This window comes from Vipera berus (genome assembly GCF_964194415.1).
Source record: "Vipera berus genome assembly, chromosome: 12".
Classification (NCBI taxonomy): domain Eukaryota; kingdom Metazoa; phylum Chordata; class Lepidosauria; order Squamata; family Viperidae; genus Vipera; species Vipera berus.
In genome coordinates, this window is record NC_138215.1 from 5,032,635 (window position 1) to 5,093,582 (window position 60,948).

The window sequence follows — 60,948 nt, forward strand, 5'->3', positions numbered from 1 at the left end:
TGTTTTTGCAATGAACTGTTCAGCAGTAAACCCTGGTCTGGAGGCATTTCTAAAATTTAGAAAGACGCAGGGCTTTTTTTTTTGTCACAGAACAACCAGAATGGAGTTCCGGCACCTTTTTTGGATGGAACCTTGTAGGGTAGGCAAGGTGGGTTGTATGACGCGTGTGTGAGTTCTGGCACCTTTTTATTTTTTTCCCTTTTTTTTTTTACAAAAAAAGCACTGAGAAAGAGAATAGGAGGCTTGCAAGATTGATGGTTGAGGCCTTCACAGAAAAAGGCTGATTCTATGGCTAATCATTGCTCTAAAAATTTTGGTGGGTGCACATTTAAAATCTCAAACAGGTTATGCTTCCCCTCTTTGGCAAGGAGACACTGGGTTCAATCAATCAAATCAAATCTTATTATTGTGGTCATAGATCAACATAAGGAAGGTGGGACAGATACAAACCATTTAAAAAAACACACAACAAAACCTAAAAGATACAGTATTTTAAAAAAAACGACACCAAATGAAGAAAATGTGCAATCCCAACCAGATGATTTAATACACTTTGAGCTACTTAATACAATACATCACGCAGTGTGGGAATATCATTAATGGAATAAGTCAATGAAAACTCAAATCATCCCCGCCACAAGTATCTAAAAAAAAAGGTTAAAATTGTGGCAACGGGACCAACGTTGGTTAATCTGAGATGTTTCGTTATGCATTCAAGTAACTTCATCAGTCAAAATTTTAAAAAAAATAGGCAGTCAAGAGCCTCTTTGGAATTTACCAACTCTTGCCACACCAACTGCAGGGGTTTCTCCCCAGAATGTATTAAAATACGTCAGTGAAAACCTGATCAACGTTTTACCTTTTTTATATAATCATAATAGTAAAGTTGGAAGGGACCTTGGAGGTCATCTTCTAGTCCAACCCCTTGCTCAGGCAGGAAACCCTATACCATTTCAGACAAATGGCTGTCCAGTCTCTTCTTAAAAACTACCAAAGTTGGAGCATTCACTGCTTCTGGAGGAAAGTCATTCCACTGGTTAATTGTTCTAACTGTCAGGATGTTTCTCCTTAGTTCTAGGTTGCTTCTCTCCTTGATTAGTTTCCATCCGTTGCTTCTTGTCATTAATGGAGGGATCTCTAGGCTACCTAGCCCAGGGATAGGCAACCTTGGCTTTTATGACTCGTGGATTTCAACTCCCAGAATTCCTGAGCCAGCATGGCTCAGCTTGGAAACCTCCCTTTCTCCTCAGCATGGCTGGCTCAGGAATTCTAGGAGTTGAAGGCCATGAGTCATAAAAGAGCCAAGGTTGCCTACCCCTGCCCTAGGCTGAGTCCCTAAGTTTTTTTATAATCACGCCCCTCCATGGCAGCAACTACACAATTGAATCAAGCACTTGACCGGCTCCAACTCTATTTGTGGTCCCCAGCCCCATAACAACCATGTCTTCAGGGTCTCTCAGAAAAGCAACAAGATGGGGGCCAATCGTAACCACCCAGGGAATAATGTTCTATAGAGAAGGGACCACCAAGAAGGCCTATTGTCATGGTCCCAGCAGATGTACTGTATATCCCTAAATTGATGAGAACCCACAACATACCTTGACTTCCTGTCCTGATGTAATAATCGGAAAGTTATCCAGATCCAGATGGGCAACTTGTAGTTGTGACTCAACTGTCTGGAAGGAGGGCAAATGACAACAGGGGAGTCTGCAGGAAGTGGGGGTGTCAAAAAATGAGGATGGCTGCCACAACAAATCAATCAAAGCCCTTCCCACCTTATTGCCAAAAAATATGCATTGCGACACATGTAAAAACATGGTGGGCTTCCGTATCACATTTGTGGCAGCCATCTTAACTTTTGACTCCTTTCCTGTAAACTGCCCTGTCATCTCATGTCCACCCTCTGGACATAAAGGAAGGAATGATGCAAAATGGAGTCCCTCCACTAAAACATCTCCATGCCCCCTGCTGGCTTGGAAGGAAGATCAAAAATGGAACCTCATGTGATCCATCTTCCCTTTGGAAGTCAAACCATTCTTGAGTTGTTGAGCAGTTCATTCAGTTCATTCACTTATTGGTATAGGTCAGGGGTAGGCAACCTTGGCTCTTTTATGACTCATGGACTTCAACTCCCAGAATTCCTGAGTCAGCTATGCTGACTCAGGAATTCTGGGAGTTGAAGTCCATGAGTCATAAAAGAGCCGAGGCTGGTCTTCCACTTACAACAGTGTGTTTAGTGATCATTCGAAGTCACAAGGGCATTGAAAAAAGTGACTTATGACCGTTTTTCCACATTTATGACCATTGCAGCATCCCCGTGGTTCCACGATCAAAATTCAGATGCTTGGCAACTGACTCATATTTATGACAGTCATAGAGTCCTGGGGGGGGGGGGGGCGTGATCCCCTTTTGCAACCTTCTGGCAAGCAAAGTCAAGGGGTGGACAAGTCGGATTCACTTAACAACCCTGTTACTGAATTAACAATTGCAGCGATGCACTTATAATAACAGTGGCAAGACAGGTGGTAAAATGGGGCAAAAGTCACTTACAACAACTCCCTCGCTTAGCAACAAAAATTTTGGGCTCAGTTGTGGCCATTAGAAGAACCAGAAGGATGGGGATTCTTGAAATGTTTCTGGGTTGTTTGCTGTGTCATTCTGCTGTGTCAGAACGTCTGAGTCATTGAGATGCTGAGATGTCTTCCAAAGATGCTTGATGGCCCAGACCACATCTCCCTGTCGTTCTTTCCACAGAGCCCACGGTCAGCGTGGTCCAGGAGATCCGTCTCCGCAGTGCTGGCATCCAAAATCCATATGATCTGCCCAGAAACAGCCATATCCCCAGCCACTATGACATTGTCCCCATAAGACACAGCCCAACACATGGAACTCTCTGGGAGAAGCCATCTTAAAGGGCCAAGCCACCTGGACATCCCAACCCCAACCGCGTGCCATGTGAGCATTGTTCTCGGACACAACCAAGATGACAATCTTTTTTTCTGTTTCATCCTGCTGCATATTGGGAGGAAAGGAAGACCACTCAAAGATCCTTTAGGGACAACTGTTGGGGCCAACTTGCTTCTGCATGAAACTCTTTATTATTTGACAAAATAATTTTGTACACATTGCAGGAAAAACCAAGAAAGCTCCTTTGCGTTCAACAGCAGAAAAAAGACATCCGAAAGCCATTTTATCTCCAAGGTCAACACTGGACCACGTGCAATTTGTTTTTGCTTTAAAAAAAATGGAGGGGGGGAGGGTAAGGAAAGACCCCTTGTTGCAAGTTCTTATAGCTCTATCTGCACTGTATTATCATCTGCTTCAAGAATTCTTTTCTAAAAAAAGAGAGAGAGAGAGAAAGAGAGAGAATGAGAGAAAGAGAGAGAGAGAGAGAGATGACCTTCAGATAGATTTTGGGATACGTTATGAAACCTCCTGTGTAATCCAGAAAGTACTTCTTCAAGGAACCCAGAAATAAGGTGCTTTAGAAAATCACTGCTGCCACAACCTGGTACTCTTTCAGTCTACACGGAGTGAAGAATCCAGTTTTTTATGGCTGCAGAACTTCAGAAATTCTTCTCGGTCCACAGAGTTTATGGAAGGTTAGGTTCATAAGCGCTTGCTCTACTGAGCATGACTTCTGCTCCTTGCCCACCCCATGCATCCATTGGTCCACTTTTAGGAGCTGGTCTCCATCCATCCATCCATCTTCAAGAGATGGGATCGAACGACAGTAATCTCCAACCAAGTCCGTGCCCGTCTGTTCTCATGTGGCATTGGCAGGGTAGACTGGGATAATCTCGAAAAGCTTGTTTTATCTTGCAGTGGAATGAACATGACATTGGCTGGACAGAGCTAAAGCACAGGAGTCAGAGCATAGCCAGGGACTCTTAATTACACTTTGGGGTTCTTCTGCTGACAAAGATGGCATGCTTGTGCGATGCATCAAGGATTATGTACATAAAAGATGCTCAAGAACGGCCTTCTCTAAACAAACATGACAATTGTCTAAACCTGAATTGGACATTGGTAGTATCCTTCTTCAACATGGTTTACTCTAGTAGAGATGGACTACAAGAACTTTCCTTGATCTTGGTGTCCTCCAGATGTGTGGACTTCCGTTCCCAGAATTCTCAGCAATAGTCATTGGCCAAAGAGTTACGGAGATTCAGTCCATACATAACAGAGCTACCAAGTAGGAGAAGGCTGTATTTCATCATCCTTCCCAGTCAGTATGATTGACGTCCATGCTAAACGGACAAGAAATGTCCATATACCATTAAGGCACAATTTAGTGGAATTTGTAAGAGAAGGCAAAATGAAAAGAACAGCTTGCGAAAACGTGACAAAAGATAGCAGACCCGCTGGTCAGAAGGTGTTTGCATCTGATCAGGTTCTTGAAGGAGTCGTTCTTAGCTATTGATAGTTCTATTACCCAGGTTGATAGGTTGAAAATACTATTTAATCAGAAATAAATTGGGCGACAGAATGCAGCTACTGAATGTATTTATCAGCCTCGTGAAGGTGGGAGGTCAATGAACCCGTGTGTGTGTGTGGGGGGTACCTTTATCATCTCTGATGTGATAATATTCAACGAGAAACAAAATATGGTTTACTAGATCTCCCTTTTTTCTGAAATTGCATGAGATCTCATGTAAGCATATAGGGATCTTGCTAGATTTGTTGACTATAGAAAATTGGGTTAAATGGATCAGTGGATCTGTTGCAGACCCCAGATCAGGGGTAGGCAACCTTGGCTCTTTTATGACTCATGGACGTCAACTCCCAGAATTCCTGAGCCAGCAGGAATTCTGGGAGTTGAAGTCCATGAGTCATAAAAGAGCCAAGGTTGTGTACCCCTGCCCCAGATGGATAATCTGTTGTATATACACTCTAGTGGCCAGAAAACAGCTGTGAAGGCCAGAAATGGATACTTGCCAGCCATATTTGCTGCCACCAGCATAGACTAGACTGTTATCTCCAGGTGTGGGATTGCAATTCCACAGGGTTTAACACCCGGAATTGCTGAAAATCCCTGGCTTGGTGACCCAGAGATCTCCGATTCAGCTCAACGTTGCTTCCGCAGCTCCTGAAAAGGTTACAATCAGAGAGTCCTAGAACTGTGGACTGGGAAGAGATCACAAGCATCAGGTAGTCCAACTTTGCTGCCTATTTTTGTGGAAACAGCTGCTTGGAACTTAGTTGGACATGATGCCAAGCCAATTAATTGAACGAGAGGCACAGATGCCAGTTGTCAACAAGACCAAATAGGGGTGGTTGTTGTTGTTGGTGGTTTTTCCAGAGGACCACATTTCCAGACAAGAGATTGCTCTCACACTAGCAAAAGGGCCAGCAAGGCTATTGAGGGGAAGAATGGGGTTACTTTTCTCATCAAGTGAATGCACAGATGGAGGACCTGTCTTCCCTTCTTCTAGTGTCCATCTGGAGAACCAAAAGGGTCATCTCTTCAGAGCCCAGCCTTGAATTTCTGCTTTGGTTGGTAACAGGTATTAGAAGCAGGAGAGCCATGTTAGCTTATGGTAGCAAAACTATCAGAAGTCTGGTAGCGCCTTTTCCGGCTCACCAATTTTATTCCAAGGCACAAGCCTGATGTTTCAGCCAAGTTACGTTTGTTAGTAATGATAGGATAACTGTATTGGTAAGACAGATAGGGAATCAAGTGAGTAGCTAATAGCAAGAAGGCCCCTTCCACAGATTGCTCGCTTTGGACCAATGGTCGGAATTTGAATCCAGATCATCTTCAGAACTAACATGTGTGTTACCTCCAATACGTAGACCAGACCAGGAAATCCACTCTGCGGGCAGACTAAAACTAATTTTATTGAGGTTGGCTTTAATAGCAGAAGTCTACGAGCCTGGTTGTGCTGCACCTTCTCTTTCTTACGCTGAGGAGAAGTAGGGAGATGTCTGCTTGAGCTGTTTCCAAATATTATCTTGTTCTGGACTTTAAAAAATGATTCATTCCCCTTTCGCCTATACAACAGTTCCTGACTGCGTCCATCAAGCTCATCTCACTTTTGCTGTCACCATGGCAGAAGGAATGCTGGGAAAGTGAGCAGTTTACTCCCTCAGTGAAAGCAAAGGACTTTTTGGGGGTTGGGGGGAAATTGGTGGGAAACGAAGGCCTAATTCCAAAGCAAAGCAGAGGGTGGATTTCTGCAGTGGTCAGTGGATGGCGCAAAATTGCACCCCAGTTAGATTTTAGGAGAATGACTTTTTTTCCACAGCAGAAAAAAAAAAGTAATTATTTACACGAATGCTGCATGTGTGCATGGGGGGGAAAAATGACCTATTGGTAATAGCTGTTTTACTTTCCAAGAGAGCCTTATCCAAAAATATATTTAAAAAGTAGAACTTTATTTTGTAGGACCTGTAGGGATATATATTTTAAATACATGTATGGAGGGTGGGGAAGAATAAATAAAAGTCTTACCTCAGAATTAGCAAGCGGAAAATCCTCCATGAAGGCTTTTTTTATTTCACTTGGGCATCTTCACAATTAAGTTGACTTGGAAATTAACATGCCGACCTAGATAAAGTCAGGAATATGGACTGCTGCACTTTTCAAGGAAGACAAAGAGATGCAACAATGACCAGGACCAGCCTGGTTCTGATGGAGGTATGGATGCAAAATATGGGTAACCTCTAAGCTTATCCGGTTCGTAAAAGTATACAAGTTTTCAGGTGAATTTTTCTCCAGCAGGAGAGATGACGGCTGCAGATCCAGGAAATGTTTATGCTGCATTTGAGACTGCTGTAATATATATGTCCTATGTCCAAATTAAAAGGGTGGAGAATACGTAGATTACATTACATCCAGCAGGAGGCACTGAAAAGCAGACCCGTTCCTTTAAATGAGAATACAAACGTTGTAATGGCAATACTTTTTTTAAAAGCAAGACATATTTGTAATATTTGTTGACCAAACGAAGGTAATTATACCTTGTTAAAAAATAAACTGAATTTCTCTCTGTTGCATTTCCCCCCCTCCCCTACGGTTATTTCTAAGCCTTGAGGCATGGGTACAATGACCAGTGAAAAGTGCTCATTGTTTTAAAGCAAAAAAAAAAGTAATAACAGTGTCGGAAGGGACCTTGGAGGTCTTCTAGTCCAACCCCCTGCTCAAGCAGGAGACCCTATACCAGGGGTAGGCAACCTCGGCTCTTTTATGACTCATGGACTTCACCTCCCAGAATTCCTGAGTCAGCTGACTCAGGAATTCTGGGAGTTGAAGTCCATGAGTCATAAAAGAGTCCTGGTTGCCTACCCCTGCCCTATACCATTCCAGAGAAATGGCTTTCCAGTCTTTTCTTAAAAGCCTCCATGTTGGGGCACCCAAAACCTCTGGAGGCAAGCTGTTCTACTGGCTAATTGTTCTCAGGCAGGAAATTTCTCCTTAGTTCTAGGTTGGTTTTCGAATAGTTTCCATCCATTGCTTCTTGTCCTGCCTTCAGATGCTTTTGAAAATAGGTTGACCCCCACTTTTTTGTGGAAGCCCCTTAAATATTGGAACGCTGCTATCATGTCACCTCTAGTCCTTCTTTTCACTAGACTGGACATACCCAATTCCCGCAACCGTTCACGTTTTAGCCTCCAGTCCTCTTAATAGCCTGTTCTTTTCTGCACTCTTTCCAGAATCTCAACATGTTTTTTATAATATGCTGATCAAAACTGGATGCACCACTCTAACTGTGGTATTACCAAAGCATTATAAAGTGGTATTAACACTTCACATGATCTTGATACTGTCCCTCTGTTAATGCAGCCTAGGATTGCACTGGCCTTTTTGGCAGCTGCAGCACACTGCTGGCTCCTATTTAAGTGACTGTCCACTAGGACTCTGAGATCCTTCTAATGAGCCAGTACCTGTTCATTTGGTTTTTCTTTCCCAAGTGTGACTTTTTCTCTACGTTGAATTTCATTGCCTGGGATCTTAATACCAAGCCTTATATAGGCCAGAATGACTTACTCCCAAGTACACACAACCAGCCTTTTTCCTCGCTTTATTCTCTGGCATTGCCAGTGGTCGCCAGGTATTGCTTCTGGAAAAATTTGGAAGCCAAAAAGGGCAGTTTGTGAGCACCATCCAACACCCCTGAATCTGTTTTTAATCCTCTTGGCATGCTATAAGATAAAGGGACTGGCTGATGGGGTTCTCCTGTTCATCCAGAAAGCTTTATCCATTGGAAGCAACCAGTAAAAAAAAGTTTAATTATTTGGAGAAGTGGGAGAATTGTTCAGGGTCACAATTGCTCAACTTTCTTTTCCCATGATGACAAAGCACCCAAAGTTTAAAGCTCTGCAAAGAGAAAGCAATAAAGTGCAAGCAAAGTGGAAGAGTAAATGAGTCAGATTTGCATGTCAAGTTGATCCACATAATTTATTCACACGTTAATTCCAATCATCTTCCGGCGGCTCAAGGGCACTCGTCCTTCCCCTTTAAATATCAAATGCCCATCAAGAGTCTAATTCCAAAGAAGCTCACTCATAACCTCTGAACAATCCCCTGTGATTCTTTATTAGAATTCCAAAAATGAATAATTTTAAATCAATCTTAAAAAATACTCAAGGTACAGAATGTGCACACAGTACAAAGCAATTTACACACAAACATTAAAAAAAGAGGTGGGAAGGGAAAGAACAAACAAAAAAAAAGTGTGCAGAGAGGGAGAGGAAGAATTAATGGATGACCGGACTACAGCAATGCCCTCGGTGTGCCTTACACGTCATGAGCACTGCAAGACTGGCAGACAAAGTGAGCGGGGGCAGCCTTCAACACAGCAGGCAGAACAGATCTGCGAGAACCAACCTTCCTTCCTTCCTTCCTTCTCCCTGTAAACCAGGGACTCTTTCCTCTTCAACTGGGCTTCCCAAAGACCACACAATTCTGTATGTGCTGATGGGCACACCCCACCCCTCTTTTGAACAGTGCTGCAGACGAGCAGGCAGCGTGGGCTGCAAACCGTAACAGTGCATGGGGGAATGAGGTGAAGGAATGTCCTCTGTTCTAGGAAGCCAAAAGTGGTCAACCACTTGAGGAGGGAAAAGAGACTCAAGAGCTTCCAGGCCAGGAACTGCCCCCCCCCCGAGAAACTAAACCAGCTTAGCCAGTCTTGGGCGGGGGAGGAACCAGTGCCTCTTTTGCTGACAATTCTCATTAAAAAAAGTCAAAAGGGTCTCTTAGGAGCTCTAACAGCCATCTCCAAGCCTTCTCCATAACCTGTACACGCGCACCGTGCAAAATGATCCCCAGGGCCCATACTGGATCGCGCGACACACTAAATGCCGCGACGACAAGCCACGGGGACTAGCTAGAAGAGCGAGATGGCACTTCCCTCTGATGGTAACTACGTGGCATTCAACATCCAGCAACAGATGTTGGGCCTTAACCGGGTGGACTGCGTTAATTTAATCCGCCCTGCGGCATCACTGAGATGATTGATCCCTCTGCTGGCTTGCAAGGGGAGACGTCATCCATCTGCTCAGACTGAATAAAAACCCATCGAAAGGCTACAGGTGTGCGGCCTTAACAAAGCCAATTCCAAAAGCGAGGCCACAGGCCAGCTGGCCAGGGAGGGACAAGAGGCTCAGCTCACGATGCTAATCCATTAGGCCCAGAGATGTTTGCGGAGGTTATCCCCGACTTTTGCCTTCCAAACAGGATCACAGCACTGGTCCGAAACAAAGGCAGCCCAACAAACAATCTACAATTTGAAACAAGGGCCCAGACCAGGCCGACAACTGCCCATTGAATGCAATGATGGGCTTTCTCAACCTGGCATTCTCCTGGCCCGTTTTTCCTACATCTCCCACTATCTCTGGCCAGTGGTGCGGCTGAAAGCGATGATGGGAGCTGTAGTCTGCAGGGCAGCAGGATGTGACAGGCCAAGAGGCGACATCTAACACTGGGGCCAGAGAGTGGACGAGGGAGTTATCAAGTGTGAGTTGTGTTGACAGGAATGTCTGAATGGTGGAAGTTCAAAAGAACCCATCTCTGCTCCCTCCTCAGGTGAGCCAGGCAGGAAAGATCCGCGGTGACTGTTAGCAACCTTTGCCTTGCAGGACACTCGCATTCCGATAATGCTGCAGCCTCGTGTAAAAAGAGATGAGTCACAGAACTGAGGTTGAAGACAGAGAAGAAACGGTGACAAAATAAGCAAATGGGAGAGAGGAGAATAAAATACAGAAAATGTGTAATTGAAGCAAAAAAAGGGGGGGGGAAGAGAGTGGAGAAAGAGAGAAAAAAGTAATGTCAGCTCGAGCTCCGCTTCCATTCAGATCTGGGGAAATATACACAGCTTTTCCAGCAGTTGATCTTGTTATATATTCTGACAACACTGCATCTTTGGTTTGTTTTCCGTGGTCGGAGGGACGTGGATCGGGACCACGTTGTTGCTTGGAGACATGTCATTTTCACGTCTGTCGGACATCTGTTTCTGGGACACGATGCGATAGATCTCTGAAAGAGAGAAGCTGCTGGTGACCAGGGTGGAAGACGAGGGGCCGGGGCGGATTCGTCCATTCCAGAATTCACCCCCCCCAGTCCATGCACCAGGCATAAAGCCCCACCGCAGGCAGAAGGGGACAACTCGCCACGGCCAACTTGCCGTGGGTCAACTTGCCGTGGGACAATTCAACAACTCAAGTTAATTATTTAACATAATTTTAAAAATAATTTTAATTTTTGTAATTTCGTATTTTATTTTGTCCCTCCTTTGGCATCCTTTCTTTCGTGATTCAGTTTGACTATTTCTTCGGTATCGGTGTAACTCTTGTCTCATGGCGAGTTGTTCCACGGCAAATTGCCGGCAGCCAGCTGGCTGTGGCGAGTTGTGGTAGACCCCTTATGGGAGGGGTGAGCTTGTGAGCATCTACTTGGTTTGGTCCCTCCTGGCCTTCACGTCTTCTCTTGCGACGTAAGTACAGATGACCTTTGACTTACAAGCATTTCTTTAGTGACCATTCAAAGTTACAATGGCACTGAAGAGAGTGACTTACAACTGCCCCTCACACTTACGACCGTTGCAGCATCCTCACAGTCCCCTCGTTAAAATTCAGGCACTTGGCAACTGGCAGGCATCTATGGCAGTTGCAACCTTCCTAATGGCTGTAATTTGCAACCTTCCAAGCTGGCTTCTGACAAGCAAAGTCCATGGCAGAACCTGAATTTGCTCAATGACCTCACAATTCACTTTAACAACCACACAATTCACTTAACTGCAGCGATTTGCTTAACAACTGTGGCAAAAAAGGTGATAAAACTGGGCGCAGGTCCCTTAAGAACCACCTTGCTTTGCAACGGAAATTCTGGTCCCAATTGCAGTCGTAAGTTGAGGACTATCTGTATGCATGTTTTTATTTGGAGAATGACGTCAGGAATCTCTTGATATTTTATTTTTAAATGCAATGAGAAAGTTGGGTAGTTATCCCTCTTGCAAATCTTATTTCCATTAGCTAGCTACTTTGTGAACAGATCTGTAAGGTGCACAGATAACTTCAAAGAAAAATTAATCGATCAATAGATCAAGAAATCCATCTTCTTCTGCCATTTGCCCCTTGGACATTAGTTTAAGTCTGCTTTCCCCAACCTGGTGCTCTTAGGTGGGTTGACACCATCCCTTGTGAGCTGAACACTCAGTAGTCTGGGTAAGGATATAGGCCTATTCCTTAATCATTTTGGAAGTTAACGATCTCAGGCCTGGGGATCTATTCAAATGGACTATTAAATAAGCTGCTCAGAAGAGCATCTTCCACCATCTAGAAGCAGAAATATGATGCCATTAAAAGGCTGGCAAAGCCTGCCTGTTACTGACATCCAAGGCCTCAGCCAAGATGGACACTCTTACAGCTTTGGCCCACAAAGGTTCTGACTTCCAACCCAGAGCAACCAACATGAAATGACTCTTCCCAACTTGGGAGGTCTTAGCAGCACCATTGTCTATGTCAACCTAGTGAGATGTTCCAGACAAAAAAGGCAACCAGATGGGCTAATTCTATTTTAAATCCAAGATTAACTCCAAGATTAAGATCAGTCCATAAATCAAGAAGCAAACAATACCCCACTCAAGAACTGCCAAACAAGGTAACAGTGAATGGCCCAACCAACTTCCATTGGGGAGTAGACCCAAGCCAAGGCCAAGACCGCTCCCATTAACACTGACACTAGCTCTGACGGAACTGCTTCAAACGTACTTGGGTGCGTTTAGTGTTGTGTGGGCGAGCATTATCGTTTATATTAAAAAAATAAATAAGTAACTGGACTGGTACATGCCCTGTTTGTACAGGTAATCCTCAACCTATGACCATAACTGAGCTGAAAATTTATGTTGCTAAGTAAGAAATTTGTTAAGTGACTTTGCTTGTCAGAAGGTTGCGAGAGGTGATCCCATGACCCCAGGACACGGTGACCGTCATAAAGGTGAGTCAGTTTTCAAGCACCGAATGTAAATCACATGACCCCGGGGAACGCTGCAACAGACAGAAGTGTGGAAAATGGTCGTAAGTCACTTTCTTCAGCGCCACTGTAACTTCGAATAGTCACTAAGCAAACTGTTGCAAGTTGAGGACTGCCTGTACTATGTAGGCCAGAAATGATTTCGTACATATATTTTTTTAACAAAAATCCCATCCTTGATTAGTTTGGTAATCTTCTATCCCCTTGACAATTACGACTTGATGGTAAGTTCTACAGGTCCTTTGAAGGAGGTTCTCCGGGGAGTCCGTGGGGGCTGTGCAACCTGGAACCACATCCAGCGCACTCTTAGGCTAGTCACAGGCCAACCTAAAGATCTCAGATCAGCTCATGCAATTGGTATGCCTGGAATTCTAGAAGCTGGAGAAAACCCAACACAACTCAGGCTGCGAAAGCTGGTCTGGGCCCAGTCAATTTCTTGGAACGTAGAAGCCAGGGGTAGGCAACCTTGGCTCTTTTATGACTCGTGGACGTCAACTCCCAGAATTCCTGAGCCAGCCATGATGAGGGGAAAGGGAGAGGTTTCCATAGAGAGGAGGTATTCAGCACCAGGTTCGGCAGTGGCAGCAGCCCTCATGCTGAAACTCCACCTGGGTGAAATGCAATAGACGAACACAGCATCTTGGGGGGAACCCCCCCACTCCCCCCACAATCCCTGAGGCTGGCATTTGGCTTGGCCAAGTAGCCTGCAAGATGTGGTACTTTCCCTAAACCAGGGGTAGGCAACCTTGGCTCTTTGATGACTCGTGGACTTCAACTTCCAGAATTCCTGAGCCAGCATGGCTAAGCATGGAAATCTCTCCCTTTTCCCTCAGCATTCCTTCAGAATTCTGGGATTTGAAGTCCGCGAGTCATAAAAGGGACATCGTTTCCTCACGCTGGCTGAGGAATTCTGGGAGTTGAAGTCCACGAGTCATCAAAGAGCCGAGGTTGCCTACCCCTGGTCTAAGCCCTTCCTTGCTGAGCACTGGTCCCCACTGACCCAACGCCTCGGCAAAGAGTTCTTCCCGCTTAGGGAGATTAAAGGCTGACCTGGGATGACTTGATTCTCACCTGAGCTTAAAGCCACTCCGAGCACCACTTCCAAATTCCAGGCCACCACACTCTTATCTCCTAAGCTGTTGTTTATCAAGCAGAGATCCAGAGGCATTTCCTATCCCTCTGACACGTACACAAAACGCTACCTTTGAGACTTACTATAATAATCCCTCTACGGTTAATCGGGATATCTGGCCTTCTTGGATTATACACTTTGGCACACATTCCTGAGATCAATCACTTCTGTTGCTTACTTTAAATGGGGCTGGGGGGGGTTATAAGGCTCCAACAGGACACGGCCTTCTCCAGAGCTTTCTCCACCAGAAGAAAGGAAAAACCCCATCCTTAATTCAGAAGACCGCCTCCCTAACCCCGTGCTCTGTGAGTGTGTGTGTGAAACAGAAAATATGGTTTCATTTCACATTCCAGATACAGGTGGTCCTCGACTTACACAGTTCATTTAGCAACCAAAGTTACAATGGTACTCAAAAAAAGCGCCTTACGACCGTTGTTGTTTTTTTACACATACAACTGTTGCGGCATCCCCACGATCACGTGATCCCAATTCAGAGGCTTGGCAACTGACTCAGACTTATGACAACTGCAGCATCCCGGGGTCCGTGTGATCCCCTTTTTGTGACCTTCAGGCAAGCAAAGTCAACGGGGAAGCCAGATTCACTTTACAGCCGTGTCCCTAACTTGAACAACGGCAGCGATACGCTTAACAAATAGGGCAAGAGAGGCTGCAAAATGGGGCAAAATTCCCGTAACAAATGTCTTCTTTGGCAACAGAAATGTTGGGCTCCATTCCGGTCGTTAGGTCGAGGACCACCTGTATTCCTCTGAAACGTTTCAGATGGGCCACAGTTCAGCAGAAACGAAATCCAGAATACTTCTGACCCTCCAGGTTCCAGTACCTGGAGGGATCCCAAAGTGATGTGGTCCAGTCTTACCTTACAAGTAAGGTAAGACTGGACCACCGCCTTGCCCGCTCTCCCTTCTCTGCCCGGCCAAGGCATGACAATCCCCCCGTCCCCCAAAGGACTGCACCCAGGGTCAGAGGGAAGCCTGCCAACCCTGTTTCTTGTGATTCAGGGTCAGCCTGTGGGTTCGGCAGTTGGGTCGGACGACTCAGAGGAGGAGGAGGGGGGTGTTGAAGACCTTGCTGAGGGGGTTGAAGATCTTGCTGATGAGAGCCCTCAGCCAGGCCCCTCCCACTTGGTCACCACGGAGACCCAGCTGTGTGAGCCTGACAGCGTGGATGAAGATGACCCACAGCTGGCCCTGTTCAAGGACGCCCGACGCAGGAGGCAGTCAATTAGGAGTAAACAGAGGAAGGCAATGGGGCTTCTCGGAAGGAGGCAGAGAGAAGCCACGCCCTGAACTCTATATAAGGGGAATGTCTGGGAGGGCTGGTTTGCTGAAGGCAACCGCTCGGATGGTTCATGTTTCTTAAAGCTCCTGTTTCTTGGTTCGTGTCTTGTTTGTTTTTGTAGCTATAAATTTGGCAGGCTTAGTTCCAGCCTCTTGCTGGTTGTAAAGGGGTTGTCCCTGCCTTTTCTGCAGGGCCGGTAGCAGGCTGGTACAGAACATTTCTTTCCTACTGCCTTCCACTGCTGTTCAGAATCATGTCTTCTTCCCAAAGCAGCTGTTCCCTTATTTGTTGTGTTTTTTTTATTTAGAGAATTTATACGGCCACCCACTCACTCTCAAGTTATTCTGGGGGCTTGCAAAAAATAAAGTAACCATCAACTGGAATGGGTGTAGGTGGAATATTCAGGACTGGTGACTGGAGTGTCTTCAACCAGCCTGGCATTCCAAAGGCAAAGGTTAACTAAGCTTTCAAAGCTGGGCAGTCATAGAAATAAATACATCATTGCCCTGCTTTGGAGGGAAGGAATAAAAGACACAAGACACATCCAGGTGTGACTCCGTTCTCGGAGCATGCCAAGGCCAAGGGGAAAGGAAGAAGTGAAGTTTACCAACAAAATATTCAGCTCAGGGTAGGATGTGTCATTTTTTTAAAAATCCCATTTATATCCCGCCCTTCTCCGAAGACTCAGGGCGGCTTACATACTAAAGCACAAATCAATGTGCTTAGCAATAGCCTTCATTCTATGTATATGCCTGCTTATTAGGGCTTTCGCCCCCCCCCCCAAGTGGCATTTTACAAAGTCAGCTTATTGCCCCCAACAATCTGGGTCCTCATTTTACCTACCTCAGAAGGATGGAAGGCTGAGTCAACCTTGAGCCTGGTGGGACTCGAACCTGCACTAATTGCAGGCAGCTGGTGTTACTTAAGGAGGCATCAGCCCACTGCTCCACCAAGGCTCATTAAGATTTAACACTTGCAAAACTGAGATTTTCCTTTTTAATTGGGGGCACACCTCTTCTATTTGTTGGGTGTTCCCTTCTTTTTGTCTGTCCTCTTTTCCTAGAGTAGGTCCATATCTTTTTAAAAGGAGGACTGAGGCATGCTGCTGAAAATGCAGCTGTCAGCTAATTCTTTAATGTCTTTTCTGCCAATCATTTACTGGTGGCATTAATTGCTCAAAAATGAAATGCCCCAACAGTTCCAAAGAATTTCAAACGAAAGAATACAGGCAACCTCGGCTCTTTTACGACTCATGGACTTCAACTCCCAGAATTCCTGAGCCAGCATAGCTGGCTCAGGAATTCTGGGAGTTGAAGTCCATGAGTCGTAAAAGAGCCGAGGTTGCCTACCAATGCACTGGAAATATGAAGAGTAAAAGCAAGTGGAGCCTTCAGCTATGCACTGAAAGGACTTTTAACCATCACTTCACATCCATTTTTTTCCTGGGACACAAATTCAACTTGCACAACTCTCAAAACTTCCATCAACCCTACAAACGCTTCAGGAGTCAAAGCCAGTCTCTCTCTGTTGTTTCCTTGTTTTTGCTACGTGCCTGACAGAATCGATGGGACTTTTCTCATCTGTGCCGATACGGACAACCAGGGTATATAGCAGCAATGGCGATTTTTTTTTAAAAAATGGAAGCCTTCAGGTAGGACAACCTGATTTCTGGCACGTAGATTTTAACAGAATATGTGCAATGCATGCATCGTGCCCCCTTTTTTTGTCAACTTTTTCAGGCCATCCCGATCCAATTCTTTTTCATTTGTTGACTTGCAGAGGCGCCCCCATTATTGCCTTGTGATGCATCAGCATTTGCCGGGTGGCAGATGGAATGCTTCCAGAGGTAACACGAGGGTATGGCATCTAACCAGGTTAAAGGAGCCTTGGTGGAGCAGTGGGCTAATGCCTCCTTAAGTAACACCAGCTGCCTGCAATTAGTGCAGGTTCGCATCCCACAAGGCTCAAGGTTGACTCAGCCTTCCATCCTTCCGAGGTAGGTAAAATGAGGACCCAGATTGTTGGGGGCAATTAAGCTGACTTTATAATAATGCCGCTTGGGGTGTGTGTGAAAGCCCTAATAAGCAGGCATATACATAGAATGAAGGCTACTGCTAAGCTTGTAAGCCGCCCTGAGTCTTCGGAGAAGGGCGGGATATAAATGGAATTAAAATAAATAAAAATTAAAAATAAACCCTTTCTTTCTTTCTTCGGGTTCATAACCTTCTATTCTTTTAATGGAGGAGCACGGTGGCTCACGAGGTTAGAATGCTAGACGGATGATTGGCAGGTTCACGTTCCAAGACCTGTTGCTGCCACAGGGTGGGGTCAGGAACAGCGCTGTCCCCGGCAAATCCTTTTGCCACAGAAGCACTTTGGAGCTTCTGATATGGGAAATAAACCTAGGCTTTTATGACCTATTTACCCATTAGCTGGATATTTTGGTCTTGTCACATTTCGTGCCTTCTTTCAGAGGGAGCTACTGTATGCCTGAGGCTGACTTGAGGCTGAGAACAGCAGCAACAAGTGATGGGAGAGTTGCAAGAGGAGAGCAGAATCTCCCCCAAAGCATTCCTAAATTCAGGAAATCGAAATTCCTTCAGCCCTGCTGGTCCTTCAGCCCAAGCGCTATCCACCACTGGAGGCCAAAGTCAGCCACGCGCTTTTTAAGAATCTTAGGGAGAAGGTGAATTCTACATGGCCTCTAAGGGCCCCACTCACCAGTCAGAATGGTCTGGAAAGCAGCTTCCACGTTTGTCGAGTCCAAAGCAGAGGTTTCGATAAACGACAGGCCGTTCTTTTCTGCGGGAAAGAGGACAGGCTGGTCAGGGGTTGGTGGCCTGTGTCAGAATCCATTTATATCACATTTCATAAATGTATAGGTAGAACAATGTGCTTATTCTGGGGATTCTGCCATCTCTCCAAGGGGGGGGAGAGGATAGTTACTTAAGGCGATCTTCAAACAACAGGGAAATGGTTGAACTGGGGGAGGGAGTGGGAGACACAGATCTGGATCGCATCTCCATTTACAACTGAAAAGGAAGAAGCAATAACAATAAAAACAAGGAGAGTTTCCCTTTCCCACGGAAGGGCCTGACACATAAGTAAATGATGGGAGCCTGACCAAATGGATGAGGGGAGGGGGGGCTGAAATGGGAATGCTTTATATGGGATTGAAATGTAACTTTGTTAGATTCCGTCTTGTATTGCCACAATCGATTCCATCCTAGTAAACATTTTCCTTTTGGACGAAGCTTGCATCCAAGAGTTCTTATTTCCTAAGATGTGGATTGAGGTGGGTCCTGACAGCCTGGGAGCTTCACGACTTTGGCAAGCGGCAAGCGGAGGACAAAATGGACACCGAGCTTTCTAGGTTGTCCATCAGAGCTGGAGAGCCAAAACACTGACCTCGGCTTCTGCATCGCCAGCTATTATGTCTCTCTGGAGATCCTGTCACTGGAGCTGAGGTCTGCCTTCCGAAGGGCCTTGAAGACCCAATGGAGGTGGCTGGAGGTGGCTGATTGAGTGCGAAACAAATGTCCACCCCCGTACGATTGATTTTCACCTTTTGTTGTGAATCTCCATTTTAATGCTTTCAATGTTTTTTATACTTATGCGTTTATACTACTGTAACCCGACTCAAGAGTCCCTCGGAAGAATGAGATGGGCAGCATGTTTAACACAGATAGTCCTCGACTTACAACAGTTCATTCAGTGACTGTTCAAAATTACAACAGCACTGAAAAAGTGATTTATGACTGCTTTTCACACTTATGACCATTGTTCGATCCCAGTGATGGCGAACCTTTGACACCGAGTGCCCAAAAAAAACACCCCACCCCCTCTGCCCCCGCTCCGCCCTCCCACGCCCCGCCCCGCTCGCCCACTGCAGATCCCCCAGGCAGCCCTGCAGCACCATGGCGGCCACGCCCTCCACTCGTGCCCCACGCACGACGGGGCGTGAGGGCGGAATCTTGTCCCCGCCACCCGGCTGCCAAGTCCTTGGCTGCGCTGCTCTGCGCGGGCTGAGCCCGGGGGCAACTCTCCTCTGGGGGGACTACTGGTGAGGGGGGGCCACGGGTGAGGCAGGGCTGGGGAGGCAGCGCACGTGCCCACAGAGAGGGTTCTGCGTGACACCTCTGGCATGCGTGCCACTGGTTCGCCGCCACTGTTCTATCCCGATCGTCACGTCATACACTTGGCAACCGGTTTGTATTTTTGACGATCACAAGTGTCCCGGGGTCATGTGATCCCCTTCTGCGACCTTCTGTCCAGCAAAGTCAACGGGGAAGGCAGATTCACTTAATACCTGTGTTACTAACTTAATAACTGCAGAGATTCACTTCACAATTGTGGCAAGAAAATTCATAATGGCAAAATTGTGGCAAAAGGTCTCCTCCTTGGGCCGGGCGTTACCCGCCTAGATGATCTTCAAGATCCCTTCCAACCCTATGATTTTATGTTTCTATTCCACGGCCTTTGTGTGTTTTATCCTTCTCCACACCCTTCCTAACCAACCTGTCAGTGCCAGAATATTTTTACAGTGCTTTGTTTGCATAGGAAGATATAACAACCGTTTCCCTTTGTTGAACAAGGAACCAGCTGACTTCACCTCTTGTGTTTTTCTCTCCCTTTTCTTCAGAGTGGGGTGTGGTGCCTTTACGCAATATAAGCTAGAAACTGTCGCGCTACGGTGGGTTCGGACAAGGCAAACTTGTAAGGAGAAGGAGAAACAAGTTTACATCGATGCTAAAAGTTACTCAAAGTCATTAAGCGCAAAATTGTTTGAACTGTACAATTAAAACTAGGTGTCGTATTGAGAGGCAATTGCAAAATACATTCAATTATTTTAGATTATAAAAAAAAAGGTTTCAGTCATAGAGCTTAATGGCTAATATCAAGGTCCCCACTGCATTCCGGAGTACCTTAGGGAACACCTGCTGCCGGCATCAACTTCCCTCCGCCCTGTGCGTTCCCACAGAGAGGGCCTCCTCAGGGTGCCACCGGTCAGAGAATGCCGATTGGTGGCCCCCAGGGGGAGATCCTTCTCTGTGGGCGCCCCGGAGCTGTGGAATCAGCTACCGGTAGAGCTCCGGATGGCGCCCGATCTTCGCTCCTTTCGCCGCGATCTAAAAACATTCTTATTCGTACAAGCCGGCCTGGCCTGATGGGGGTTTGGTGGGGTTTTTATTGTTGTTTTATTGGGGTTTTTAATATTGTATTGACTGTTTTAGTGGGCATATATTTAATCCTTTTTAAATTTTTGTAATTTCGTATTTTTATTCTTGCCCTGTTCACCGCCCTGAGTCCTTCGGGAGAAGGGCGGTATATAAATATTACTAAATAAATAAATAAATAAATTGCTATTTATTATTTATAACTGCTAAAGAGAGAAAAGAAATCCGAAACAAAAAGAAAAAAGGGGAAAAAAAGGAACTAGATCAGGGGTGTCAAAACGTGTCGCGACGTAGCCTGACTTTTTCGCCATTGCCGGCAATGGGGTGGGCGCGGTTTCGCTACGATGCACCGGTAGTTTGACACCCCTGAACTAGATGGAAAAATAGGTAAAGTTTTTTTTTTAAACTTCCTTCTTTTTATTCAACTAAGTTGCAGTACCTGTAAACTTCTAGAAACCATACTGGTCTTGTGAACGTTTCTTTTTTCGAGGGAGTTGTGGAGGAAATTGAGGAGGGGAGAAGGCAAAAGCGAAAACCCTTTGCTTCTGGCCGGCCGATTGGCTTAGAATGAGGTGTTGTTGAAAACAAAACAGGCAGTCCTCGACCGACGATAGCTGAGCCCAACGTTTCTGTTGCTAAGCAAGACAGTCGTTAAGGGAGTCTTGGGCCATTTTGCGGCCTCTCTTGCCACAGTTGCGAAGCAAATCGCTGCAGCTGTTAAGTTAGTAACAGGGTTGTTAGGTGAATTCGACTTCCCCATTGACCTTGCTTGTCAGGAGGCGGCAAAAGGGGATCACGTGACACCGCAACCGTCATACATACATGCCAGTTGCTAAGCCTCTGAATTTTGATCACACAACTGTGGGGAGGCAGCAACGGTCATAAGAGTGGAAAGCAGTCACATGTCACCTTTTTCAGTGCTGTTACAACGTCAAAAGGTCACTAACGAAACAGCTGTAAGTCAATGATTTCCTGTAAAGCCCTTATAAAGGTAAAGGTAAAGGTTCCCCCGCACATGCGTGCTAGTCGTTTCCGACTCTAGGGGCCGGTGCTCATCTCCGTTTCAAAGCCGAAGAGCCAGCGCTTGTCCGAGGACATCTCCGTGGTCATGTGGCTGGCATGACTAGACGCCAAAGATGCACGGAACGCTGTTACCTTCCCACCGGAGTGGTCCCTATTTTTCTACTTGCATTTTTACATGCTTTCGAACTGCTAGGTTGGCAGAAGCTGGGACGAGTAACAGGCGCTCACTCTGTTACGCGGCACTCGGGATTCGACCCGCCAAACTGCTTACCTTCTGATCGACAAGCTCAGCGTCCTAACCCACTGAGCCACCGCGTCCCTTGTAAAGCCCTTATAGCTCACACTTTAAAAAAAAAAAAGCTTCTTTCATCAGAAGGGCAAGAATGTTTTTTTAAAATTACGGGGGGAGGGAGGGGGAGGAGTTAACATCAAGCTGGCTTAAAGGTAACCTTTTTCCCTTTACAACTTCTTGTTTTTTCTCTTCCTGAGTGATTAGCAAAGCATCCTGTGCACAGAACGGAAAGAATTTTTGCAATCCCCAGAAAACAGCATTTTGGTGCAAGAGGCTGAATGGGGAATTGGCGGGGGGGGGGGGGGGGGGGGGGAGAATGCCTTTTCTTTAACATAAAATCCAATTGCCAGCGTTTTCCTCCTTCTCTCCTCCCTGCCATCAAAAATCTTCTCTTGACTGCAAGGGGCATAAATCAAGCCTTTTTTAATCATGATTAGTGCAAAGGATCCAATGTCACATTCCAGAGTGAAATAAACCCGAGTCTGAAACTCAGATTTATTTGCATGAGGTCACAACACGTAGCTCCATAGTTTAATTGCTCTTGCCCTTCGGTGTGGGGGAAGGAGGGGGAAAGTGCAGATCCTTGTTTAATTTTTTAAAAAGCCTAGCTACTGTTTAGCTGATGTGCACTCCCATTGATGGGATTGATAGGTCACTAAAAATGTAATTCTAGTTGACAAATATGCAAAGAACAGCAGTTGCAGGCACCAGCAATTTCTCCAGCAGATACCCGGACAGACTATCAGGAAAGTTAGGAGAAGATAAGAGGAGGGGGAGTGAAGGATGGGCTGAAATATTGGAGAAGCTGCCGCAAAGAGGAGGGGTCAGCCTATTTTCCAAAGCACCAGAAGTGAAGAGCGGAAACAATGGATGGAAACTAATCAAGGAGGGAAGCAATCTAGAACTAAGCAGAAATTTCCTGACACCGAGAACAATTAACCTGTGGAACGGCTTGCCTCCAGAAGTTATGGGTGCTCCAACACTGGAAGCTTTTAAGAAAAAACTGGACAACCGTTTCTCTGCAATGGTATAGAGTTGGACTAGTCACAGAGATAGGCAACCTTGGCTCTTTTATGACTCATGGACTTCAACTCCCAGAATTCCTGAGCCAGCTATGCTGGCTCAGGAATTCTGGGAGTTGAAGTTCATGAGTCATAAAAGAGTCAGGGTTGCCTAGTCTTGGACTAGAAGGTCCACCAAGGTCCAACTGTGTTCTGTTTTTAACCAAAGTAAGCTGGGAAGAAGGAGATGAATCAAGGCACAAAGCTGCTAAATACAGAGCAAGACCACTGATTACTTCGACAGGGAATCCTCATCTATATGACCGGTCATTTAATGACAATTTGAAGTTACAACTTCTCCCCGCAAAGCTACTTATATTTCAGTTCCAGAGTTATGACAGCTGGACCCCTCCACGGAGTCACATGATTGCATTTGGGGCCCTTGGCCATCAGCTCACTTGTACACTGCCCGGTCATAAGACTGTGATGGATGTTTTTTTACCAGTTTCCTGCATTTCTGGCAAAACAAAAACAAAAAAACCACCCAGCATGGACTCACTTAAGTATCATGGTGTTTGCTTAACGACTGCCATGTTTCACTTAACAGCTGCTGCACAAAAGGTCACAGAATCAGATCGGATCACATGGGTGCCTCAATTTATGACCATCGTGACTTAAGTTTTACTAATTACTACGGGCATAGTTGTTTAATCACTTTTTAATTTTTGTATCCTGTTTTTTATTATGTATTGCCCTGTTCACCACCCTGAGTCCTTCGGGAGAAGGGCGGTATACAAATTAAATTAAATTAAATTAAATTAAATTAAATTAAATTAAATTAAATTAAATTAAATTAAATTAAATTAAATTAAATTAAAATCAGATTTGGTCCTGTGGGTGCCTCGACTTACGACCATCGTGATGTACGGATACTCCAGGCTCCATTATGGTGATAAGCGGAGGACTAAGCTGCACAAGCAGTTCTATTTTTGAGCCCTGTAAAACCGTTTTCGGTCATGAATGACACAAAGTAAACACAAGCATGACTGCGAGGTTCACCTTCACAACGGAGCACTGACCTCTTCCCAGCCTGGTAAAGAAAAAGACAACAAACGACTTCTACAACGAATAAACAAGGAAACGGTAGAAGGAAATGGGTTTTTCCCCCCAGCTAAACAGGATTCAGAGAGAAGCAGGGATGGAAAATCGGTAACTAAGCAGAGATTTAGAAATAAGAGCACTGAGACGCCTTGAGTGCGTCTAAGAATAACGTGCAAAAAAACAAAACAAGCATACAAAAAGATTTTGTTTTGTTTTTTTTGTCGTCGGGCTGAACCACGAAGTGAGTGAAAGACCTCAGTCAGATCTTAATGTCAGCCAACGCAAAGCGAATTAAGTTTCAGCCCTGATGTCAGAATCCATTTATATCATATTCATAAATGTATGTTTAAAACATTATTCCATGGATTCTGCCATCTCCCGAAGAGAAGAGAATGGATGTGTATTGAACCGGTATTAGGCATTTCAAAGGAAAGGAGAAGCCTTTTGAACTGGGGAAACAAAAGGGGGGGCTAGCATCTGGCTTCTGTCACGGAAGAGAGCAATAAACATGAACAGTCCTAAGTTCCTTTTTCCCACGAGAGGGATGATACGAGAGAAAGGATGGGGGACTGACCAAATGGGGCTAAGGGGGGGTTAAACCGGGAACTCTATATAAGGGTTAGTTCGTGGAATAATATTAAGTCCTGTCTCATTGCCTACAACCAAGCATGTCATAGTAAAGATTCTTTTTGGAATAGACTTGACTCCAAGAATTTTGTCTTCCTAAGACGTGGTTTGGGGTGGGTCCTGACACCTGAGTTTATAAGAGGCTTCACAGGAAAGTTGAAAAGGGATGATATAACCAACCACTATGGCGACTGATTTTTCTAAAGTTTCGGCTTGCTTGTGGAGTACTAATGTTTAAGGTGGAATAATAAATGGAGCAAACACTCCGCAAAAGAGAAAAATAAAATATTTTAGATACGATAAGGTTTATGTAGTGAAATAAAGGAAATTTGGGTTACCCGAAACTTAAATATTATGGATATTAAAGGTTAAATTGGAATACTGTAATTAAAAATTGAAAATTAGCTAAAACTTAAAAACAGGATATGGACATGGATAAGCAAAAAATATATTGATAAATGTTTTAACTGAGCCTGTTATAATTAGAGATTTACTAGCTTAAATATGATATGGCAAATGTTAAGGGAAATGGAGAAGGAACTTTTGATGATGTAACCTGAAATATGTACTAAAGATTTTGTTGTTGAACTACTGACTACCCAATCACCACGCTGCTTTCCAAATACTTAAATGTAAAACTAGAAAACCAATACAATTTGTTATAAAAAGAAGGAGAAAAATAATCATATTTCTTTTAAAAAAGATATAATTTGCCTAGATTTCTTTTCTTCCTAAAAAATGGACACAATTTATAAAAACATAGGGAAAGAATTTATTTCAGCAGGAAGAATGAAGAAAATTGCATACTAATTAATATTAACTGAAATTAATTGTATATTAATTTCCAACTAAAACCGGAACTTGTACTGACTGACGGGTGCAGTAGATTCGTTGGTGATGGACATTAATTTGCATGGCTCTAAAAGTTTTGGTACTGGGAATTTATGCCCCCAATGAGGATAAGGTAAAGGTAAAGGTTCCCCCACACATGCGTGCTAGTCGTTTCCGACTCTAGGGGCCGGTGCTCATCTCCGTTTCAAAGCCAAACAGCCAGCGCTTATCCGAGGACGTCTCTGTGGTCACGTGGCCGGCACGACTAGACGCCAAAGGCGCACGGAACGCTGTTACCTTCCCACCGTAGTGGTCCCTATTTTTCTACTTGCATTTTTACGTGCTTTCGAACTGCTAGGTTGGCAGAAGCTGGGATGAGTAACAGGCGCTCACTCTGTTACGCGGCACTCGGGATTTGACCCGCCAAACTGCCGACCTTCTGATCGACAAGCTCAGCATCCTAACCCACTGAGCCACCGCGTCCCTCCGAGGATAAAGTACTTTTCTATAAATGATTTATGGGGAGATTAGTAGGTTTTTCTTGAGAAAATTGGTGTTTGGAGGGGGGTTAGGGATGATCTCCCCACAACTCTCAGGGAGAAGGGCGGTATACAAATATTATTAAATTAAATTAAATTAAACTAGACAGAGCTTTGGAGAGAAAAATAACGTTAAAAATCACTCAAGATAAATTACCATTCAATTTAGGGCTATTTGATATATGGAGACAGAAAAATAGCTTGAATTGCGTGCAAGTACACACATTTTTAAGAAAGACTTAGATCTTTTTTTAAGAATAGATATGATTGGATTTCAAAGAACTTGGCTTCTGAGGTTTCTAATGTAGAGATATTACAAAAACCCTTTTTCAGATCATAATCCTGTGAGGCTGGTTTATAAAAGGAAAACTAGTTCTCTCACATAGTGACTAAATGAAATGTCACAGAAAGAAATAATAGTGGAGGACTGTAAAGAGAAATTAAAAGTATTTCTTTGAATAAAAATTTAGATAAAAGGCATTGATTTAAGAATGGTTGGGAACATGTGTGAAGTTTTTATTAGACCCGTTCAAATGGTCAAAGGCCTTCTCTGCATCTAAGAAAATCAATGTAGCTTGTTTATTCATTATGATGTTGCTCCAAATATTCCAAAAAAAGGCCAACACATTTCAAATGGTGACTTTTAGCTGTCTTTCAGGTACAAATCTGTATTGATCCTCATGAATAAATTTTTTGAAATAGTATTTTCAGTTTATCAATTAGAATCCTTGTGAAGAACTTGTAATTATTAGCAATAGCAATAAGACTTATATAGTCCTTCAAAATGACCTTGGAAATGTGAACAGCAAGGTTTTCTCATGTTTGGTGGATGAATTTTTTAAAAAACACAAAAATTCAAATACGTACACTAATGCAGAGGATTTTAAAGATTAATACACAATTGAAATCAGTGGCTTTTCCCAGGGGACTGACAAACAGCTGGGGGGGGGGAGTCACGGGACGATAACTGCAGGGAAATTGAAGATGGAAAGATTCGGCATTATCGGCAATGGAGGAGGAATGGTTGGTGAACATGACGGAACTTCCTGAGGCCAAATTGATGTGTGTGTTTTTTTCCTCTCTAGAGAAAAGGCAATATTTGCATTCATTGTTGACTGGAAATCCCTTACAAGCTGTGTACAGAGTTTTGGGCTCTTTAAAACAATATAATTAAAAAAATTAATTATAAGGCTCCTTCCCATGGGAAAATGCCGTTGTTTTGAATTCTTTAAAGGAAAACAGAACATGATGGGAGAGAACCAGAAGGATCTAAAGATTACGGTTAAAGGAAAAGAACATTTAAACTGACTTCATCATAGAAAATGGAGCAAAATACTTCAACATTAGATAATATTTGTAAATCGTGGACCCAGAAGCTAATTTTAAGAGGGTCTGCCTTTATAGATAAGACTGTCTTTAAAAGATGTTACCTGGACCAGCTAATGTCTTAATAATTAGAAGAGATACACTAATAAAAAAACCTGGATAATTCTCCTACTGGATTTACAAAACAAGCTGTTAAAACTCGGAAGAATTTATGAGGACAAAGAAAAAAATGAAAGGAATTCTAGAATATTATTGAAAGGGATTAAAGAGCAAGAAAGGGATTAAAGAGCAAGATTGTTAAAAAGAAGACCTATAAAGTTAATTTGATCAAGGTTAAAACAAAAGTCCCATTAATGGACTTTTGCTGACCCAGACTTTAAGGATTTGTTTATATATGAGAGATGAGAAAAAGATCATTTGTTGGATCTTAAAAGGAGGTGATAAGCCACTGAGATTATTTATACTTTTTATGATGAAGGGGAAGTCATTTCTTTCTATATTTCTTTCCTTTGCTATAACATTTTCTTCTGCTTTTCTATTTTCCTTCCTGGTTTTTTTTTCTTTCCAGCAATTTCCTTAATTTTTCTAATTCTTTTTCTTTTGTATCTTTTTTTAATTGTAATGCTTAATAAAATTACCACACAATGTCCCATCCCTGCCCGATGCTGGGCTTGAATGGAGTTGTTGTTTTTTTTGTGTCTGTCATCTATGTTATCTCCAGCTTTGAAGCCAGACAAGCAGCATCAGTAACAATTAAAGCAATCTGCAATACGTAAATGTCCCTCTCCCAGCGAGAACATCCCAGGGACTCACTGACATGTGTGTGTGTGTGTGTGTGTGTGTGTGTGTGCCAAAACACTGACCTGCAAAGGCTCGGGCCTCGTCTGTTGGAACCGCTCGCAGGTGACGCAGGTCACTTTTATTGCCCACCAACATTATGACAATATTGCTGTCCGCGTGGTCCCTCAGCTCCTTCAGCCACCGCTCCACGTTTTCGTAGGTGAGATGCTTGGCGATGTCGTATACCAGTAAGGCCCCCACAGCGCCACGGTAATAACTGGAGGCACAAAGCACACACAACAAGGTTTATTTGCCACTCACATTTCCCGGTCCACCCGCTCGTTGACAAATCTGGGTAGCTTACAAGGATGGAAACAAATGCTATATTGGTAGTCCTCGGCTTTCAGCCGCAATTGAGCGCCAATTTTTTGTTGCTAAGTGAGGCAGTTGTTAAGTGAGTTTTCCCCCATTTTACGACATTTCGTGCCATAGTTAAATGAATCACTACCATTCTTAAGTCAGTAACACGGTTGTTAAGTGAATCTGACTTCTGCTGATCAGAAGAAGGTTGCAAAAGGGGATCACATGATTCCGGGACATGGCGACCGTCGTAAATACGAACCAGTTGCCAAGCGTCTGAATTTTAATCATGTGACCAGGGGGATGCTGCAACGGTCATGAGTGTGAAAAACAGTCATAAGTCGTTTTTTTTCAGTGCCATTGTAACTTTGAATGGTCATTAAATGAACTGTTGTAAGTCAAGGACTACCTGATGACCTTTTTTGCCAAGGTTAAGCAAACCACTGCAGTTGTTAAGTGAATCACATGGTCGTTAAGCGAATCTGGCTTTCCTCACTGACTGCTTGTGGGAAGCCAGCTGGGAAGGTTGCAAATGGTGATCGTGTGACCCTGCAAGTCTGCAAGCGTTGCCAGTACAGGATCTTGCCAAGCACCCAAACTTTCATGACATGGTCCTGGAGATGCTGAACTGGTCATAAGTGCAAAGATACATCTTCAGTCACTTGTTTCAGTGCCATTGTAACTTCAAACCGTCATTAAACAAATGGTTCTAAGTCAAGGAGTACCTGTATATTAAAGTGAGGGGACGGAAAAAACGTCTCAGCCTATGCACCTTCCACAGCAGAAATCCAGAGACTACAAATTCAATCAGTCTCAACAGCTAATGCACCAAAAGCTCATTCTTGGACAAACATTTGATTCTGATTTGCCTATGACTGGATTCAGACATTACACTAAAGACGGGGTTGTAAGTCAGGTAAGTGGTCTCAGAGTATAGCCTTTTTTAAAAAAAGAAATTAAGACGGTTGGGGAAAATGTATATCTAAAGTCTTATAGATGCAACACTTAAGAGAGCCAGCCTCGTGCAGTGATCATGGTGAGGAACTACAAACTAGGAGACGGGGAGTTCTAGTACTCCCTTAGACCGGAAAGCTGGCCAGGTGAACTTTGGGCTAGATCTTCCCTCTCTCTCAAACCAACCCACATCACAGGGTAGTTGTTGTATGGCAGGGGTCTTCAAACTTAGCCCTTTCATGACTTGTGGACTTCAACTCCCAGAATTCCTCAGCCAGTGTGCCTGGCTGAGGAATACTGGGAGTTGAAGTCCACAAGTCATAAAAGGGCCACGTTTGAAGACCCCTGGCGTAGTTGTATGGAACAAAGGTGGGACATATATTGAACAACAACAACAACAAAATCTCCTGTGTCTCTTCCTCTGAAGCAATCCTTGGACCCACTCAAGAGGGTGTTCATACGTGAGAAAAAAATCCAAGGGCCTTTTCAAATCCATGAGAAGCTGAAGAGCATACAGCCATCATCTATTTTAACCATGATCTGCTAAATTACACTACACTGGACTTATACCAATCAAACCACGCTGCATCTTAGTGTAATGTACAAACTTAATAGGTGTGATGCAACCGATCCTCAGCAAATTAGAACTCACTAACTAATACAGAATTTAATATCTGAGAGCCTCGAGCTAATTCTCTCATTAGGTGCTTTGGTTAACAAACCTAATAACAAGGAGTCCGGACTTCAAAAGACATTAATTGTATCACATCATTACTAATTTATTTACAAATAAGAGAATCTTAACAAGAGCATTTAACAAGGGTCCAGGAGCAGAGCGTTTCACAACAAGGAAAGGGAAACCTATCTTGTGTAAGTTAGTTTTCAAGTTAAGGGTGAAAAAGTTTTTCAGAGACAAAAGAAAGCAAAGAGAACCAGGAGGAAGAATGAAATTTCATTTCATTGACATTTAAATTTACCTGGCATTTAAACCAGCGTTCCCCAACTTTTCCAGCTTGGCGGTAGCAGTGGAGGGAGAGTGGATCCGGTTTCGCATGTGTGTGCAGCTTTCACAAATGTAACTTCACGCGCGCGTACACTCACCCCACCACTACTGAGGCCCAGTTTCAAACGGGCTGCAGCCCGGGCACCGGGTCATGGACAAAGGGTTGGGGAGCCCTGATTTAAACCACCTTAATTATAGCTAGGGACGTGGTGGCTCAGTGGGTTAGGACGCTGAGCTTGTCGATCAGAAGGTCGGCAGTTTGGCGGGTCGAATCCCGAGTGCCGCGTAGCAGAGTGAGCGCCTGTTACTCGTCCCAGCTTCTGCCAACCTAGCAGTTCGAAAGCACGTAAAAATGCAAGTGGAAAAATAGGGACCACTACGGTGGGAAGGTAACAGCGTTCCGTGCGCCTTTGGCGTCTAGTCATACCGACCACAGAGACGTCCTCGGACAAGCGCTGGCTCTTCGGCTTTGAAACAGAGATGAGCACCGGCCGCTAGAGTCGGAAACGACTAGCACACGTGTGCAGGGGAACCTTTACCTTTTTAATTATAGCTAATGGGACTGTTCCCAGCACATCATTCTCTCCCTCCGCCATGTAGGATTGTACCATTTTCCTATTCCAGGAAGCTGGATAGAAAACAGGGCGGGGACATAATAAATAAGACAGACACATTTGAATGCTCGGTCTGGGCAGGAAGAGAAGGGAAGGGACCACTTACGCAGATGTGATGGCTCGGTATCGCTCTTGCCCAGCCGTGTCCCAGATCTGAGCTTTGATGGTCTTGCCGTCGACTTGAATGCTCCTGGTGGCAAACTCTACACCGATGGTGCTTTTGCTCTCCAGGTTGAATTCATTGCGGGTGAAGCGAGATAGGAGGTTGCTTTTCCCAACTCCGGAGTCGCCAATGAGAACCACTGGAAGATGATTGGAGAAAGAACTTAGGGGGGGAAAAAAAGGGAGCGGGGAACCTTGCTATTCTATCTGTCTGGCGAGAATCCTGGGGGTGCAAAATAACAGAAAGGTACGTCAATTCCCACAATGGGTGGAAAAAGTGATGAACAAGAGACGGCAAAATAATAGTTTTAATGAAAGGAATATATATATATATATATATATATATATATATATATATATATATATATATATATATATATATATATATATATATATATATATATATATATATATATATATATATATATATATATATATATATATATATATATATATATATATATATATATATATATATATATATATATATATATATATATATATATATATATATATATATATATATTGGAAATTGCTTCTGGCCTTAATGCTCAAAACAGGGGGGGGGGGAATATTGAAACTTTGACTTGAGGTTTCGATTACTAAATTCTGTTGTTATGGAAATGGCTAGCACTTACTAGTGATGCCCTCGCTGTGATGTCCCGTTGCCTGGAGGCGGTTCGGGTCTGGATGGGGAGGAACAGACTTCAACTCAACCCTGACAAGACTGAGTGGCTGTACATTCCGGCATCCCGGGACATTCAAAATGTTCCATCTCTATCTATGGGGGGTGAGCTCTTACCCCCCGTGGATAGGGCTCGCAACTTGGGAGTCCTCCTAGATTCACGGCTTACCCTGGAAGATCATATAGTAGCCGTGACTAGGGGGGCTTTCGCCCAGGTCCGCCTGGTGCGCCAGTTGCGGCCCTATCTGGACCGGGATGCCCTGTGTACGGTCACTCATGCGCTCGTGACCTCTCGCCTTGACTACTGTAATGCTCTCTACATGGGGCTTCCCTTGAAGACCACTCGGAGGCTCCAACTGGTACAGAATGCGGCCGCGAGAGTTGTCTTGGGAGTTTCCCGGTACTCCCATGTTACACCTTTGCTCCGCGAGCTGCATTGGTTACCAGTTGTCTTCCGGGTGAGGTTCAAGGTTTTGGTTATGATCTTTAAGTCCTTACATGGCATGGGTCCGGGTTACCTCGGGGACCACCTGCTGCCGGCATCAACTCCCCTCCGCCCTGTGCGTTCCCACAGAGAGGGCCTCCTCAGGGTGCCTCCAGTCAGGGAATGCCGACTGGTGGCCCCCAGGGGGAGAGCCTTCTCTGTGGGCGCTCCGGCATTATGGAACCAACTGCCGGTGGAGCTCCGGACGGCATCAGATCTCCGAACTTTCCGTCGTGGCCTGAAGACCCACCTATTTGAATTAGCTGGTCTGGCCTGACGGGGGATTATGGGTTTTAAATTGTCGTTTTAGAATTGTATTACTGTTTTAACTGGGCATTGGTTTAATCTTTTTTAATTTTTGTATTGTCTTTTTTATATATGCCCTGTGAACCGCCCTGAGTCCCTACCAAGGAGAAGGGCGGTATACAAATTAAATAAAACTTAAAACTTAAACTTAAATATGTAAAACAAAAAAGTTGAAGTAACTGTATTTAATATTCTACCGCACTGAAAAAAGTTGGGGGGGAAAGGTCACCTTTTTCCCCTTCCCTTGCAGCCCTTTCCCCTTTCTTTCTTTCTTTCCTCTATTCCCTCACCATCTTTGCTTCTATTTGTACTTTAGATTATAAATTTCACTTTAAAAAAAAAAAAGAGAGAGAGGGTCAGTAGGAAGGTCAAATGAAACATCTTCAGAAAGGAAACGAGTGGGCCCCTCCCCATTCCTGATTAAAACTGCCTTTCTGCCCCCTCCACCCTGGCAACAGAAGTTAAAAAGCCCTGGAGGGAGACCCCAGCAGCGGAATATAGTGGTTTTCGGGGGGGGGGGTTGTCCCTCCCCCCCCATGCAAAGAGGGAGCCAAACTGCCGGGATGCAAGATTTGGTGTTCCAAATCTCACAGCCTCATCTATATCACAGGAGATGCTCTTTAATTGTTTAGGGCAGGTCTAGGCAACCTTGGCTCTTTTATTTTTTTTATTAAAGAGTTTTACAGAAACAAGATTTTACAATATATCCCCAAATCCCCCCCACCCCAAACCACCCCACTTCCCCCCCCCCCCACTTCCCAGAGCTAAATACAGGATTATAGTTATAATAATCATATTCTAAATAAGAATTATCCATAATATACAATTAACCAAATTCATAATTTGCTTTAACTCCCCTTTAACATAGATACATACAAAGTACTAACACTAAGATAACAATATCCCTCTAAAATCTACTCATAAGCTAAATGGAACTTTTTAGTCCCATATTTATTCTGAATATAATCTATCCATCTCCTCCAAACTGAAATATATCTTTCCTGTGAATGATCTTTCAAATAAGCAGAAATCTTAGACATTTCTGCAAGATTCGAAACTTTAAACACCCATTCTTCTATAGTAGCCAAACTATCCTTCTTCCAATATTATCCCACCAGTAACCGTGCTGTTGTTATCATATTCAACATCAAATTAGTTTCTTTAACATCACAATCTACAACAATACCCAATAAAAACAATTGCGGAGAAAACTTTATCTTCCTCTTAAAAATCTTTTGAATGTTCCACCAAATTTTAATCCAAAAAGCTTTTATATTTCTACAGCTCCACCACATATGAAAATAGGTGGCTTCTAAACTACATCTCCAACATTTAGACTGCAAGTTAGGATACATATTAGACAACTTCTTGGGATCCAAATGCCATCTATAAAACATTTTATAAAAATTTTCTCTTAAATTCTGAGCCTGAGTAAATTTAACATTTCTGACCCAAATTATCTCCCAAGTATCCAGCGCAATTGGTTCCTGAATATTTTGTGCCCACTTTATCATACAATCTTTAACTAATTCCATTAACCTTGGCTCTTTTATGACTCGTGGACTTCAACTCCTATGAGCTATGCTGGCTCAGGAATTCTGGGAGTTGAAGTCCACACGTCTTAAAGTTGCCAAGGTTGAGGACCCCTGCTCTATGGTATAGACCAGAGGTAGGGAACCTTGGCTCTTTTATGATTCGTGCACTTCCAATACCCAGAATTCCTGGCTGAGGAATTCTGAGAGTTGAAGTCCACGAGTCATCAAAGAGCCAAGGTTGCCTACCCCTGGTTTAGGGAAAATACCACATCTTGCAGGCTACTTGGCCAAGCCAAATGCCAGCCTCAGGGATTGGGGGTGGAGGGTCCCCCAAGATGCTGTGCTCATCTATTGCATTTCACCCAGGTGGAGTTTCAGCTTGAGGGCTGCTGCCGCTGCCGAACCTGGTGCTGAATACCTCCTCTCTATGGTCCAAATGGCAATTACCATGAGAGGCTGGCACCAATCGTATCTTTGATCGTGATAAAATCTGGTGCCAGGCCTCCATCAGAGAAGTTCAAACTACTTCTGCGTTACCTGTGAAGCAGCTATATCAGTGCTATTGCTGATATCTTCACATTAACCCTATATGCGGCCTAGTCACTTTCAGAGTTGGGAGACGAGGAGGCTGCGTCTCCAAAATCTTGTGGCAAGGAAGGCCGCTTTGATGGCTTGTGAGACGCCAAACTCAGCTCCTGTCTGTTGATTTGGGGACAGGAAACGCGAGGGGCAGATCAGCTCATGAGGACTTTCTGAGGGAGTATCTCTGCTGCTGGACATCTACACGAAGCTGGATGAAGTGCCATCAACGTGGTGATGCTAATCAAGTGTCCACGGCTAACCGCCAGTCCAGATGGAGATGCCATTAAGCCCGATCTCCATAGCTAGAGGCTGCTAATGAAATGAAGGAAGTTGAACCCCCGGGAGTGCCAGCTCCAATGTTATCACCAAAGGGGTATACCGTTGGTCCCCAAACGGCAGGGCTACAACTTGGGAACCCACCAAGTTTCATGACAGCTGCTGATGGGCTGGTGGAAGAGTCCGGGCAAGAGAGTTTGATGTGTCAGTAACAGGTAGTCCTTGACCTACAACCCTTCATTTAGTGACCTTTCCAAGTTACAATGGGAATGAAGAAAGTCAACTCAGTGACCGTTTTTTCATAACCATTACAGCAGCCCCACGGTCACATGATCAAAGTTGACACGCTTGGCGACTGACTCACGTTTATGACAGTCGCAGGGTCCCAGGATCCCCTTTTGCGACCTTCTGACAAGCAGAGTCAATGGGGAAGCCAGATTCACTTAACAACCATGTTACTAAGCGAACAACTGCAGTAATTCACTTAACAACTGTAGCAAGGAAGCTTGTAAAATGGGGCAAGCTCACTTAACAACTGTCTCATTAGCCACAGAAATTTTGGGCTCCGTTATGGTTGTTGGTCGAGAAATATCTATATACCCTTCTGGTGTGTGAGGCCTCAGAGACAGTAGCTCACAACCCTCGATCATCACTTGTTCTGCCAATGCCTTTCACGGGACTCCCTTTAAAGACTTTACGTAACTTTTGAGTAATAGAGATAAGAATTTAGGATGATTGGGGTAAGAGTGAGAAATAACAGACTGCCTACAAGAGCAAACCAAATGTTTCTTCAAGGAGTAGATCTGTTTGCCACCTTAAATTACTTATAAAGTAGTAAGTAAGTTCAGAAATGTGTAACGCTGGCAGAGGAGGAGGAAGGCTGGGCTTTCAAAGTTGATTGCGGCTGTGTACCTATGGCAGGGGTAGGCAACCTTGGCTCTTTTATGACTTGTGGACTTCAACTCCCAGAATCCCTGAGCCAGCTGTGCTGAGGAGAAAGGGAGAGGTCCACAAGTCATGAAGGGGCCACAGTTCCCCATGCTGGCTGAGGAATTCTGGGAGTTGAAGTCCACAAGTCATGAAGAGCTATGCTGGCTGAGGAATTCTGGGAGCCGAAGTCCACAAGTCATGAAGAGCTGTGCTGGCTGAGGAATTCTGGGAGTTGAAGTCCACGAGTCATAAAAGAGCCAAGCTTGCCTACCCAGGACTTATGGGATAGGCAGGGCATAGTTACAGGAGTTCCAAAATAATAAATCACAACACAACAAGCTCTTCCTGATAAAGCAAGTCTCTCACACATAAAAAGTTATCCATCATTATAAGCAGCCCCAGCAGGAAAGGAGCTTTTAAAAAGAAAAAAGACCAAAGGTTATGAACATTCCCAGACGCAAAGCCAAAGCTGCACCCAATTCAAATGTCAGCTTAATTAGTTTTTGTGGTTTCTGCTGAAAGCAATAAATGGGGGGGGGGAGGGAGCCAGGGTACTCCTCAGCACCGGGGGTCCTCCGAATGGCTGAAAATTCCCATCACCCTTCCAGGCGGCAGGGCAGACAAATAGCTGGGCTCAGCAGCTCACAAGGACAGAAGCGCAAAGGAGGAAATCCATCATTACCTCATAGTGTAATCGGCTGACTCATATTTACCGATCAAAACAGCTAAAACCACTGCGGACAGGCTGAGGTTCTGCAAACACTTGGCAGATAAAGGGTTGGGTAGGAGATGTAATAGTCCTCTGCAGGCCAAAAGTTATTTTTCAGGGGCAGAAAAAAAACCTGAACATTTTAAGCGTCTGCAACAAAGGCATCTGGGAAAAACCGTACACAAGGTAGTCCTCGACTTAAAACCATTTGTTTAGTGAGCATTCAAAGTTACAGCACCGGAAAAAGTGACTCGTGACCGTGTTTTTTTTTCATACTTAAGACCACAGCAGCATCCCCACTCACAACGCTTGGCAACTGACTCGTATTTATGACGGTTGCAGGGTCCCTTTTGATCACCTTTTCTGACGAGCAAAGTCAGCGGGGAAGCCAGATTCACTTTACAACCACGTTACTTACTATCTTAACAACTGCAGCGATTCGCTTAACAACTGTGGCACAGAAGGTCGTAAAATGGGGCAAAGCTCACTTAACAACTGTCTTGCTTTAGGAAGAGAAATTTTGGACTCAGTTGTGGTCGTAGGTTGAGGACTACTTTAACTTGAGTTGATGAGAAGAACGGCAGGTTGGCTTTGCCCATCACTACCACTTTCCAAGATCTGAATGCGCCTGAGATTCTCCAAAGCAAGCTCTTAGAGAAGGTGAGGTTGTGACTGGAAGGCCAGAAGAGGAAGCAGAACTGTCTATATCAGGGGTAGGCAACCTTGGCTCTTTTATGACTTGTGGACTTCAACTCCCAGAATTCCTGAGTCAGCAGGGCTGGTTCAGGAATTCTGGGTATTGAAGTCCACAAGTCATAAAAGAGCCAAGGTTCCCTACCTCTTGTCTATACCATAGAGCAGGGGTCCTCAACCTTGGCAACTTTAAGACCTGTGGACTTCAACTCCCAGAATTCCTCAGCCAGCAAACGTGTCAGAACACAACTCCCATCAGCCTGGGCCAAGGATGACAGAAGCCAAGATCAGCTAAGGGTAAAAGCAGCAAAAAGGTGCCTCCAAAGCCCTTCTGTAAAATAGTCACCTCTCTGACAATTATTATTGTTGTTGTTGTTATTATTATTAATCTTATTTATTTATATCCTGCCTTTATTGTTTTTACAAGTAACTCAAAGCAGTGAATATATCCTGCACATCATTCTCCTATTTACCCCACAACAACAATCCTGTGAGGTGGGCTGGGCCGAGAGGGAGGGGCTGGCTTTCGTACCTACGGCGGGAGTAGAACTCACCGTCCCCTGGAGATTGGCCCAAAGTCACCCAGCCAGCTTTTATGCCTAAGGCAGGACTAGAAGTCAGGGTCTCCAGTTTTCTAACCTGGTGCCTTAACCACTAGATTCGCCTCTGGAAAGGATCTGGATGGATTCGAGGGATTACAGGGAAAAGCAGGATTCATCCCCTCGCCCATGGAGTCCAGCTCTGTGCGTTAAAAAGCCAACTATGCCACGAAACTCAACTTGGACCATGAAATCCCAGGAGGTCAAATTCACAATCTAAAAGGACATCTAATCTACAGGGACCATTCAATTACTCCTTATATAAGAATAAAAATAGGCAGCCCGCTTTCCATTCTCTGCAAAAAAAATCAGTGTTCAGTAAAATCAGATGAATGACCCCCCCCCACCCCACTCCCCCCATCAGTCTCAAATAAGAAATCAAGCTCACAAAGACGATCTTGATCCTTCTAATTAAGATTTGGCTAAATACTTTTTGACAAACCTTGCCAAGAAAACTGCAGGTACCTGTCTAGAAAGTCTCTTGAGAACTGAGCATAACTGAATGAAGGAAGCAGCTTGTAATTTCAAAAGAGTTTATAATTTCAAAGATGGGGGGGAAAAAACTAACACAAACTCAACAGATATGAAAAAGAATGAAAAGGAAAAACCGAAAGTGCAGAAAATAAAAAGACAGAAAAAGAAGAAAAGATAAGAATACAATAAAAAAAAGAAAAGAAAGATATAACAAAGTAACTTCTCCCTCCATCAAAGCATGTGCAAATAATTTCAGAAACTCATCATTTTCTCCGCCAATATAATAAATCATATCTGGTTCCCATGCATTCAGGTCAGGTCAGCAAAAGTCCAGAAATAACATAATTTATATTTTAAAGGTAAAGGTAAAGGTTCCCCCGCACACGCGTGCTAGTCGTTTCCGACTCTAGCGGCCGGTGCTCATCTCCGTTTCAAAGCCGAAGAGCCAGCGCTTGTCCGAGGACGTCTCCGTGGTCATGTGGCCGGCATGACTAGACGCCAAAGGCGCACGGAACGCTGTTACCTTCCCACCGTAGTGGTCCCTATTTTTCTACTTCCATTTTTACGTGCTTTCGAACTGCTAGGTTGGCAGAAGCTGGGACGAGTAACAGGCGCTCACTCTGCTACACGGCACTCGGGATTCGACCCGCCAAACTGCCGACCTTCTGATCGACAAGCTCAGCGTCGTAACCCACTGAGCCACCGCGTCCCTTATTTATATTTTACACTTCATCAAATAAGCCAACTTTATATTCCTTCCCTTTGGTTTTAACCATGTTAATCTTTAGTCTATTTAAATTATCTCTCAGAAGTTGACTTCTTTTCATGGTCTCTTTGTCCCTTCTCAGAAAATCCTTCAAAACGTCAACAAGTCTCTTGCAAATCCAAAATAAGAAAAGTATCCAAGTCACTCTTCTGGTTTCTTATTTGTATATCCCTTATAATTACTAAGACATCAATTTGTATATCCAGTGTAACATCTTTTTCCTTACCCTTCTTGTAACCTGTCATTTTTAAATCCATATTCAAATCAGCCTCAGTCTGAATCTTCTCCAGTAAAACTTGTTTCTCTTCTATAATCCCTTTTAAAACCAGTCTGTCAATGATGATAGTACGTACACAATCATAGGATTAACTTGAGTTTATTGTTCAGAAACACCCTATGGTTCATCCAAAATTAAAAGTATTTTGCTCCATTTCGTGTTACTGAGGCAAATGTATGTATGGTTAATTATAAACCTCTGTTTATTTCTGGTTCCCTGTAGTGTCCAACCTTCTAAGTCCCATCTTATCATGTTTTTCCCCCCTAAATAACAGCACGTGAAGGTATAATAATTGATTTCAAAATTATTTGAAATCCCTCTGGACCCTTAACCCTTATACAACTTTCTAAAATATTCTAATCTTCTTTTTGCTGATTGTTCCTCTTATTGTTTTTGAAGTCCTTCATCTTGCACTTAAAACTTCTTTCTTCAAGGATTGAAGGGGACTTGCTCAATGAACGTTGCAAAACATATCGATCCAAAAGTTCTCAATAAATGAAAAGCAATTAAAAGGCAATTCAAAAAAAGGCGAGGCTCAGCTGAGCTTTCTCTCCATACAGACTACATTGTGACTGTAAGATTAGATGGAATCCTTTGACTCCAAGCTACTCATGAGCTGACTGCAAAAAGCTCGGTTCCTGCAGGACACTCATCAGGAGCGCATGTGGGCAACCTCATTGTCTCCTTTTTCTGAAGAGATTGCCAATCTCTGCTGCTCCTTTGAGGATGTCTGGCTCATCCTCTCATCATCTGAAGCGCCTCCCAAAAATCTTTGTTGTTGTTAGCTGCAAAGTTGTGTCCGACCCATCGCGGCCCCATGGACAATGTTCCTCCAGGCCTTCCTGTCCTCTACCATCTTCTGGAGCCCATTTAAGATCACGCCTACTGCTTCAGTGACTCCATCCAGCCACCTCATTCTCTGTCGTCCCCTTCTTCCCTTGCCCTCCGCCTTTCCCGGCATGAGGCTCTTCTCCAATGAGTCCTTCCTTCTCATTAGGTGGCCAAAGTATTTGAGTTTCAACTTCAGGATCTGACCTTCTAAAGAGCAGTTGATCTCCTCTAGGACCAACCGGTTTGATCGCCTTGCAGTCCAAGGGACTCGCAGGAGTCTTCTCCAGTACCAGAGTTCAAAGGCCTCAATTCTTTGGCGCTCAGCCTTTTTTATGGTCCAGCTTTCACTGCCATACATTGCAACTGGAAAGACCATAGCCTTGACTATACACACTTTTGTTGGCAGGGTGATATCTCTGCTTTTTAGTGTGCTGTCTAGATTTGCCATGTGTTTCCTCTGCTTCTTACCCCTTCTCTATCAGGACAAACGCCTTGCACCAGCCCTTCAGAAAGGGGAAGACTTGGGCTTAAGACTAAACGGGTGGGACTTTGGATGTTCGCTTCTACCTTCTCTCAAGGCTCCACACTTCCAGAAGAGGCCTCAGACAGATCAAGCAGCATGTCTCGAAAGGAAACTAAAGCAATGGGCTTCTCAGCCCCAGATATATTATTTTCTTTACACAATAACCTATTGCACAAATAAAACTAGCAACATTGGGGAGTGATGATTTGTACAGTTTGACTGAGGGACAGGTGATCAAGGAGTTTGGACTGCAACCTTTGGATTGGGGTAACTCCTAAAGCAACAAGAAGTCAAAACAATCTGGAAATCAAATATTCCCAACTTAACCGGGAAAATCTAGCCTAAAAGGATAGCATGGCTGTAATATGTTCTTTAAAATGCTACTAGTCTATTCAGATCAAAGCTAATTAAACTGTTCTGAAATAAATGTTTCCTGGTAAGGGGGAGAAACACACAAGACCTAAATGTCTGCAAACTATTTTTCTTAAGTGGCTGTACAGGGGAGCCTACTTAGCAAGGTAAATGTTGTGTCCACAATACTTTGGGACAGAAAATGCAACCGTAAGCTCAGACCAGAAGGGATTTGTAGCACAGTGGAAAAAAGGACTAGGGGTGACATGATAGTGGGGTTCCAATATTTGAGGGGCTGCCACAAAGAAGAGGGAGTCAGCCTATTGTCCAAAGCACCAGAGGGAAGTGCGAGAAACAATGGTTGGAAACTGACCAAAGAGAGAAGCAACCTGGAATTAAAGAGAAACTCCCTAACAGTGAGGACAATTAACCTGTGGAACAGCTTGCCTTTACAAATCGTGGGCGCTCCATCACTGGAGGCTTTTAAGGAGAGACTAGACAGTCATTTGTAGGCAACCCTGGCTCTTTTATGACTCGTGGACTTCAACTCCCACAATTCCTGAGCCAGCTGGCTCAGGAATTCTGGGAGTTGAAGTCCACGAGTCATAAAAGAGCCAAGGTTGGCTACCCCTGGTCTAGGTGGGTCTCCTGCTTGAGCAGAGGGATTGACCAGAAGACCTCCAAGGTGCCTTCCTACCCTATTATTCTATGTTCTAAGTCAGATGTGATTAAATGTGCAGGCATTGGGGTGGGAAACTGGATGGAGAGGGAGGAAGGTTCAGGGTAGCCATGCCCTACAACACGGGTCTTCAGACTTGGCCCTTTTATGATTTGTGGACTTCAACTCCCAGAATTCCTCAGCCAGGAACACTGGTTGAAGAATTCTGGGAGTTGAAGTCCACAAGTCATAAAAGGGCCAAGTTTGAAGACCCCTGCCCTAGAATCTCCCTCTATTAGGTTAGAAGGATATAGCTTTATGTGTCTTTAGGTTTTATGTAAATGTACCATCACCATCATCATTTTGGTTGCCAAATTACTACAACAAAGGCTGTTCAACACTCTTCTATCCCCCAATTCCTCTATAAAATCAGATGTTGCATGTTTTCAATAGTTCTTTTGGTGTTAAAACTCTTAATTCCCTGCTGCTCGGACATTAACACATTTTTAATTTCTCGGTGCTAAACTTTCACATATAAGATGCTGTATATCCTAAATAAAAACAAGCCATTTCTTACAGAAAAAAAAAATCTGCTTCCGTTACTCACAAACAGATCTGCTTCAAGGAGAACTTTTAATAATCCACTGCACTCTAGTTTAATGTTTTTAAAACATTAAACCAACACAACGCATTAGAGTTAAAATTGTTAGTGTAAAGAACGTAGGGAAGACGCAGCATGATTCAAGCACCTCGTTCCTACCAAGTTCTTGATGACCGTTCTTAAAATGAATCCAAATCTCCAAGCTGCCTTTAAAAAAAGCATGCTTTGCAAAAACAGTCTGCTTTGGATTTGCTTCCAGTGCAAATATCAGCAAAACAAGATTAATGCAGAAGGATTCAACTGGCCACCCAACTGAAGTTGACATGCAGAACTTCTGGCCACTAATAGCCAGATCAAAGGGAACTCCCAAACTACACTGTGTAATTTACTCCTAATGAAAAATAAAGACAGAATTAAGTCACAACTGACTTGCCTCTATTCTAATATCGCCTCCCTGATGCTATCTGGCAATGTTGGTGGTGACAAGGCTGCCTTTTTTGTTGAACTAGATGTAGGTAACTGAGGGTGTCACTTGGACCTAGATACAATCCAAGATCTCGGACAAAAATCCAGTCCCTTTGCCAGAAATCTCTTACAAGAAAATCACTATGATGTAATGTGCTTTTTTTTCTTCTGTTCAATTACTGTATGCCCCTTTCCGAGAGGCTGCCTAGACAAGTCCCTGCAGTTTAATTGGCAAGGTTTTTCAGAAGCGGTTTGCCATTGCCTGTTTCCTAGGGCTGAGAGAAAGTGACTGGCCCAAGATTACTCAGTTGGCTTTGTGATTAAAGTGGGATTTGAAGTCATGACCTCTCAATTTCTGGCTAGAAACCTACCGTAAACTGGCTCTGTGATAGACCTACAGTTTTTAAAACTGTATCTGCTGCCCAACCAGAAAACAGTTTTGAATGCTGCCTCAACGACCCAAATAATTAAATTATTAGACAATTAAAGGTCCCGAATTGTTGAAGTGAGGAGAAGTATCTATCTGCAAGGCTGAGCATGTCTTTGGGGGATTATAACTATCATGGGGAAGTTAATCTATTTGTGAAATGGCTGTCCCAAAGCAAGGATTGATTAGTGGTCTAAAGGAGATACGTCTCCTAGTATACTGCAGCTCATGGGGAATATATTTCAAAGAGAACTTCAAAATGTATTGTTATTGTTAGTTGCGAAGACGTGTCCGACCCCTGGCGACCCCATGGACAACGTTCCTCCAGGCCTTCCTGTCCTCTACCATCTTCTGGAGTCCATTTAGTCTCACGCCTCCTGCTTCAGGGACTCCATCCAGCCACCTCATTCTCTGTCGTCCCCTTCTTCTCTTGCCCTCAACCTTTCCCAGCATTAGGCTCTTCACCAGTGAGTCCTTCCTTCTCATTAGGTGGCCAAAGGATTTGAGTTTCCACTTCAGGATCTGGCCTTCTCAAGAGCAGTCAGGGTTGATCTCCTCTAGGACCGGACCGGTTTGATCGCCTTGCAGTCCAAGGGACTCGCAGGAGTCTTCTCCAGCAAAATGTACACATCAAAAATATACTTAAAAATCTCACTGACAGCTAAACTTTAGGAGAACTTGCCTAGAAAATGTGTGCGGCATGGTAACTAAAAGGCCTAACTAATTTTTCATTCAATGGTTATTTTGAGACGAGAGGAGCAGCAAATAAATCTAATAAGTATGTACAAATAAATACATTTTATAGTTCTGCCACACAGTCTTTCCCATTCAATACAGTTTGGATAACAAGAGACGCCAGAATTCACTCGTGCTGGACTCCACCTGTCAAGAAGCAAAGCTAACTAAGCAAATTAGAGAGCTCTAGCCAGGCTCTGCTCTATCTGGCTGGTTTGAGACCCTGGCTTATTAAATGAGCAACAAACCATGGATTCTGATCCAAAGGCAATGCTACAACCATGTCCTATCCAACGGGATATGTCATGACTTTGAGTGACAGTGGAAGAAAAAGAGGAGGAAAAGAGACATCCTGAAGGACAGAAAATAAATTCTGAAAGACAGCTCTCTCAGACTCGTCTGTTCTTTGAGCTGGGGGGGGGGGAACAACTCTCCTAGACTCACAACTCCCTCCTTGAAGCTAGCAGAGCCTCTGCGCAACTTTGGATGGTGCGTGGGTTGCTTTCCTGGATCGTGAAGCCCTGGCCTATAACCACCCACGCCCTGGTCATCTCCCGGATGGATTACTGCAATGCGGGTCTACCCTAGACGAGTATTTGGAAGCTCCAGCTGGTACAGAACTCCAGCTGGCTCCTCAGGTGGCAACATGTGGTACCACCGTTACATCAGCTGCACCGGCTGTCAGTTTGCTTCTGGGTCCAATTCAAGGAGCTGGTGGTCATCACTTTTGAAGCTCCTTACAGCACGGATCCAGGGTATCTCAGGAACTGCCTTACCCCAATGGGACTAGCCTAGCCCGCTTGTCATCTGCCAGGAGAAGAGCCTTTTCTGCTGTGGTCCCTGCCCTCTGGAATACTCTAGTATCTGAGGTAAAATTGGGGGCCCTTCGTACTCTCTGAGCTTGGTTGTTTGCTTGCAGAGGTTTCATTACCCAAACCAGATAACATCATCAGTGCTGGGGGGAGGAGGAGGAGGAAGAGGAGGAAGGGGGGGGAAGACGACGACTGTGGGTCCTTGGTACTCGCTGAGCTTGGTGTTTTTTTTTGCAGAAGTTTCATTACCCAAACCAGGTAACATCCTCAGTGCGCTCCAATCCTTTCCAGAACTGATGTTGTTACCTAGTTGAGTAATGAAACCTCTGCAAGAAAACAACCACGCTCAAGAGCATCAAAGGCCCCTCATTTGAACCCTGAGCTACAAATATTCTCCTTTAGAGGTAAGAACCTCCCCTATTCTCCTGGACTCCTGGAAGAGTTTAAAAACTTGCCTCTGATTTGTGGCCTGGGCCCCCAGTAAGGGCTTGCTACGTTGGGAGTGGCTCATAGGATAAAGAAGATTCTCACCCCCAGGCTGCCCATGACCTTGGTTCTTAACTTTGAATCCCTTTTTCTCATTTTAATTGGTTTTAGCACTTTTTAACTTTTTACTATATTGTAATCCACCCGGAATCAATGTATTAGTCAGATGGACAGCGCAGAAATTTAACAAAAAACATATGCAAAGAGTTGCTTCAACCCATTTCAACATTTGTGTAGCTGATCCCTGGCTTTAGATCAGAATTAAGGGACCTTGGAGGTCTTCTAGTCCCAGCCCCTGCTCAATTCCCTTCCGTTCCAGACATGTGACTTTTCAGCCTCTTCTTAAAAGCCTCCAGTGTGATGGAGCACCCACAACTTCTAAAGGCAAGCCCTTCCACTGGTTGATTGTTCTCGCTGTCAGGAGATTTCTCCTTAGTCCCAGGTTGGATCTCTCCCTGTTCAGTTTCCATCCATTGATAATCATTATGGATGACCCAGCAGACAGCTTTAACGACCGATACTTTGCCTCTTCCCAGCTCCGACCTTTATCCCTCCAAGTCATGTTTTGAGATTACAAGCCCATAGGAAGAAATGTCATTGGTTATACGGAATATAAGCCACTTTAGCCTTTTGGTCTAAAGCAGACATGTTAAACTCGTGACATCACACGACGTTGCGCAACCTATCAGGACGGTTTTGCCAATGCCGGCAATGGGGTGGGCGCGGCTTCTGGATGACGCCTCCGGCCCGTGGGACAGCAGTTTGACACCCCTGGTCTAAAGTAACGTTTCTCAACAAGCCACCTTAAGACAGGTGAACCTGATGGCTGGGGAATTTGGGGTGTGGTCTACACACCCTAATGTGGCCAAGCTTGAGAAATTCTGGTCCAAAGAGAAGCTCCAAATCAGGTTTTTCCCAAATTGGGCAACTTTAAGACAGGGAATTTCTGGTTTGTTTAATCGCTTGTAGCAGGAAAAGCCAATACAAGTGAACAAACTCCAGCACATTTGTTCCACCAAAATCTGCCACTATTATGGCAACTGAACGACATCATCTCTCATCCCAATTTGCATTAGGGAAATAAACCTTCCCAGAATGCAACATTACATGGTACGTGAGCAGTGCTTTCGTTGCTAGAACTTACTATGTAAACTCATCTTATTATTTGATTAATGTTATACTATTTGGCTGTTTAAATTCTATTTTAATGTTTGCAATTCTTAAATTGGTTAACACTGTTATGTTGTTGTAAGTGTGGGTGTTTTAAATGTTGATTTAAAGCAAGAGATTCTGAGTTCAAGTCTTGCCTTAGCCATGAAAGCCAGCTGGGAGACTTTGGGCCAGTCACTCTTCCCAGCCCAATCCAGCTCACGTGGTTTTCATTGTGGGGAAAACAGGAGGAGGAAAGTATATTGTGGGTCTTTGCTGTCTTATTTGTACAGATAAATAAATCAATAAAGGTGGGATAAATAACCCTCAATGTCATGGATATAAATGGAATGAATGAACAAATACCAGTATTACCATAGAGTTGTTTGAAATTCAAATAACAGCATATTTGTGTCACAGAGACCAAAATGATTTAACAAATAATATAGGAAAGCACTTAGAGGCATTTCTGTTATGTGAGTCAGTAAGAGAATAATCTGACAAGGCTAATTATTCTTCCTTGATCTTGGAAGATGTTCACTGTAATTGGCATCATTGGGCAGATGTTCTACATCTGGCCTGGCACTGAAAAGGAACTTCAGTTTATTGCACAGATTCTCCATCTAGGAAGGCCTGATCAAAAGGAAACCGGGTTCCAAAGCCTAGGAAATAAACCAGGATGTTTCCACTTTAATCACCTTTACTTCTAAAAACTTGACAGCAAAGCTCCATGCAATACTTCCTTTTCATTATCTAAGCAGACAAGTATGGTATTTCCCAGCATATCCTGTTCGCTATCAGAAAGCTGAATAAGCAACCTGGGAAGAATGTGTACTAATCCCAAAGGAGGAGAGTCACTCAAATGAATTTAGGCAAAAACAACAGGAAGAGAAATCAGGTCAGTTGCAGAATCAGAACCAGAAAACCCACAAAACCTTCCACTGTTATCCACGCAAATCAGGGTTTGGCATTCAAAAGGTCCTAAACTTTGTGGATCAGTGGGGAGCATCTGCAACACTGAGCATAACTAAAGGGAAGCTAATCTTTTCCTGAAATAAAGGTAAAGGTTCCCCCGCACATGCGTGCTAGTCGTTTCCAACTCTAGGGGCTGGTGCTCATCTCCGTTTCAAAGCCGAAGAGCCAGCGCTTGTCCGAGGATGTCTCCGTGGTCATGTGGCCGGCATGACTAGACGCCAAAGGCGCACGGAACGCTGTTACCTTCCCACCGTAGCAGTCCCTATTTTTCTACTTGCATTTTTACGTGCTTTCGAACTGCTAGGTGGGCAGAAGCTGGGACGAGTAACAGGCGCTCACTCTGCTACACGGCACTCGGGATTCGACCCGCCAAACTGCCGACCTTCTGATCAACAAGCTCAGCGTCCTAACCCACTAAAGTACTGTTCTATAAATGATTTATGGGGAGATTAGTAGGTTTTTCTTGAGAAAATTTGTGTTTGGAGGGGGGTTAGGGATGATCTCCCCACAACTAGACAGAGCTTTGGAGAAAAAAATAACATTAAAAATCACTCAAGATAAATTACCATTCAATTTAGGGCTATTTGATATATGGAGACAGAAAAATAGCTTGAATTGCGTGCAAGTACACACATTTTTAAGAAAGACTTACGGTAGATCTTTTTTTAAGAACAGATATGATTGACAAGCTCGGCGTCCTAACCCACTGAGCCACCGCATCCCTTTTTCCTGAAATAGTTACCCCAAAACAAGAAAGGATGGAAGGGGCCAAAGGAGATATCTGGTGGTATACTGCTGCCTGGGGATAATGTATTTTAAAGAGAATCCAATTTAATGTGAGAAACACGCATGAACTTTAAAAAGTGTACAATACATTTTTTTAAAAAAAATCTCATATTCAAAAGCTAGCCTTCTCTTTCCAGCCACCACTCAAAGATACAAAATAAACCTTGAAAGTTCCTGTATTTAAAATAAATCTCATTTATCAAATCACTAAACTTCTGATTGAAAAGGCTTACCACTTTGGCAACCACTTCCTCTATTTCAAAGGGCCAAAAAAATTAGGGAAACAAAAACATGTAAAAGAAGACCACTTTAAGACCAAAGAGGAGTGAAGATTATATTTTTTTCCAAACCCAAAGCTAAGGCAATAATGGCTTACTCTCAAACTATAAATGTACTTTTCAAAAAAGATTTGCTTGAATTTTTTTTTTAAAAAAAGAAAACAGGACAAAAAAAACTTTAAATTGACCAAATCAGGAACTACCAAATCAAACCTCACTCCTGGAAATATCTCTTCCAAATGATTGCAACAACGATCATCAGGATAAATACTATACAAAGTTAACAGTTTAGGTCATAACATCAAAGGAGTGCTTAGAAAAGCTGGCAATCAACAAGAATTTGATCTTTGCTGTACAACAAAACTCTAAGAAACAAAGCAAGTCCTGGGGCAATAATAGCAAAACACCCTTGGGAGCACTAACAAATAATATAGATAAAAAGCAAAAAAACATGTAAATGATTCTATATGGTAACAAGACATTCCTGTTACACTTGATAACCTCCTTTGCTGCCAATGCTTTGTGCCACCCTGCCCATCCCTGAGCTACCCAATGCCTGGCCCTTATTTAAACATTCAACTATTATGCTTAGCAGGGCAAGACAGTTCTGGAGAAAAGGTAATAAGCTGGCATATTTAGAATTGAGAACCTAACTGTAGGAGGGTGGGGGAAGGAAATGAGACTGGGGGGGGGAAGGGCGGTAGAATCTATTAATTAGACTGGTTCACTCCCATCTTTTTTCTCCACCTGAATGAAATGTCCTTGCTCTTATTAAAAGTACGTTTGGCTAGAATTAACTGAACGGACTCTGAATAGCAGACTAACTGCTTACTGGTACAAATACCATGGGGATAGGATGCTAAAGAAATACTTCTGTTCCTAACCATTTTACGCCCCCCCCCATACTCTTCTTTGCTCTTTTATTAAGAGCAATTTTTTTTTGCAGCACAGAAAAGCTGGTCTTGAGTTCAAGGGTCACTTCCAAGGATCTCAAGTCTAGAGCAGGGGTAGGCAACCTTGGCTCTTTTATGACTCGTGAACTTCAACTCCCAGAATTCCTGAGCCAGCATAGCTCTTCATGACTTGTGGACTTCAACTCCCAGAATTCCTGAGCCAGCACAGCTCTTCATGACTTGTGGACTTCAACTCCCAGAATTCCTGAGCCAGCACAGCTCTTCATGACTTGTGGACTTCAACTCCCAGAATTCCTCAGCCAGCATGGGGAACTGTGGCCCCTTCATGACTTGTGGACCTCTCCCTTTCTCCTCAGCACAGCTGGCTCGGGGATTCTGGGAGTTGAAGTCCACACGTCTTAAAGTTGCCAAGGTTGCCTACCCCTGGTCTAGTGTTTTCTACAAGCCAAAGTTGTTTAAAAAAAAAGACCAGAAGATTCTGAAACGGATTATTGTGCCCTGGCTAAAGGAGGGGGGCAAAGGGGTGCGAGATATGCACCCCTCCATTCTACGGGCCACCCAACCCAGGTGGAGCCCCCCCCTCATCTCCGCAGCCCGACACCCCCCCCCTGCATCTGTGCTGCCTCCAGAAAGGCTAGGTCAGGGGTAGGCAACCTCGGCTCTTTTATGACTCGTGGACTTCAACTCCCAGAATTCCTGAGCCAGCCAAGCTGGCTCAGGAATTCTGGGAGTTGAAGTCCACGAGTCATAAAAGAGCCGAGGTTGCCTACCCCTGGGCTAGGTAAGTGAAGAACCCCGACTTTGACCAAGCTGCCAAGATTCATTAGATGCCGAGATCCTTTCTCCCCCACCCCCCAAAAGAAGGGGGGGCTGCCCTGGGTGTCCCCGTCAGAGATGAAAGGGGTCCCTAAAGGAGACCTTCCCCTCTAGAAGCGAGGCTCATTTCATTTCTCTTCTCCTCTCTCTCTCACACACACACACACACACACACCCCACCCCGCACACATTCCTCGGGAAGGGCGAAGCCACAGCCCAGATTTTTCCCCCACACACACACCCGCGCACAACAGCCCTGCGAGGCAGGACGGGCGGGAAGGTCAGGGCTGGGCCAAGGTCACGAGGGGCAGCTTCGGATGCCCCCCCCCCGAGGAGAAAGAGAGACCCCTTCCCGGAGGGCGGGGCCGGGGGGGCTCCCCGAGAGCCTCGTCCTGCTCTCCAGGCGGCCCAGAGAGGAGCGACCGCCCCGCCAGGAAGCCTCTCCGCCCGGCTGCGGGCAGGGCGGGGGGGGGGCGGGGGTCTTCTCCACCCACCGGCGGGAGGGGGGGCGAGGGCGGCGTACCTTTGAAGAGATAGTCGTACTCGTCGTCGCGGGAGCCCCCCATGGCGGCAATGGCGGCCTCTGAGAGAAGAAGGAAGCGCAGGAAGAGCCAAGGGCCGCTCCCTCCCTGCAGCGGCCGCTCCCTCCGCCTTCGGATCAGTGACGCTCCGGTTCCGCCCCCTGACCGGCCTCGCTCGCTGCTCTCCGCCCACCCGGGACGCCTTCCGGGGTCAGCCGCGCTTCCGGGATTAGTCCTTCCGTAGGGGCTTTTCCGGTCCCGACGGAGGAAAGGCAGAGACGCGAGGGCTAGTGCGTCTCCTCCAGAGGTTTCCGGCCAGAGCGGAAAAAGGAAGGCCTAAAATCGGCTGCCGGAAGTGTCTCTTGTGAGTCGACGCCGGAAGTGGGCTGCCTGGCTGACTCTCTGATTTTGATCTCGAAGGGCGGGGGAGCGAGGAACCTCCCGCGACTCGCTCGCCACGAGCACGGCGGCCACTGGGCGGCGCCCACGAGAGGCAGAGCTGCCCTTTGCTGCCCCTACCGGTCACCAGGCTCGTTGCAGCCAGGAATCGGGGAACTGCAAAAAAAAAAAAAGAGAGAGGTGGGAAGAGAGAGGCGGGGGTTGCAAAGGGCTTATGCCCCTGAGCATGCACAGAGTGCCGCCTTCTCCGCCCCCCGGCTTGTATGTTTCCTTTGCAAAAGTTCGAGTCTGGCTGCAATTCCCCCTCGCTGCCGCAGAGCATGCGCAGAAGTCCTCTTTCTGCCCAAAGGCAGCAGCGGTTCCCCTTCTCCTCCCCCCCCCGCTTTGCACGCGCGGAATGCAAAGAATGCCCTCTGTGCATGCTCGGTGGCGTGCATTCCGAGTGGGTCGTGCACGAGCCGGCTTCCTCCCAACAGGGCGGAGCAGCCCTGAAAGTCGCCCTCCCACTCCAGACACAAGGAGGCCTTTTCGCCGGGCGAGAAAGGAAGCCTCCGCCGAGGCGGCTTTTCTGCAGGCTCCTGACGGCCCCAGCGGCGCTGCGGTTCCATGGTGTAATGGTTAGCACTCTGGACTCTGAATCCAGCGATCCGAGTTCAAATCTCGGTGGAACCTGCCTGGCAGCCCGCTTTTGACACACACACACACCCACACCATCTCTCTTTTTAATGTTTAGCTGCTTCTTCCCCTGGGGAGCTTCCTCTGGACCTGCTTCTGCCGCTGGTGGTGGTTTTTTTGTTTTCGTTTTCATTTAAAATCAGCGTTTTTCAAGTCTGGCCGCTTTAACGGGTGGACTTCAACTCCCAGAATTCCCCATTCCAGCTTCCCAGGGTTCGCCTGGCTCTGCAAGGAGCTAAAATGAGCCCCTCCAATTCGGGAGTAGAGTAGAGTACAGCTTAGTAGAAGTATTAGAATTCTTTATTAGGAAAGTATTCGTCTCCGGTGCAGAAGCTCTCAGGGTCTTCTAGTCCAGCCCCCAACTCAAGCAGGAGAATCTCTGCAGGTTTTTAAGACCAGGGGTAGACAGCCTCGCCTCTTTTATGACTCGTGGACTTCAACTCCCAGAATTCCTGAGTCAGCATGGCTGGTTCAGGAATTCTGGGTATTGAAGTCCACGAGTCATAAAAGAGCCGAGCTTGCCTACCCCTGGTCTTAAAAACCTCCAGTGATGGAGCGCCCAGGATTTCTGGAGGCCAGCTGTTCCACGGGTTGATTTTCCTCACTGACAGGACGTTTCTCCTTAATTCCAGGTTGTGTCAGAATCCCTTTATATCACATTTCATAAATGTATAGGTAGAACATTGTGCTTATTCTGGGGATTCTGCCATCTCTCCGAGGGAGGGGGGGAGAGGATGGTTACTTAAGGCGATCTTCAAACAACAGGGAAACGTTTGAACTGGGGGAGGGAGGGGGAGAGACAGATCTGGATCGCATCTCCATTTACAACTGAAAAGGAAGAAGCAATAACAATAAAAACAAGGAGAGTTTCCCTTTCCCACGGAAGGGCCTGACACCTAAGCAAATGATGAGAGCCTGACCAAATGGATGAGGGGAGGGGCTGAAATGGGAATGCTTTATATAGGATTGAAATGTAACTTTGTTAGATTCCGTTTTGTATTGCCACAATCGATTCCATCCTAGTAAACATTTTCCTTTTGGACTAAACTTGCATCCAAGAGTTCTTATTTCCTAAGATGTGGATTGAGGTGGGTCCTGATAGGTTGCTTCTCTCTTTGGTCAGTTTCCAACCATTGTTTCTTGTCCTTCCTTCTGGTGCTTTTGTTAATAACGTGACCCCCTCTTCTTTGTGGCAGCCCCTCAAATACTGGAATACTGCTATCATGTCTCCCCTATTTCTTCTTTTCTTTAGACTAGCCAAACCCAAGTCCTGCAGCCGTTCTTCGTATGTTTTGGTCTCCAGACCTTGGATCATCTTAGTTGCTCTTCTCTAAACTTTTTCCAAACTCTCAACATCTTTGTGATATGGTGTCCAAAATTGGCTGCAGTGTTCCAGGTGCGGTCTTATTAGGGCTTTGTAAAGTGGTACTAATACTTCACGTGATCTTGATTCTTTGCCTCTGTTTATACAACCCAGGATTGTATTAGCTTTTTTGGCGGCTGCTGCACACGGCTGGCTCATAGTCAAGTGATCATCCACTAGGACTTCAAGGTCCCTCTCAGAGTTACTGTTTTTGAGCCAGGTCTCACCTAATCTGCATTTATATCTTTGATTTTTCCTGCCTGAATGTAAAACTGTACTTTTCTCCACATTGAAACTCATTTTGTTGGATAGGGCCCATTGTTCAAGTTTCTCAAGATCTTTTTGCATCCTGAGTTTGACTTCTGGGGTATTGGCTATTCCTGCCGGTTAGTGTCATTGCAAATTTGATGAGTTCCCCTTCAATTTACCCATCTATGAAGATATTGAAGAGTACTGGGCCTAAGATGGAACCATGTGGTACCCCACTTTTACTTCTCTCCATATGGTTGTAGTGCCATCAAGGACTACTCATTGAGTACAGTTTGCCAGACAGCTACAGACCCATCTGGTGGTTGTCTATTCCACCGTTTTCTAGCTTACCAAGGAGTAGGTTGTGGTCTACCTTATCAAATGCCTTACTGAAGTCTAAGTATACTACGTGCACAGTATTTCGCTGGTCTATTATTTCATTCTTTGATAAAGTGACTAAACTAAGATTGGTTTGGCATGATTTGTTTTTGACAAACCCATGCTGGCTACTAGTTATAACTTTGTTTGCAGATCTGGTTTTTGATTATCTTTTCTAGGATCTTCCCAGGTATTGATGTTAAACTGATTGGTTTATATAGTTTCCTAGTCCATTTTTTTCTCCTTTCTTGAAGATGGGAACCACATTAGCCCTTTTCCAATCCTCAAATACTTCCCCGGTGCTCCAGGATTTTTGAAAGATATGGTGCAATGGTTCTGAGATAACATCTGCCAGCTCCTTCAGAACACTGGGATGTAATATGTCGGGTCCTGGTAATTTATATTCGTCAAGGTCAGATAGATGTTCTTTTACCATTTTCCTGCTTATTTTAATTTTTGTTTCTAGTTTGTCTTTTGCAGTGGGGTTTTTTTTTTGGTATGTTGGGCTATAGTTTCTTTTGTGTGAAGACTGATGCAAAGAATGAGTTAAGCAGCTCTGCTTTCTCCCTGTTGCCTGTTACTTCCTTGCCATCTTTTCTCTTTAGTGGACCTAGAGTTACCTTGACTTTTTTCTTGTTGTTAATATGTTGGAAGAAACTTTTTTTTATTATCCATGATTTCTGTTGCAAGTCTTTGTTCATTCTGAGCCTTTGCTTTCCTGACTTCATCTCTGCATGTTCTGGCTGTCTGCTGATAATCAGCCTTAGTTATATGCTCCTCTTTCCATTTTTTGTATTTGTCCTTTTTCTCTTTCAGTTTGTGAAAGAGATCTTTGTGCAGTCATGCTGGTTTCTTCTTGAATTTCCTGTTTTTCTTTTTCAGTGGTATTGTGCTAGTATGGGCTTTTATGATCGCCTTTGTCAAAGTTTCCCATGCTTCTTGGGTTGTTTTCCCCTTTACGATCTTCATCCATGGAATCTTTCCTAGGTTCTCTCTGAGTTTGTTAAAAATCGGATCTTTTGAAGTTTAGGACACTGGTTGGATTGTTTACTATTGCTAGTGTTTGCGTTATATGAAATTCCAGTCTGACGTGGTCACTTTCACCCATAATAGAAGGTGGTAGAAAAGATGAGAAGGATAACAGCAATACAGCCCTACTACATGGGTAAATATCCTTGGACATGACAGTGCTGTGGGAATTAGGTGTTTAGCAGAGGGATGTCTGGTTGTTTCGGCACTATCCTGAGAGGAGGAGTTGGAAGAGTTTGTGTCCAGGATGTGCGGGGTCTGTAGATACTTTCTCAGATTTCTTTCAAACCCATGCACTATACAGGTCATCAGTGGAAGGCAAGCTGGTGGCAATTGTTTTTTTTCCCTTCAGTCTTAATTATCCATTAAAGTCTGTACCTGTCCTGTTTGGTTGCTGTTCTCTAATCTTGACAAACCCACTTGCAAAATTCTCTCACACACACACCCCCAGCTAGGAAGTGTGGAGGGGGTAGATGACAAGTCCCAGAATGGAAAGATGGGGTGACCCAGGGTCTTGCCCCTTTCTGCAGAAATGAAGACAATTGCACACAAAATCCACCACCTGCCAATTCCTCTGCAGTCCTTTAGCTTATTCTCTGCAAAGATTGCCAGCATTTCTCTGATGAAGGTGCCAATTTGCTCATGAAAGCCCCCAAAGCAGAACAAATGACAGATCTTGCTGAAGACTTTGAAGAAATATTTATTGCATCAGTGGGATGACTCAAAAATAAGACCGATTCCTGGATTTTAATTTCAACATCTGCTTCCAAAGAGAAGGAATGGCAAAGGAAAAAAAGAGGTGACGAAACATCAGCTGGGATGAAGGTACAAATATTAAATTGAGGCCTAGGTGGCAGTAGGTAGCCAGGTTTGACTGATCTTAAAATGCCAGCAGAATTTGATCTGGCAAGGATTGCATTTGCAGAAGGGTCAATCCTGGACTGGAAAGTCAGAGATACATACCATGTGGCAGATCACTTTTCTGGGACAACTCCCTAGAGATCTCAACTGTCCAACAAGGTAGTTAGTAACTTAAAGCTGTTATCCTGCCAAACATTTTGATGACGGCTCTTTGGTGCTATCTGAGCTTGGTTGTTTTCCTGCAACTAGATATTCTAGTTTTATTAACAGAACGACACAGTTGGAAGGCACCTTGGAGGTCTTCTAGCCCAACTCGCCGCTCAAGCAGGAGACTCTAGTCCAGGGGTAGGCAACCTCGGCTCTTTTATGACTCATGGACTTCAACTCCCAGAATTCCTGAGCCAGCATGGGGAAACTATGGCCCCTTCATGACTGATGGACTTCAACTCCCAGAATTCCTAAGCCAGCTTGGCTCAGCTTGGAAACCTCTCCCTTTCCCCTCAGCATGGCTGGCTCAGGAATTCTGGGAGTTGAAGTCCACAAGTCATAAAAGAGCCGAGGTTGCCTACCCCTACCATTTCAGACAAATGGCTCTCCAGTCTCTTCTTAAAAGCCTCCAGTGAGGGAACACCCAGAACTTCTGAAGGCGAGCCATTCCACTGATTCGTTGTTCTCAGGAAAGTTCTCTTTGCTTCTAGGTTGCTTCTCTTCTCATCCATTTTTCTTGTCTTTCCTTCTGGTGCTTTGGAAAATAGGCTGATGCCTTCTTCTTTGTGGCAACCCCTCAAACATTGGAACACTGCTATCATGTCACCCCCTAGTCCAGGGGTCTTCAAACTCGGCCCTTTTATGACTCATGGACTTCAACTCCCAGAATTCCTCAGCCAGCATGCCTGGCTGAGAAATTCTGGGAGTTGAAGTCCATGAGTCATAAAAGGGCCGGGTTTGAAGACCTCTGCCCTAGTCCTTCTGCTCATTAAACTACACACACTCAATTCCTGCAACTAGCTAACATCGTCTGTGCTAGTGATAGGACTAGCACTGATGGGGTTACCAGGTTGGGCAAAGAAACGTCTGCAAGAAAACAAGGAAGCTCGGAGAGCACCAAGAACTCACACTTCAACCCTGAGCTACAAATATTCTCCTTTATTGGAAGCCCTTGAATCTTTCCCGTTTTTTTCAATACTGTCTTCTCTCTGTTGAGTGTCTCTCTCTCTCTCTTTCTCTTGTTTTCTGCTCTCATTTTGCCTTGGTTTGATCTTCTGTTATTTCACTTTTTTTTAGGGTGAATATATTTTTAACAGATAGAAACCGTATCCAGGTAAACGTTGACTTACAATCGTTTGTTTCACGCCCATTTGAAGTGAAGACACTGCTGAGAAAAGTTATGTAGGATGATCCTCACGTTTATGACTCCACGGTTTGCGTGATCAAACTTTGGGCACCTGGAAACCTGCATGTGTTTATGAAGGCTGTAGTGTCCCATGGCCACATGTTGACATTTGTGACCTTCCCAGGGGGAAACTGGATTTGCTTAACCGCAACAAAAATGTCATAAAATCAGACGTGGTTCACTTAACTATTGCATTGCTTAGTTCCAGTTCCAAACGGGGTAATAAGACGAGGACTGCTTGTATATATTATTATTATATATACAAGAGCCTTGGTGGAGCAGTGGGCTAATGCCTCCTTAAGTAACACCAGCTGCCTGCAATTAGTGCAGGTTCGCATCCCACCAGGCTCAAGGTTGACTCAGCCTTCCATCCTTCCGAGGTAGGTAAAATGAGGACCCAGATTGTTGGGGGCAATAAGCTGACTTTGTAATAATGCCGCTTGGGGTGTGTGTGAAAGCCCTAATAAGCAGGCATAGACATAGAATGAAGGCTACTGCTAAGCTTGTAAGCCGCCCTGAGTCTTCGGAGAAGGGCGGGATATAAATGGAATTAAAATAAATAAAATAAAATTAAAATAAATATATACAAGGACTACTTGTATATATTATTATTTTATTATATAATATTATTATTATAGTAATATATAGTATTCGTGCCTCTTTATAAAGCCTTAGTAAGGCCACACCCGGAATACTGCATTCAGTTGTGGTCACTACATTACAAAAAAGATGTTGAGACTTTGGGAAAAGTGCAAAAAAGAGCAACTTAAGATGATTAAAGGCCGTGAAACTAAAACATATGAAGAACGGTTGCAGGATTTGGGTTTGGCCAGTCTAGAGAATAGAAGGACTAGGGGGGGGACATGTCAGCAGTCTTCCAGTATTTGAGAGGCTGCCACAAAGAGGAGGGGGGTCAATTTATTTCCCGAAGCACCAGAGGACAGGACAAGAAACAACGGATGGAAACTAATCAGGGAGAGAAACAACCTGTAACTAAGGAGAAACTTCCTAACAGTGAGAACAATCAACCAGTGAAACGGCTTCCTTCCAGAAGTTGTGGGCGCTCCATCACTGGAGGTTTTGAAGAAGAGACTGGACAGCCACTTGTTTGGAATCGTATAAGGTCTCCTGCTTGAGCAGGGGGCTGGACTAGAAGACCTCTAAGGTTCCTTCCAGCTCTATTCTGATTGATTGATATGGAATGTGTGACAAAAATATTTTTAAAATTAAAAAGTTTGAAATTTCAGACCACTTGATCTGGGCTTCAAAATCTCAGACCCAGATGACGTGATCAAAACACTATCTGGTTGTTGTTTTTTTTCATGTACAGCAGGGGTGTCAGACTGCGTGCCCGTTGCATCATACGGAGGCCGTGCCCAGCCCAGCTCCGGCAATGGGGAAGAAGTCGTGGCAAGTTTGACACCTGTGATGTACAGCATAAAAAAAAACACAGGAGAATCTTTAGCCACACTGTTGCAATCACCAACTTGACCACCTAATGATCATACCTGTAGACACCCTTGGTAGACCCTCTAGAACTGGAGTCTCCAAAATTGGCCACTTTAAGACTTGTGGACTCAATTCCCAGAATTCCTCAGCCAGCCAGCCACGGGAGTTGAATTCCACAAGTCTGAAAAGTGGCCAAGTTTGGAGACCCTACACTGGAAGGTCACCTGTATTTCTTTGCAGTGATCTAAAAGAGTGCCTGGAATCTGGCAGCCGGGATCCATGCCAACTTTCCCAACTTGGTCAGTTCAAAAAGAAAAACACTCAAGCCCGTGGTTAGGCAAAAGTACACTTTGCTTAAAAACCAAGTGGTTACAGAAGAAGCAAAGCTGGATCTGAGGTTTTTGCACCCAAAGCATATGGTTAACTTTCCCTTGTTCCCACCTTCCCCCCCCCCCCGGTGATCAACAAATGTCCAATTGTTGTTGTTAGTTGCAAGTCGTGTCCGACCCATCGCAACCCCATGGACAACGTTCCTCCAGGCCTTCCTGTCCTCTACCATCTTCTGGAGTCCATTTAAGCTCACGCCTACTGCTTCAGAGACTCCACTTCTCTTGCTCTCAACCTTTCCCAGCATTAGGCTCTTCTCCAGTGAGTCCTTCCTTCTCATTAGGTGGCCAAAGTATTTGAGTTTCAGCTTCAGGATCTGGCCTTCTAAAGAGCAGTCAGGGTTGATCTCCTCTAGGACTGACCGGTTTGATCGCCCTGCAGTCCAAGGGACTCGCAGGAGTCTTCTCCAACACCATAGTTCAAAGGCCTCAATTCTTTGGCGCTCAGCCTTTCTTATGGTCCAACTTTCACAGCCATACATTGCAACTGGGAAGACCATGGCCTTGACTATACAATGTCCAATTAGATACTAACAAATTGTCTTCGTGGGCTGAGTGGTTCTGCATTCCTTAGTGTGACTTTGGAAGGGCCGGTGGCTCTCACGGGACAGTCCAATGCTTAGTTTTGATTCCTCCTGTCCTACCTTCCCCCTTATCTCACCCGGCAGTTCTCCCTCCCCGTTAACCATGACAGGCTGACAGCAGGCAATGCAGAGCGTAGCAGGTTGGTAGCTCTGACAATCCAGCTTAGTCAACCTCTGGATGAATTTGTAGAACAGACTATATACAGCTGAACCACCCATGATGAGCAAGATTGCTCTCTCCAGAAGATGCAAAACAGGTGACATGATAAAGCGTGGTTGAGCGTCCTCCCCTGTGGTCACACAACCCTGACACTTTGGAAACCATAGGCCAGGTAGAATTTCCTGTTTTTCAATGCTACACATTTTTTTAAAAAAAGCAAATTGCCTTGATAAGCGTTGGGCTTCCATGCACGGAGGTGGAAGCAGAACGTCACCCAATTCCTCCTGGCTTCTTTCCATCCACCACTAAACCACTAAAAATAAAAATAAAAATTCAGAACAACGGAAGAAGCTGCTCACTTCGTCAGACTTTAAACGAGACACCGAATCAGGCTGGAAGTATAGGAGGTAGGTATAGGAGGTATGTGAGGAAGGGATTGAAGTGCTGGATTTTAAGAAGTCCAAGCCGCACTTGGAATACTGCATCCAGTTCTGGTTACCACAGGATAAAAAAGATGTTGAGACTCTGGAAAGAGTACAGAGAAGAGCAACAGACATGATTAGGGGGACTGGAGGCTAAGACACATGAAGAACGGTTGCAGGAATTGGGTATGTCCAGTCTAGAGAAAAGAAGGACAAGGGGGTGATAGCAATATTTGAGAGGCTCTTATAAAGACAAGGAGGTCACACTGTTTTCCAGAGCACCAGAAGGCAAGATAAGAACCATAGATGGAAACTAATCAAGGAGAGAAGCAACCTAGAACTACGGAGAAATTTCCTGACGGCGAGAACAATCAACCAGTGGAACGATTTGCTTCCAGAAATTGTGGGTGTTCCAACACTGGAGGCTTTTAAGAAGAGACCGGGCTGGAACGGTACATGGTGTCCTGCTTGAAGGGGTTGGACTAGAAGACCTCCAAGGTCCTTTTCAAATCTATTATTCTATGTGCTGTGAATTTTTCCATTCTGTATTCAGCAAGGAACCATCCATTTTAGGCAGCACAGATGGGGATATGAACTTTTCCCCTTCCATGTTTTTAAGCCCCCAGAGAAGCAGAGCTTCCGAAGCACAACTGACATTTTGAGAGAGGCTCCCCTTGATGTGGTTGGGATTTGGAAAAACATTTAGCAGGAACACAGGCCAAGAGGCTTGATTCACACAACGTGGCATCGAATCCCTGGGCTCTGTTCTGCCTCTTTAGATTTCTGCCTCTTCCCTAATATAAGAATACCAGATGTCTGTCCAAAACCAAAATTGCAGCATTCTGATTAATATGGAAAACTGTTCTGATGTTCCAATGCTTCTCACAGGTAAATGTCTTCTAGCAGAAATCCTGTGGTGCCTGCTCAGAATACATTCAAAGACAAGTAGCCCTCGAGTTACAATAGTTTGTCTAGTGACTGTTCGAAGTTACAACGTGGCTAAAAAAAGTGACTTACAAGCATTTCTCACACTTATGACCTTAGCAGCATCCCCATGGTAGGCAGCTTTGGCTCTTTTATGACTCATGGACTTCAACTCCCAGAATTCCTGAGCCAGCATGGGGGAACTATGGCCCCTTCATGACTGGTGGACTTCAACTCCCAGAATTCCTGAGCCAGCATGGGGGAACTATGGCCCCTTCATGACTGGTGGACTTCAACTCCCAGAATTCCTGAGCCAGCATGGGGGAACTATGGCCC

The 60,948-nt window shown here is 44.6% G+C and overlaps 2 protein-coding genes across 2 annotated transcripts in view; one reads left to right on the plus strand and one right to left on the minus strand.

Annotated features, from left to right (window-relative positions):
* The window catches only part of MEGF11 (multiple EGF like domains 11), a gene marked incomplete at its 3' end in the record, with an annotated part of 413,211 nt that extends 410,299 nt beyond the window's left edge, over positions 1-2,912 (plus strand). Inside the window, 1 exon segment of the mRNA XM_081337571.1 lies at positions 2,755-2,912. Within this exon segment, the coding sequence (XP_081193697.1) occupies positions 2,755-2,912 (158 nt within the window).
* Positions 2,913-8,382: 5,470 nt separating this feature from the next.
* RAB11A (RAB11A, member RAS oncogene family) lies at positions 8,383-50,515 on the minus strand. Its single transcript, XM_081337664.1, has 5 exons — positions 50,343-50,515; positions 30,641-30,836; positions 27,687-27,880; positions 17,628-17,708; positions 8,383-10,480 (listed from the first exon to the last, which is right to left on the minus strand). The coding sequence occupies exons 1-5, from the start codon at positions 50,383-50,385 to the stop codon at positions 10,341-10,343; spliced, it is 654 nt and encodes a 217-aa protein (XP_081193790.1). The 5' UTR covers positions 50,386-50,515; the 3' UTR covers positions 8,383-10,340.
* Between the last annotated feature and the right edge of the window lie 10,433 nt (positions 50,516-60,948).

Coding starts and splice junctions, on each gene's coding strand:
- RAB11A (XM_081337664.1), bottom strand. CDS start 50,385: ATGGGGGGCTCCCGCGACGACGAGTACGACTATCTCTTCAAAG. Junction 17,709..27,686: donor CGAGGCCCGAGCCTTTGCAG/GTCAGTGTTTTG, acceptor TCTTTCCCGCAG/AAAAGAACGGCCTGTCGTTT. Junction 10,481..17,627: donor TTTCCAGACCATTCTGACTG/GTGAGTGGGGCC, acceptor TCTCTCTTTCAG/AGATCTATCGCATCGTGTCC.